The following is a 72,089-nucleotide window of genomic DNA, read 5'->3' as shown; positions in this document are numbered from 1 at the left end:
TGAAGATTTAGGGGGAAAAAAGCTAAGTAATGATCGGAAAAGGAGTTCTATTTTTCTGAAGTGTCAGCTTTGTTGAAAAGAATTGAGTGTCCCCAAGTGTATTAACATTAGTTTGGCCACGCGGAGCACAGCGGGGGGACAGAGCTCGTTTGTAGCAAGAGTTTTGCCTGAAAAGAAAAATCTAATTATTTTTTGGTGATTTTCCCAATTTCTAACCTGTACATAACACCCACCAAAACCTAATAGACTCCTGTTGTCACCTTCAGTTCCATCATGTGCAGACCTGTCTCCTATTTGCTTTAACACAAGATGTGTTATGTTGTTCCATATTACAGAGTTATAAGAGAATCCAGCAGGGATGCACCTGCTCTAGCAGATTTCAGCCAGACCTTGTGGTGAGTCATTGTTGTAACCTGATCTACTGGAATGAAGCAGAACAAAATGTAACCAAGGAGCAGCTACCTACAACTTTTTAACCATTCTGATGAATTGCCCCATGGTGAGCAGACCTCGGCTAGTAGGGGGGAAAATAGATCTTGATGTAGTTCAAGGGGCAATGGAGTACTCTCACAAGACTCTTCCATTGTGAGACTGCTTTCATAAGAAATTTGCAGTTAACAATGGAATCCTGTTGTCAGACTGATTGTGCTTTATTGCTCTGAAGCATGCAACTGATTGTCATTGCTAGTCTTCATCATATAAGTGCTCTCTGTGTTAACATCCCCAACTCTGTGAGCTGCAGCTGCAAGTCTTCTCTGCTGCTGGCATAGAAATTTCCCATCTACAATGCACAGATCCTTTATAACTGAGTGCATGTGAAGTATATATTGTATGCATGCATACTGATATTTAAAACTCCATTACAGTTTGTGTTGTTGTTTGTGTTCATTTTAAGCTCTTGCTTCCGGAAATTGCTTTTGCATTCCCACAGGGGTTCTCAAACTTCATTGCACCATGAACCCATTCTGACAACAAAAATTACTAGATGACCCTACGAGGGGAGACCAAAACCTGACCCTGCCTGAGGCCCGCCGCCCTGGGTGGGGTGTGGTGAGCCAAAACCTGAGCTACGCTGCACCACGCCGGGGGTGGGGGGAGGGGCAAAGCCCAAGCCCAAGCCCAAGGGCTTCAGCCCTAGGTGGGGGGCCTGTAATATGAACCCTGCCACCCAGGACTGAAGTCCTCGGGCTCGGGTTTGGCTTCGGCCTTGGGTGGTGGGGCTCGGGCTTCAGCCCTGGGCCCCAGCAAGTCTAACACCGGCTCTGTTAAACCCATTAAAATGGAGTTGTGACCCGCTGTGGGGTCCTGACCCACAGTTTGAGAACTGTTGCACTGAAAGGAACTTCCAAAGAGGACCTAGCAGGCCCAAGCCAATATGAGCTAATATACAATGATCTTCTGAGGGCAAGAGCAGGACAATCAGCTTTATACTTAGGCCTGGTCTACACTAGGAGTTTATATCGAATTTAGCGCCGTTACATCGAATTAACCCTGCACCCGTCCACACCACGAAGCTATTTAGTTCGAAATAGAGCTCTTTTAAATTCGACTTCTGTAATCCTCGAAAACGAGAGGAGTAGCGCTAAATTCGAAATGGGAATATCGAATTAGGCTAGGTGTGGATGGAAATCGACGGTAATAGCTCCGGGAGCTATCCCACAGTGCACCACTCTGTTGACGCTCTGGACAGCACTTCGAGCTCGGATGCTCTGACCAGCCACACAGGAAAAGCCCCGGGAAAATTTGAATTCCTTTTCCTGTCTGGCCAGTTTGAATCTCATTTTCTGTTTGGACAGCATGGAGAGCTCAGCAGCACTGGCAACGATGCAGAGCTCTCCAGCAGAGTTGGCCGTGCAATCTAATAGAAAGAGGGCCCCAGCATAGACTGATCGGGAAGTCTTGGATCTCATCGCTGTGTGGGGCGATGAGTCTGTGCTTTCAGAGCTGTGCTCCAAAAGAAGGAATGCAAAGATCTACGAGAAGATCTCTAAAGCCATGGCAGAGAGAGGATACAGCCGGGATGCAACGCAGTGCCGCGTGAAAATCAAGGAGCTGAGACAAGGCTACCAAAAAACCAAAGAGGCAAACCGACGCTCCGGATCCCAGCCCCACACATCACGTTTCTACGAGGCACTGCATTCCATCCTAGGTGCGGCCGCCACCACTACCCCACCAGTGACCGTGGACTCCGAGGATGGGATATTGTCCACGGCCGGTTCCTCGTCGGAAATGTTAGGTGACGGGGAAGATGAGGAAGGAGATGAGGAGGACGAGGCAGTCGACAGCGCTTGCACCACTGATTTCCCCGACAGCCAGGAGCTCTTCATCACCCTTACCGAGATCCCCTACCAACCGTCCACAGCCGTTACCCCGGACACCGAATCAGGGGAAGGATCAAGCAGTGAGTGCTTTAAACATCTCAACATTTCATTTTAACATAACTGGAAAATTTATATTGTTAAGAATGGGCTTTTCAGTCACTCATTTAAACATAGAAACTTTTATTTATAACAAAACAGGAATATTAACTATATTTGTAATTTGTTGTCCATGATTTAGTTGGCTTAGTGAACTATTTACTCCTAACTATGTATAGAAAATCAAGTAATGTCCGGATATTCATGATTAGGCCACCACAGGACGCTCCACTCTGTAGTCCCTTATGCTGAACTTAAATGAAAAGACGGTCAATGTGCCCGGGAATGGACAGAGAGTCCTCCTGGGATAGCTCGGCATAGCTCTCCTGGAGGTACCGCTCCAGCATGCGCATGAGGTTCCGCGGCAGGGCGATCTTGTTCGGTCCCCCGTGGTAACACACGTTCCTACGCCATGAGTCCATCAGGTAGTCCGGGATCAGTGCACGGCACAGCATGGCGGCATACGGCCCTGGCCTCTGCATGGTCTCACGCAGCATCCTTCCCCTCTCGGTCTCCGAGATCCTCATGAGTGTAATGTCACACATGACGCCCTGCTTTAAATTAGGGAGGGGAATGTTAGTATTGGGACTGCTTTACAGCCACGCGGTGGAGGCGGCAGAGGGGCAGCATACAGGGATCTTTCCCGGGAACAGCCACGAGGTGGTGGGACAGGGGCAGAGCTCATGCTTCCCTGATTGCTGCCAGCAGAGAGTGGCCTTGCATTCAGTGCGAAAGGAGCCCAGTGCTACTATTACATTTTTAAGCTGCCACAAGTCTACGGCTTACCATGTTTTCCTGCAGCAGAAGTAGAGGTGTCCTGCAACGCGTCTCTGATCGCAACTGCAGGACCCCAGACACAGAAGGCGAGGGCCGAAAATTCGACCTTGTCCTGAGTGCGCATGTGAAAGGTCCAGTGCATGGTGTTGTTCACAGAGAAAGACTATGTTCTTTGTTAGCAACTTCATTTATCTGTCTCAGGAATTTACTCCCTTTTTCCCATTCCCACAGACACATCTGCGACTGTCTCCCAACCCAGCCTGGCATCACACTCCCAGAGGCTAGCGCAGATTAGAAGAAGGAAGAGAAAGACGCGGGAAGACATGTTTTATGAACTTATGGACTGCTCACGAGAGCAGGCAGCCCAGACGACACAGTGGAGGGAGAACTTGTCACAAATGCACAGAGCAGTCATGGAACGGGAGGAGAGGTGGCGCCAGGAGGACCAGCAGGCTACTCAAACCCTGCTTGGACTAATGAGGGAGCAAACGGAGACGCTCCGGCGCCTAGTGGATGTTCTGCAAGACCGGAGGCAGGAGGACAGAGCCCTGCTGCTGTCTATCTCTAACCGCCCTCCCCCGCCACCAAGTCCCACACCCCCCTCACCAAAAGTACAAAGAAGGAGGGGCGGCAAGGGCCGTTAAAACTTTCAGTCGGCCCCTGCACACTGCTGCAGCAATGGAAGGCTCTCGTTCCAAAGTTTGAAAAGTCCTTTCCTACCCATCTCACACTAGCCCACGTCCAAGTTTCCCCCCCCCCCCCTTATCATGTGCGGTTCATAATAAAACATCTGTTTCTGTTAAGTACTGTTTCCGAGAGTGTCTTTTGGAGGGGATTCTGTCTGAAGGGGGGGAAGGGGTTTGTTACTTGGACAGGACAGTCACCTGTAGCAGGCTACAGAGGCGGGGGCAGGTCCAGCATCAGGACACATACACAGTACAGTCACCAGTTACCCTGGTCAGTCTGGGAGGCGGTTTTCATGTTCTGGGGTGCGAGGGGGTTGATCTGTGACTTTGTGGCGGGGGAGGGCAGTTAGAGATCCTATGCTGCGGTCCTTATCCTGGATCACAGAGCCACGCAGCAGGGGATCTGTTACCCTCCGCCCCCTGCCAGAAAGTCACTTTGCCGACACATACATGCAGTCCCGCCCAGGACTGCTGGCAGGCTGCGTTGAAACAACCAATCCAGCACTGCGGAGCCTGTCATTCCCGGACTTTAGAAGCATCATTTGCATCAAAACACTAAGCCCGCCCCCCGCCACAGTCTGCGTCCCCGGTTTAAAACATTCCCGCGAAAACAGTAAAAAAGAGAACCTTGTTCATTAACAAAACGGAACAGATTTTATTTGTTGGGAAGGTGGGGAAGGGGGTATGTAACTTGGAAGGATAGTCAACAGTAACTGGGTAAAGAAACGGGGGCAGGTTCAGCATCTGTGTCCACAAAGTAAAAAGTCACTGGAGACCCTGCTCAGTCAGGAACCTGGCTTTCAAAGCCTCCCTGATGCACAGCGCGTCCCGCTGTGATCTTCTAATCGCCCTGCTGTCTGGCTGGACGTAATCAGAAGCCAGGCTATTTGCCTCAACCTCCCACCCCGACATATAGGTCTCCCCCTTGCTCTCACACAAATTGTGGAGCACACAGCAAGCAGCTATCACAATGGGGATATTGGTCTCGCTGAGATCACAGCGAGTGAGTAGGCTTCTCCATCTCCCCTTGAGACGGCCAAAAGCACACTCCACCACCATTCTGCACTTGCTGAGCCGGTAGTTGAATAGTTCTTTCCCTGAGTCCAGTGCGCCAGTGTAGGGCTTCATGAGCCAGGGCATTAGCGGGTATGCAGGGTCCCCTCGGATGACTGTAGGCATCTCCACATCCCCAACAGTTACTTTGTGGTCCGGGAAGTAAAGACCTTCCTGCAGCCGTCTACACAAACCAGAGTTCCTGAACACCCTAGCGTCATGAACCTTGCCAGGCCATCCAACGTAGATATTGGTAAAACGTCCCCGATGGTCCACCAGTGCTTGCAGCACCATGGAAAAGTAGCCCTTCCGGTTGATGTACTGGCTGGCCTGGTGGTCCGGTCCCAGGATAGGGATGTGAGTCCCATCTATAGCCCCACCGCAGTTTGGGAATCCCATCTCGGCAAAGCCATCTCTGATGAGCTCCACGTTTCCCAGGGTCACTACCTTAGATAGCAGTAGCTTGACGATTGCCCTGGCTACTTGCATAACAGCAACCCCCACGGTAGACTTGCCCACGCCAAACTGGTTAGCGACGGACCGGTAGCTGTCTGGCGTTGCGAGCTTCCAGAGGGCTATGGCCACTCGCTTCTGGACAGTCAGGGCTGCCCGCATCCAGGTGTCCTTTCGCTTCAGGGCAGGGGACAGCAACTCACACAGTTCGAGGAAAGTCCCCTTCCGCATGCGAAAGTTGCGCAGCCACTGGGATTCATCCCAGACCTGCAGCACTATGCGGTCCCACCATTCCGTGCTTGTTTCACGGGCCCAGAATCGCCGTTCAACAGTATCAACAAGACCCAGTGACAGCGAGATGTCCTGGGCGCTGGGTCTCATGTTCTCAGAGAGGTCGGAGCTAGTGTCCGACTTCATGCCGTCACGGTGGTGCCGTAGCCTCCTCTCATGATTGATCTGCAGCTACCTCTGGTACAGGTGGAGGAGAAGCTGCGAGGCGTTGAGAACTGCCACAACTGCAGCGATGGTCGCAGCGGGATCCATGCTCGCACTGCTGTGGCGTCCGCGCTGTCAGTAATCAGAAAAGCGCGCGAACTGATTTCCCGCCGGCGCTTTCAGGGAGGGAGGGAGGGAGGGCGTGAGTGACGGACGGATGACGACAGGCGCCCAAAAGCACCCTCAACACATTTTTTTACCCAGAAGGCATTTGGGGCTCGACCCAGAATTCCAATGGGCAGGGGGGACTGCGGGAACTGTGGGATAGCTGCCCACAGTGCACCGCTTCCTTTGTCGACGCTTGCCCCGTTAGTGTGGACTCACAAAGTCTCACAAAGTCGAATTACTGTCCTTAGTGTGGACACACACGTTCGACTTAGTAATATCGATTCCACATAGTCGAATTAACTAAAATCGAAGTACTCTCGTAGTGTAGACAAGGCCTTAGTGGTACTTTTCCCTGTGTTTTCTAGTATGAAAGGTGGTTGAAAGTAATTTGTATGTAGAATTCACAGTATTTGACTATGTTCCTTGGGAAAAGACATTGTTGCCCACTCTGTTTTTTAACCATTGGCACTTTGCCTTTTCATGTGGCTACAGAGTTTGAGCTCCTGGATGGTTTTACTCTATTTCTGAATGAGCATAAAAATTTCCCCTAGCACCATCATTCAGAATCAAAAGAGGGATTAAAGAGGATTTGGGCATTCGTAGTAAAAGATGGTGTTATCTAAAGCTGCCATTGTTAAGCAATTATATCCTAGTCACAGTGGCTGAATGGTTAATGTGGTGGAACAATGACAGCCGAGCACACGTGAATGACTGGAGTGTAAGTGGCCGGTCACATATCTCTGTATACTGAAGCTTGGTCTATATTACCAGCATATGTATGTTGGCATAAGTGTGTCACTGAGGGATGTGGAAAATCCACCTCCCTGAGAGACAGTGATACCGACCTAACTCCCGGTATTGACAGTGATATGTCTCTGAGAGGGTTCCTTGTACTGACATAGCTACCGTCTCTCAGGGAGGTGGAGTACCTATGCAGGTGGGAAAAGCTCTCTCGTTGGCGTAGGTAGTGCCATCACTAAGTGCTACAATGGCTCAGCTGCACTGCTGCAGCACTGTAAGTGTAGACAAGTCTTAACTCTGGTCGGTAAGGGTGAAGAAATACCCAACAGGGCCCTCAAGACATGTCCTCGACTGATGTAAATTGGCCTAGCTCCACGGAAGTGTCACAGCTGGCAGAGGGCATTGATGAGAGGCTCCACCGTAGAAGTATGTGTTGAGGAGAGAGTTGAGAAAGGAGAGGAAAACTTCCAAGCAAAATGGGATGAGGGACATAAAAGGCACAAGGGTGAAACAAGATGTACAGGAAAAGGCTGACCAGGTAGAGCCTTGGGAAAAGTGAAGAAAGCAAGTAGTAAAGCTATTTGAACCTAATCTTGCTGCATTAAAGTCAATAGTGACACTCCCACTGATGCAGGATCAGGCTGCCTTGATGAACATTTCACATCCGATTCTTCATTGTGTTGTACCTTGAAACTGCTACCACTCTGAACTGGCACAATTAGACTTGTTTTGCATGCACTTTGCATATGTGAAAAATACTACCCAAAGCAATGGAGAATGTGACTATTTAGATACAGTGAGGAAAGAAACCGGGACCTTTGCAATGCTTCACTATCTTACTAACCCAGTCACCTAATTTTAAAGACAGGTTTGCAATAAAATTCAGATGGGGCTGATGTGCTGGCTGTGATGTCCATGTGGTCAGGAACGTGATGTGATGACCGTGGTGTTCATGTGAAATTTCAGCACATTTTAAATATTGAGCCGCTGTTATATTGGTCAACAAATAAGTGACTGGCATTTAGGCTTCACTTTGGGGTGTTATTTTAAAGCAGCAGACTGGAGGAGGTAATTGCAGGCCCATGACTTGAAACGTTTTCCCTGGACCTGGGGAAAGGAAAGCTTGTATGGGTTGTAGATGTTTTTAATGTGTCAGAAAAAGAAATGGCAGGTAGAATCAATGGCACTGCCAACAATCCAGCAATAGGGCTGGCACAACTCAGGAAAAGTACCTTGATAACAGTGGCTTGTATTTCCACCTGCAAAAAGCAAAACAAATGTTCATTCTAAACTATTGTATTTTAGATTAAGGAAGGCAGGGATAAAAAGTATGATAGCATAAATTGGAAGGAACAATCCAAGAGACACTCAATGATCGGGCCTCCAGGATAATTTTAAAAAAATGCCCATAGTTCTAGGATGAGGATTATGGTCACCAGCTCCATTCCTCAGGTACAATGGAGCTGTCCACCACAAAGGTGGCACTTGTGCAGGAGACAAAAAAACTTTTTGGGGGTGCTGGTCGAAAACCATGAAATGAAGTCTCACAGAATCTAAGAACTGCCTCAAAGTTCACTGCTTTCAATTCCAAATGCAAGGTGTGTTTCTTTGATCCTGCCTTGAATAATAAATACCTATAGCAGAGCAGACATAAAATAAATATTGCCAGAATATCTGATATAATTTTCCCCATTGGGGAGAAAGAACCCAATGGGACAAACAGGGACGGCTCTATGTTTTTTGCCGCCCCAAGCACGGCAGGCAGGTGGCTTTCGGCCTGCGGGAGGTCCGCTGGTAACACGGATTCGGCGGCATGCATGCGGGAGGTTCACCGGTACTGCGGCTAGCCACCGCCGAATTGCCGCCGAAGCCACGGGACTGGCGGACCTCCCGCAGGCATTCCACCGAACTGCTGCCCTCACGGCGACCGGCAGGCCGCCCGCCGCGGCTTGCCACCCCAGGCACGTGCTTGGTGCCCTGGTGCCTGGAGCCACCCCTGGGGACAAATCTCTCCTTTACATAAATTGCAGCAATTGTGAGGACAAAATGGCTGCTGAAACATGCCCAAATGCATTTTGCACAGATGGAGCTGACCTTGGTTGCTTTTGAGAATGGGTAAACTCCACTGGGACAAAGGATGACTTTTCTGAGCATTTCTCTGGTGCAGATACACAATTCGCTGAAATTGGGGTTCATTCCAAGTGTAAACAAGGATTTCAATGTTAAAAGGTGCAGTGTACACAAAGCAAAGTGGGATAATGTGTAGCTACAGATAGTCCCTTTTCCTAATATCGAATCCTGTCTTTTGAGAACTATGGAAGGACTCTGCCAATATGGTTTGTTGTAAATTAAAAAACAAAACCAAAAACAATATTTGTTTCTATGAAATTGTGTTCTAATATTTGTAAAGAAAACAGGTTTTATTGAAAATCTGGGGCATGTCACTGAAAGCGGCCTCCACATGGAACTCACACTGAAGTCAACAAGGGAACCTATTCAACACACTTATGAGATCGGGTCCGTATAATTGTCCCTTGGAGCGTTGGAAACCCAAACAGAACAGCATGATCCTAATGGATACTTTAGCAACAGGAGCTCTTTAAGTATCTAGATTAGACAGACTAGACAGATCATGAGCACTAGGAAGTGAAACTGATTAATCGAGTTATGTGGCCCAAGACCAGTGAAGCGCAAAAAGCTGAAATGGTGAAAATGAAATGAGATTTGACCAATTCTGTTTCAATGCTCTAGGGTGTTAATAATAACACAGGGAGTTTTAAAAATACATAGGATTTTTTATCCTAGACGTGTCCCCTTTAAAACAGATTTGTATCTGAAAAAATGTTGTAAAGTTTATTTGCTTCCCTCCTGACATTATTGTTGACAACCTCAGGACTGTATAATTTGTAGTGGTAACCAACACACCTCTTTAGGTTTTTATCTTATCTGTTGAGCGGGACTGACTGTTTTATAAAAAAGATTCTCTGGGCTAAATCCTCGGCTGGTTTGAGTCACCATAGCATCGCTGAAATCTACTGATATTTGCACCAGTTGAACATTTGGCCTACATTTAGCCATCCACCTAGGTTTTGATACTAGCATTCATTGCACAGAACAGTATGCAAATACGATGTGTGTCTCTTATATTCTAGTTACTGATCAGGACTGCAGTACTTTGAGACTGTGGTAGTAAGTTTTGTCAGCAGAGCAATAGAAGGTATGGTAATATCTGCATGCACTGAATTCAGAAGTCAGATTGTAAATATTCACTGCCATGCTATCAGGAATGAAAATGCTTCCTCTGAATAACTTTTTTCCTCAATGAACCTGATTGCAAGCATAAATATACTGAATTTCAATGCAAATAGCAAGCTCAGTCTTTGTCTCCGTTTATTCAGGTTACAGATCTGGAGAAGTTTGAAATTCCAGAGATCTTTTACATGTGCAAAACTTCAGGACAGAAAAAAATAAAGTTTTATCAAATTAAAGAGGCACTTATCATTTATCTTGCCTGCCAGCCACAAGCTCTCCAAAATATTGCTCTTATTTTTCTTTTTGAAACAACCCTCCATTAGCATCACATTTGCCTTAAGTTTCCCTGGGCCTCATTTCCCCACATCCCTGACAATTGATTCTCAGTTTGGAATCCCTTCCATTTTATTCAGCTTGATTTCTTTTATCAGCTTCATTTTAAATACGTGGGGCCCAATTCTCCCTTCTGTTACACCAATTTTACAATGTAATTCCACTGAAGAGTCAATGGGTTTGGAGAACAAAGTCCCATATCTTGTTACCACTTCACAGTACATTCATTACCTGTTCAGATTTGCATCTTCTCGGACTCATTTTCACTCCCCTCTGTACAAACAACAATTCTGATTTTCCGACTGTCCCTGCATTACGTACCTCCAGTAGTCTTCTCATCACATTCCAGTAGTGCTACCTCCAACACCATTTCCATCTCAAGAGAGGATCTATTCTACTTAGGTTACAAAGTTTGTTTCTGTGTGATTCCCAAGTATGAATAATGTAGATGTGGTTTCCTGTGAGTGCTTCGGTGTTCAGAAAGACCCAGGGGGAATTGCTTGGTTTGGGGATAACATGAATAAGTCTTCTAGTGCTCTCTAGAAAGACACAAGGTCTGATTCTCTGCTTCCTTGCACCTTGTGTAGTCATTTACACCTGTGGAAAGTGCATGTAAAAATGCCACCAGATCTGAGTGGCTTAATATTACACCCTATAGCTGTACACGACTGTAGGAAGTGAAAGGCAGTGGAGGTTCAGGCTGCTTGAGTGTCCAGCCAAATAGAAGCCACAGGTAGTAGAAATCTCACAGGAAGTGTCCCAGGGAGGGAGAGAAGGGATTGATCATCTGCTCACTTACACTAGTCTAACCCACTGCTATCCAGTGACCTACTTCTGATTTACATCAATGCAAGAGAGTGGAGAATGGGGCTCCAGATTTCTTGCAATGTTCAGATAAATTCACACAAGGCTTTGGTTGCTTATCCAAACAGAACCACCAAATCTTCTGAAATTCGCACCTCACTAATTATAACTTGCTTTATTGAGACAGATAGTACTGTTCAAGGTACTGGGGATATTCCATAATCTTTACTGCAGGCTGCCATGGTATCTTTAACTTTTAGCTAGACAGCAATCAGAGTCAAGAGGATGGACCATGAATTTAACACATTACCTGAAGTGAAAAGAACATTGCTATGTGTTCTTTCCATTTTTTTTAAACTCTTGTAATGCTAGTGAAAGCTTGCACCTGAAATAAATGTTTCCTTCCCTAGCAATTATCACTATCTTTTTCTCCCTGTGTTTCTAATGGAACTTTAAGCAAACGTCAGGTGAGAGGAAAGGTGAGCTTGTGGTTAATGCACTCAGGATCCATGGTCACCTCTCTGGCAGGCTGCCTCAGGATCAGGGTCCCCATGGCTTTCAGTGTCCACTGCTCTGGGGCAACGTGACAGGTGGACTGCCCCTGAGTCAGGGCTGCATTTGCTTTCATAGAGAATTTTTACATTTGGGGGATTGGTTCCTAAGTGGAAGAAACCAAATTTTGAAATATCAAAATCTTCCACAATGGAGTTACTTTTCCCCACCCAACTTTAGAACATACATTTACTAATTCAGCTCCCAAAAGGATGTTAGGGCAGAACAAACACAAAGACCTGGCATCCAAGAGTTTTGCTATCTGATTTTAGGTGTATTAAAATCAATTTACAGTCGGCAGTGACAACAAAAATCTTGGCTATTAACACCAAATTCCAAAATACTAGAAAGGTCCATTAAAAGTCTAACCAAATACGTCTTACTCTGTGTCCTATGCAAACACCTAGGAAAGCAAGCAAATCACTTGCAAGACTGTAATTCCCAATATTTTCAAATGCTATTGGATCAAAGATGCCCCAAATACAGCCGCAGAGCTACATGCAGTCCACAGAGTCCTACAACAATAATAGTAGTAACTTACCACTTAGGACCAAATTCACAACTGCCACTTTAGGCACTGAAATCCCAGAATCACGCCCCGCTAGGATTCATGAAGCCCCTGCTCTGAGCAAACCCTGCGGGTGCCTAAACCTTCCGAACACCTCAATTTTTGCAGTAAAAGCTCCCTAGGCACCTATATTTCTCCCTCGGAGCATGTGCACTGCACCCCCACACCAGGTCTCCGGACACCTCAGTCCCAGAGTGATAAACAAAGTAGGGGAAAATAGGCATTTCTCTGCCTAACTCACCCTCAGGGCATGATCCGGTAAACATGCTCAGAGCTTGTCTACCCCACCGGGCCCTTATAGAGAAGCTTGCATAAATGTGGGAGGAGGGGAGGTGGAAGAGAACAAGGCTCTCCATTAGCCTATTGGTTAGGGTACTCAGCCAGCCTGTGAAGACCCCCCCCCCCCGTTCAAGTCCCTCATCTACCTAAGAGGGAGAAGAGATTTTAACGGGGGATCTGCCAGCTCTCAGGTGAGACCCCTAGCCAGTGAGCTAGTCTAATGGGGGACCCCTTCACTCTTTCCTGTTGACACTGTTCTGCTGTAGATACATAACTTCAAAAAGCCATTGGAGCAGGGGAACTAGACATTGGGTCTCCTATCTCCCAGATGAGTACTCTAACCACCAGGCTATAGAGTCATTCTCTCATGCTCTCTCTCCTCCTTTATTATTTATCCATAGTAGAAGAGCTTCAACAGGGAGGGCGAAGGAGCTCTATATCAGAATGTCCCCTCGCTCAGTGGTTAGAGCACTCACGCAAGAGATAGTGGACCCCAGTTCAAATCTCTTCTTCACATCACGGGGAGGGCATCTCCCCATCCCAGTTGAGTAGCTTAACCACTGAGTTATGAGAGAGACCCTCCTTCCCACCTGGCCCTGCTTTCCGCTAAAATGGCAGAGGCATCAAACACCAAGAGAGCGTTTTTGAGAATATCAAGCTGAGGGAGGCAACAACCTGGAGCCCAGACTCAGGCACCTATCTCTGAGAGAGGTACAGGGCTTAGCCTCCCTCCTTCAATTTGGCATCTCCGAGTGGCTCTCTTTGAGGAGCCGCCTACCATGCTAGCTTTTGTGAATCCCATTCTGAAGCACCTATTTCCCTCCATTCACTGTATAAGGACTCAGAGCCCAAATCAGGCTGTGTGTGAATCCCAGTGATTTTCTAGATGTCCATGTTTCTTGGTGAATCAAGCCCTTCACGGTTCATAGCACCTTCAAGGATTTCCAGGCACTTTGCAGACATGGATGAATTAAACCTGAAGCCATCCATGTGAACTATGGAAGTATTCTTATCCCCATTTTACACAAAGGGAAATAGAGGAAGAGAGGAGAGGTTTGTCTGACCTTGGGCAGGCTCACACAATGTGGGTTAAAAGCCAGGCATTCTGGAACCTTATGCTGTGCTCTAACCACTAGAATGTGCTTCTTTCCGTGCCCTAACAAACCTGAAGCATCTTCAGGATTTTATTGCAGATGAACTAAAAAATTAAAAAAAAAATTCGACTCATCTTTCAGGCAAGATACAAGAATAAATAGTATAGTTGTGTAGTCCATTTATTTTTGGAATTAAACACATTATGTAAATATAATATGCAACTTCAGTGTGGCCCTTGGGCTACAGGCAAGATCCTCATGCATCCAGTGGCATCACAAGTTTCAGGCCTCCCTGCTGTTGATTAAGAAATTTCCTTGATAGATCTATAAATATGGAATATTAATCTGATTAATGTGACAGTCTGCCATGGCAGAAATGTGTTTAAATGCGAATCAATAGCTCCATACATTCGCATGACATTGGACAAGCAAGAAAAATAAATGCTGCCCTTGACAAGCTGCTGAGAATTCAGCACTTGAATGTTGAGCTTTAAAAATCTATAGACACAGATGAAGATGAAGATGAAGCTGTGGCATTGTGAGCCAGCTTCAGACAGGGAGCCTAGTCCAGATAGTGATTCAAATGTAATGCACACTACTCACTGCTTCTTTGCAGGCACACTGCAGCTGCACAACTATATATATATATATATATATATTACTCAGACTTTTTTTTTTTAACTGCAGAAAGAAGGCTGAGGAAAGGACATTTTTATGCTCTATTGAGAGGAGCTTTTCTTCTTAATTCATAGAAACCATATGTAGTGGGATCACCACCCAACTGCAGGGCTGGAGCCCAAAGCTTTTTGCCAGACATTCAGGGGAATCAACACAGCTGAGGTGTGGTGTCAGTTCAAAACAACCGCAGATGCAATGGAAGCCATTAAACATACCTGTTATTTGAGTGGGAGCTGAGCACACATACATTACAACCACAACACAGATGAAGAATAAAGGCATGTTTCGATAGGATTTCAAGTGTGGTACAGAATGCCCTTTCCGTGGTGTGTAGCAGGACATGTGGCAGGCTGCAGCACAGAGAGTATCGTATAGCACTTTGAGACGTATAGCACTTAAAGCACTATATAAACTGAGACCACCTGGTGTATCATACTGGCCAATACTGGCTCATTGTTCCCTTGTGCTCCCCCGACTGTCTGTTGTATCCAACTATGCTGTCTCTCTTCCTAGATGTAGATTGTAAGCTAGGAAGTAAGGGACCATCTTGTTATATAGTATCATAGAAATGTAGGGCTGGAAGGGACCTCATCAAGTCATATAGACCATCTCCTCACACTGAGGCAGGATTAAGTATACTGTTACCTGGGGTTCTTTCAACCCAAAGCTCTTGGTAACTTTTACTCTGTGCGAGGTGGGGTCAGAAAATAAATCAGGAGAGACACGGCCGTCCGACCGATAGATGGCTGGCACAAACAGGACAACACAAGAGTGCTTTCACTTAAAGCTAAACTTTACTTAGTCTCAAGCACTTACACACGTCTGCAACAGATTAGTAAAACACCCCCAACCCTTGATAGCTGAGTGTGGCTCTCGAGTGACACAGCGGCAGGCTTCCAGTGGCCAAATCTTCCATCTGCCAGTGGGGACCGCAAGATGTATCCAGAGGGAGAGTCCAAAAAGAGTCCAACTATCTCAAACTTTTCCCCCTTATTTATACATTAGTAATGGAATGACACATCCCTTAAAGAAAACTTGTTAAGTAAGCAGCTGCAATGGTCAAGCAAGAGATTCCTTCTGATTATTGATAAACCAGGTGTGGGTTTTTCCACAGTTTGTAGCCTTGAGACCCCAATAGACATTCCTGGGCACATCCTGCTCTTTTAAAATGCATGTATCAGCAACTTCAACACAATTCTTATCAGGAAGGACACGGGGTCAAGCTGCCCTTTCTGTGGCACCCCAAACTCCCCACCACCACCACCACTTTGGTGACGCTGAGACTGCTGAATAGGTTGCTTTTAACAATAAGCCATAGTGGTTTCAGGCACTTTACTGGTTTGCCAAAATCTCCCTGTACAATACTTAGACCATCCCTGACAGATGTTTCTCTGACCTGTTCTTAAAAACATCCATGGACAGGAATTCCACAACCTCCCTAGTTAAGCAATGGAACAGGTCACCTATCTTTATAGTGAGAAAGCTTTTCCATATATCTAAACTAAATCTCCTTTGTTATGGTCTGTACAGTTCCGAGCGCAAGATTTTTAAGCCAGATTCATGATTTCTGAATGTCTGAAGCTGGCAAAACTAAAAACTTGCTCTAAGAGCATCTGAATATCTGTGATCACGAGCCAGTCTCAGTTACATGCGTGCTCAATAGTAATTTATCAGTAGCTCATTTGTGGTGGATACCACATATACCATGAACAGCTTACTCCAAGATTTTAGAGCAATGAGCACATTTCTGTGCTTCATCTTGGGTGTAGTTTACAAAGTTTTGTCCCTTTTAATTGATTTACCCAGATCTTAGGAAGGAAAGATTGACAGTAGCAGGATGAGATGAAGGCCGTACAATCAACCTGTGGAACTCTTTGCCAGAGGATGTTGTGAATGCCAAGACTATAACAGGGTTCAAAAAAGAACTAGTTACATTCATGGAGGATAGGTCCATCAATGGCTATTAGCCAGGATGGACAGGGATGGTGTCCTTAGCCTCTGTTTGCCAGAAGCTTGGAATGGGCAACAGGGGATGCATCACTTGATGATTACCTGTTCTGTTCATTCCCTATGGGGCACCTGGCATTGGCCACTGTTGGAAGACCGGATACTGGGCTAGATGGACCTTTGGTCTGACCCAGTATGGCCATTCTTATGTTCTTGTTTCAGAGGCACAGAACTTGAATGCTTTCTCCTCTATTCCACAATCCCTCCCATTGCTTGGGAGTATCCATCTCTCTTATTTAGATCCCCTCTTCTCCTCTCTCCCCTTCCCACAGTCTTCTCTGTTCTGCCACCCTATAAAGAACTCCTCTCTCTCCTTCCCATTTATCTCAGGTATGCATATGGCACCTTTCACCATAGTATCTGAACACCTCTTTAGAGCATTTATCCCTCACAACACCCCTGTAAATTAGAGAAGTGGTATTATCCCCATTTTACAGATGGCGAACTGAGGCCCAGATCTGAAGAGGTATTTAGGCTCCTAACTTGCACTGATTTCAGTGGAAGTTAGGAGATTAAATATCTTTGAGGATCTGGGCTAGCAAGATTAAGTGATTTGGCCAAAATCACACGGGAAGTCTATGTCAGAGCGAGGAACTCAACTGAGTCCTAAACTAGCACATTAGCATGCTGACCACTGGACTATCATTTCCTCTCCTCCTGAAAAAAAAAACAAAAAAACCTTCTTTCCTCTCCCTTCCAACCAAAATCCAAAGAAAGACAAGGATGCCAGTAGGACAGAGAGAGAAAGGAAAGAGACTGAGTGGAGCAAACGTAGAAGAGAGTCTTCTGACTTCTATCTTCTCTGGTATTACAGGCCCCCTATACTGGGCACAATTTCAAGACCACTTGCCTTGGGGCAGAGAACTCTGGATCCCTGAGTCAAACTGTCTAGAGTAGCTCATGAGCATGAGTGCCAACCTTGGGGCAGACTGTCAAGAAGCAGGGCACAAACCCCAAATTGGCTGAGAGTTCTAGACTTACATTTCACCAACCAGGTAACAAGTGTGAACTCCTCAAGCATTATAGCAGCCTAATCATGGAGTCACAGGCAATCCCCTTAGGTACTCTGGTCTTATTTTGCCACCCAGGCAAGTTTGCCTTTGTGATAGATGGCTCCTTACACCAAAAGTCACAACAATATGCAGGTTACTCCCAGTACCAAAGTACCAGTCACTTACTCCAGGTCAATTGGATCTCTAATCTCAAACCAAAAACAACGCTTTTAGTCAGTCCCATAGTAAAGTACATGAAGATTTATTAACTAAGGAAAAAATGAGAGTTATTTACTAGGTTAAAGCAGATAAACATACACACAAATGACTTACAGCCTTAGCTTCCAAGAGGTAATAGAAGCTGCTCTGATATGCAAGTTTTCTATGTCCTGTAGGGCTAATCCAAGCTAAACAGCTTGGGGATCCCTTGCTTATGCTTAGAAATGTTTTCCTCTCTACCTTCCAAGCATCGTAGTGATACAGTTCCTTCTGGTCAGGGATTATTATTCCTTTCCCAAAGTTCAAACTGATGGAACAAGTGTCACTGCCTATCTCCTCTTCACAAGTGTGTTTGGGGGGAAAGTGCGGCAAATCACCAAAGTCTTCATCCTTTAATGTTACATGATGGCTCTGCTTATGTCCAGGATCAGCACTTCCTATTAATTAATGTTTCCTTCCTGTTTGGTGAAATACACAGGCTATGCCTACACAGCAAAGAAAAACCCATGGTTGGCCCGTGCCAGCCAACCGGGGCTCAGGCTGCAAGGCCGTTTCTTTGCTGTGTAGACATCTGGGCTCAGGGTGGAGCCTGGGCTGTAGAACCCTGTGAGGTGGGAGGATCCCAGAGCTCAGGCTCCAGCCAAAGCCCAAAAGGTCTACATAGCAATGAACTGCCCCACTGCCTGGGCCACAGTAGGCTGGTCAACCACAGGTGTTTAGTTGCTATGTAGACATACCCCAATTATGGAGTTTTAAATTGCAAACACTCAATATAGCTTTATACCATAGGCTAGAGATATAACAAGTAAAATCAATAAATGCAACATCCTACAAGTATTTCCTCAACTCTAAATATATTCTCATCAATTTAACATCCATTTTAACAATTCTAACAGACAGGTTAGCCAGACAGGTTTCCAGCTATGCATTTGTCAGTGTTCAGTGAGGTCTAGGGAGCTTGGCATGAGCTGGCACCTGGTCTGCCAGCATCACAACCCCCATTCCTGATTTCAGCAGGTGTCCTGATTCCAAACCTAGTGATCTAGGCATTAGATAATACATCTACCAGCACTTACTTGAGTTCAACCAGTGCTTGGAGCCAATTTAAAGAATGAGACCCCGGGGAGCTGCTGGGTATGCTTTTCCAAAATCTGGTCATTTAATTTAGGTGAGCTAAATTAAGGAGCTATTTTGAAAAAAAATGGCCTCAGATGTGGGTGCTCAGCACCTGAAAACTTGGCCTTTCATAGATTGATAAAGCTTCCAAGGCTGGAAGGGACCTTTGTGATGATCTAATCTGGCCTCCTGAATAACACAGCCCACAGAACTTCCCCCACATAGTCGCTTGCACATTTTTTTAAAAAAGAAACCCAATCTTGATTTAAAGGTTGTCAGTGTCAGAGAATCTACCAATACCCTTGATACATTGTTAATGGCTGGAATTAACTTTAGTTAAGCACTTTGAAGAGTAAAGTGCTGTTATGATTTCCAAGTGCTAAATTTTATTAGTACTGGATTATTGCTGAACAACTCTCTTTGTGAGTACTGATGGGGAAATCGGAAAAAAAAGTTATGATCTGTTTGGAACCACACCAGAAATATAACAGCTGTATAAAAACACTGCACCACACCAGTTTAGCCTTTCAATATTTGTTCTGAGCATTTCTATTTATTTTTCTCTTCAAGTCTCCATACGAGCTTTCTGCCTCTTTTCCGCTCCAATCTGTGCATCAGGTAGAAGTGTAAACAATACTTGGCATTTGAGCAATATGATTATTTTTATTGTTAATTAATTGTATTTCCATAGCACGTAGGAGGCTAGGTCATGGACCAGGACTAGAGCTGCGTGAATAAAGTTTTCTTTCAGTTTGTTGGCACTTTCAAAAAGCCTAAAAGAAATCATTTTGTGTTGGACGAAAATAAATAAATAAATAAAGCTGAAGTTTTCAGCAAATCAAAAACATTCATTTTGGGTCAAACAACATGTTGTGATTTTGTCCATTTTTGAACATTTTCAACAATAAAAGGAACCCAAACCATTTCAAAACATTTTTTTAAATGAACAATTTAGAAAAAGCGACATACATTTCCAAAACATTTCGGTCTGGCCAAATCTGTATTTTTTGCTGAAAAATGTTTCAGCCAAAGTGTTTTGCTCAGATCGAACCAGGACCATGTTATGCTAGACACTACACAAACCCAGACAAAAGAGACAATCCCGGCCCAAAGAGTTTTCAATCCAAGTACAAGACAAGAAGCAACAGATGGCTATAGGTAGACCAATGGAGGGAGCACAAAGAAACAAAGAGGAAAGTATTGGCCAGCATGACAGGCTGTGTACTCATCACACCAAGAGCTTAACCATTGTCAAGATTTTTGTAGGCATCATAGAATAGGAGTGTTTCGAGGAAGGTTGTGTAAGAGGATAATGAGTTAGTAGCCTACTATATTATATTAATTACTTGCATTTACATGGCAGGCTTCATGCAATTGTGATGGTTGCCATATTGACCAATACCAGGAACTGAACCAGGGACTTCCAAAGCTAAAAGGATAAGCTCATCACAACTTGCATATGGGGCCTCAGCTATCTAGCTACGAGCTTTGTGGGTTGGGCACAGAGAAAGACATAGCACGTACTGACCAGGGGCTACACAATGATGCCAAAGTGCGTTACAATGAATTAATTAAGCTTCAAAACAACCTTGTGGGAGTTTAGTGTAACCTTTGGGTGGGCCAGAGTTTACTTCACTGCTCCTTTCCTAGTGCTCCAAGTCAAGTCAAGACAATCAAGTCCCAGGAGAACCAGAGGAATGAATTTAATTCTTAAGTACCAATTTTATAAAAATGTATAGTGATAAAAACAGAATAGCTTAATTTCTACTAAACAACAAAGCTACTTCATAATCCACACACATTATCTTCACAGTTATAAATATAAAAGTAAAACAAATTAAATCTAAACCAGTCAGCGTCAAGACCCTCCCACCCCCCATTGAGAAGTAACTCAGAGTTCCTAAAGTTTAGGTTGAGTTCACCTGAGTTTCAAATAGTGTCTTTGTTCATCAATGCTATACCGTCTGCTGAGTTGAAAGCACTGCAGTAATATCTTCTCTCTTCTTGCCTGCAGAGATCTTCATTTGGAAAACACACAGACTCTTTCTCCTCCTCTGCTGGACTGTGGAATCAAGTAGCTAGTCAGCTAACTAATTAATCAACCAATCAGTATTAAGTGTGCAAATGAATAACCCTGTTACAAGACAAATGCAAAACTAAGAATAGAAAACATCAATGACTCTTTCCTCATCATCATATTTAAACAAGAAAGGAGTGAGTGAACCTGACTGGGTAAGACAATTTGACTAAAACAATTTGGCTAAAATCAAACAACATTCAAGGTATACAATTAAAATGAAATAAATTAATTTTCCCTCCCAATTTTCTCTTTCTACAACTAATACTGCCAGGGCTTTTCTGTCGGAAAGTTAACAATATTATCAAGAATCGGGGGGAAACTGCCTATTTTCTGCTCCTGTGACACTGAGGCTACATCTACACTACAGGGGGGGGGTCGATTTAAGATACGCAAATTCAGCTACGCGAATAGCGTAGCTGAATTCGACGTATCAGATCCGACTTACCCTGTTGTGAGGACGGCGGCAAAATCGACTGCCGCGGCTCCCAGTCGACGGCGCTTACTCCCACCTCTGCTGGTGGAGTAAGCGCGTCAATTCGGGGATCGATTGTCGCGTCCTGACGAGACGCGATAAGTCGATCCCCAAGAGATCGATTTCTACCCGCTGATTCAGGCGGGTAGTGTAGACCTAGCCTGAGATTCTCTCTGCTCACACATCCTTTTGTAAAGCAGCTGCCCTGACTACTTGGCCTCGGTGGAGTCTATTAATGCAGCTACAGGGAGCCTACTGAGCATGCCCTAAAGTACCACCCCCAAGTCCAGAAACTTTTGGGAGTGGAATGCTAATTGGGCATCTGCAGAGCATCAATGACCCAGACACAACTCATTCCTCTTCCCACCACCCACACACTTCTTGTCTCTAGATCTCTGAAAGAGATAACTTCCAGTTAGGCGCATGGGTTACAATAAGGTTCAAGTTACAGACTGATAAGATGAGACACAGAGATGGTAAGAGATTTGTATTTTATGTGAGAACCCGACACTCCCCTGTTAGAAGCTTGATTCTCAGTTCCCCGCTTGACTTACTTAACCATCGTGCAGTCAAGTGGAATCTAGTCTATGACCAGCAGTTGTCACTGCTCTGCTGTGATGTGCATTTTTTTTAAACCTTCTTTTTGATTATAGGTGAAACTGAGCAAACCTGCAAAGGCAAACAACAGATTATGTTTGCTTCCGTTTTTCACAAAAAAAAACAGAACAAACAAACAAAAAACACCTGTGAAAAGTCCTGTTGGCCTATTTCTTTTTATATGCACAAATTCTTCCACTGCTTCTTTAAATAGCAGCAGGAGTTATGCAGGGTTTGTTATGCAGAAGACAAGAGGCCCAATTCGCCACCCGCTTACGGCAGTGTAGAACAGCAGTCAACGCCTTGACATCAACACAGATACAGCGATGTAAAACAGGTGTAAGTGGGAAGAGAAGCCAACCAAGGAGCACACTTAGTTAACATTAATACATTTCTCCTGTTTTAAGCATCAGCTACATAAGCCTCCTATGAAAATGTATATGCTAGGTCTGTGACTGAAGTGACCAGACTCCAAATATAGACTCTTTACCAATAATGTAAAGCCTTGCATTAAGAAATTAATAGTTATTCTGCTTAAGTACTTTGTTTCCTTTTGCTTTGTATAGGGGACTGAACAGTTTCCCCTCCACCCCACACCCATCCAACTCCAATAATATCATCATGATTCCCCCCGCCAATCCTATACAATATAATATAATGCTGGAATTGTTTTGTTTTGTTTTAACTACATGGATTGTGCCTTCCAAAGAATTTCCCCCCGAAGTCTTTCTGGTGCCTGGATATCAACTAAATTGGAAATGCTAATGTTTCTCATTGCCTGATTCCCACCAAGGGAGTGTCAAAATATCCATAAAATGAATTGTGTGCACTGATGGAGACATATAGATTTATGTATTGTAATGCACATCGTTTAATATTACAGTCTTGTAGGAATTCACTTTATTTTTAATTTTCATCACATTTTGCATTTAGGAGCAGCATGTGAGATGTTTTGTATGAAAGGCCAGACTTCCAAAGTAATTTTGCCAGCAGTCAGATAAATGCATAGAATTCATTGAATGTCTCAGCTATATGGAAGCATTAGACCCCTAATAGCTCCAAATCAACATTTCCCCTTAGGTTAATAAATCTATATTTTAGTGGAAATGTTGGAATACAGTAAGCTAAGGCTGCCTGTTTAAAAATTGGGCTGTTCTCTCTGTTACTGGGAGTAATCTGTTCAAAAAGGTTAGGGTCGACTTTTCCTCTTACAGCTTCCGTGGTTATTATATCGTGCAGAAATGAGTATCTGAAACATGTCATTATGGATTAGTGTGGACAGCTGGCCTGATATCCCCTGTATAAATTCAGTGAGTCCAGTTTTTAAATACATGTGACTTACAAAAGTGTAATGATCATTACCAGATGGCCCCCCAGTTGGCAGTCTTAGCAAAGAGAGTAATATTTGAACAGGCATGTGTTATGCTCTCATCCTTAGAGGTGGTCCCTATTGTACGGGGTGATTTTGGCAAACCAGTAAAGTGCCTGAAACCACTATGGCTTATTGCTAAAAGCAGCCTCGTCAGCAGGCTTAGCTTGACGAAGGCAGGAGGGGAGGGGGTTTTGGGTGCCACAGAAAGGGCAGCTTGACCCCGTGTCCTTCCTGATAAGAATTGTGTTGAAGTTGCTGACACATGCATTTTAGAAGAGCAGGATGTGCCCCAGGAATGTCTATTGGGGCCTCAAGGCTGCAAACTGTGGAAAAACCCACACCTGGTTAATCAATAATCAAAAGGAACCTCTTACTCGACCATTGAAACTGCTTACTTAACAAGTTTTCTTTAAAGGACATGTCGTTCTATTACTAATGTATAAATAAGGGGGGAAAGTTTGAGGTAGTTGGACTCGTTTGGACTCTCCCTCTGGATACATCTTGCGGTCCCCATCGGCAGACAGAAGATTTGGCCACCGGAAGCCTGCCGCTGTGTCACTCGAAAGCCACACTCAACTTTGGTAATTATCAAGGGTTGGGGGTGTTTTACTAACCTGTTGCGGACATGTGTAAGTGTTTGAGACTAAATAAAGTTTAGCTTTAAGTGAAAGAACTCTTGCGTTGTCCTGTTTGTGCCAGCCATCTATCGGTCGGACGGCCGTATCTCCCCTGATTTATTTCCTGACACCACCTTGCACAGAGTAAAAGTTATCAAGAGCTTTGGGTTGGAAAAACCCCGGGTAACACTTTAGAATAGGATTGAGACATATTGATATGGGATTGCTGGGAATCCCTTTGTTGCTCTGTCCATACAATGTGGAGAACAGAAGACCGCTGCCCTGATTTTCACTATGCTATGGCCCTTCTATACTGTTCGGACAGTGAAAAGGTGCTTATTTTAAACAATGTGTACACAACCAGAATCAGCTTCCATTACCCCCCCCCCCCCCCAGTCTCTGTTGTTATTCCATCATTTCCCCACCAAACATATACAAATCAGCTGCAAAACATTTTTCACACCAGAATGAACCAGGGAGACACACTGCAAGGGAATCCATGTCTTAATCAAATTAATCTTAATCAAACTGTAAAAAAACCCCAGTAAATCAGGTAGATCTAAAAGGACAAAAGCACCATTTCCTGAGTTTCTAAACAGTCCTGGAAGAGCTGTCACTCACAATGCAAAAAAAAAAAAAAAAAAAAAAAAAAAAAAAGAAAGAGAAAACCATGGAGCTAAATTTCTGCTTTCAAAAGATGACATCGAAAGTGTAGCATTGCCTCTGAAAAATTGTTTTTATTTAGCAAAGAAAACATTACAAGTTGTTGTCATTTGCATTGTGGAAAACCTAGGGCCTCAAGTAAGATCAAGGCCCCATTCTATGTGTTGTACATACACATAATAAGAAATTGTCGCTGGCCTGAAGAGCTTAAAATCTAAATAGACAAGAGAGGAGACAAAGTGTGGGAGATACGAAATATTATTTCCATTGTACAGATAAGTAACTGAGACACAGAGGGATTAAGTAACTAAGGCCAGAAGGGACCACTGTGATAATCTAGTCTGACCTCCTGCACATTGCAGGCCATAGACCCTCGCCCCCCACTCCTGTAATAGACCCATAACCTCTGGCTGAGATACTGAAGTTCTCAAATCATGATTTACAGACTTCAAATTACAGAGAATCTGTCATTTACACTACTTTAAACCTGCAAGTGACTTGTGCCCCATGCTTCAGAGAAGGGCGAAACCCCCCCAGGATCTCTGTCAATCTGACCAGGCAGAAAATTCCTTCCTGACCCCAAATATGAACCCTAAGCATGTGGGCAAGACCTACCAACTAGACACCTGGGAAAGAATTCTCCCTTAGTAACTCAGAGCCCTCCTCATCTAGTGTCCCATCACCGGCCATTGGAGATATTTGTTGCTAGCAGTCGCAGATCATGTAATTGTAGGGATTCCTATCATACCATCCCCTCCCTAAATGTATCAAGCGCAGTCTTGAAGCCAGTTAGGTGTTTTGCCCCTACTGCTCCCCTTGGAAGGCTGTTCCAGAATTTCACTCCTTTGATGGTTAGAAACCTTTGTCGAATTTCAAGCCTAAACTTCTTGATGGCCAGTTTATATCCATTTGTTCTTGTGTTTACATTGATGCTTAACTTAAATAACTCCTCTCCCTCCCTGATATTTATCCCTCTGATGTATTTATAGAGAGCAATCATATCTCCCCTCAGCCTTCTTTTGGTTAGGTTAAACAAGCCAAGCTCTTTGAGTCTCCTCTCATAAGGTAGGTTTTCCATTCTTCTAATCACCCTAGTAGGCCTTCTCTACACCTGTTGTAGTTAGAATTCATCTTTCTCAAACATGGGAGACCGGAATTGCACACAGTATTCCAGATGAGGTCTCACCAGTGCCTTGTATAATGGTACTAACACTTCCCTGTCTCTACTAGAAATACCTCACCGGATGCATCCTAGGACTGCATTAGCATTTTTCACGGCCGCATCACACTGGCAGCTCATAGTCAGCCTGTGATTAACCAATACATCCAGGTCTTTCTCCTCCTTTGTCGCTTCCAACTGATAAATTCCCAGCTTATAGCAAAATTCTTGTTGTTAGTCCCTAAATGCATGAGCTTGCACTTTGCACTATTACATTTCATCCCATTTCTATTACTCCAGTTTTCAAGGTTGTCCAGATTATCTTGTATGATATTCCTGTTCTCCTCCATATTGGCAATACCTCCAACTTTTGTGTCATCTGCAAATTTTATTAGCACACTCCCACTTTGTGTGTCAAGGCCATTCATAAAAATATTAAATAAGATTGACCCCAAGATCGATTCCTGAGGAACTCCACTAGTAACCTCCCTCCAGCCTGACAGTTCACCTTTCAGCATGACCCATTGTAGTCTCCCCTTTAACCCATTCCTTATCTACCTTTTGATTCTCATATTAATCTCCATCTTCTCCAATGTAACTAATAATTTCCCATGTGGAAATGTAGCAAATGACTTACTGAAATCCAGGTAGATTAGATCTCCTGTATTTCCTTTGTCTAAAAAAACAGTTATCTTCTCAAAGTAGATCAGGTTGGCCTGGCACAATCTACCTTCTGTAAGACCATGTTGTATTTTATCCCAATTACCATTCACCTCTATGTCCTTAACTACTTTCTCTTTCAATATTTGTTCTAAGACCTTGTATACAATTGAGGTCAAACTAACAGGCCTGTAGTTTCCTGGATCACTTGTATTCCCTTTCTTAAAAATAGGACTTATATTAGCAAGTCTCCAGTCCTTAGGGTAAAACCCCTGAGTTTATTGATTCATTACAAATCTTTTCTATTTGGCTTGCCATTTCATGTGCCAGTTCCTTTCATATTCCGGGATGGAGATTATCTGGGCTCTCAATTTAGTCCCATTAAACTGTCTGAGTTTGATTTCCACCTCGGATATGGTCATTTCTATTTCCAAATCCTCATTACCATTAGCTACCGTGACACTACTCCTAAGCGCTTCATTACCCTTCATTACTTAACTAAGGTTAGAAGCCTGTGGCAGAACTAGAAATTAAACTCAAATCTTCTGAATCCCAGTCCAGTGCCTTGACTACAAGAAAGTCCTTCTTCTCCAAAATGTAGGACAGCAAATTTCCCCCAACAGTCATTGAATTTAACAACCTAGAAAATTCTCTTCAGTATCTTAAAACAACAACAAAAATTTTAGTGGATCAACTATAGTGAAGAAGCAACCCTAAAAAGTACCTCACCAAAACACAGGCACAGCGATGGACAAATTTTCTGTACTAACCAATTAATGTTCATCCCCCTGCTCTCCTCCACCCTGCATCAAAAGGTAAGCAAATATTCCCCCTAATGTGTGCATTTGGTAGAGCAGACAAATTGCCATTACAAGAAGGCCTAAAGCTAGAGTGTCAGAAAATGTCTAAAGTTTAGTGTTTTATAAGCAGTCCCCATGCAGCAAGACATCCGCACTGATCTTAGCAAGCCTGTAACCATGAATCTCTCAATGTAGGGTGCCTCCAGTGATGGACCTCGCCTGAATGTCCATGAATGCAGACTTCTCTTACTTTATGACATTTTATCATGATATATGCAAAGGCAATACGTACCTCTGTTCCAACGGTGTCTCACCATTATGCTCATCTCCAATTCATTCCTAAGGGAAACTATCTCTAATTTTTACTGCATTTTTTCTTTCTGTGAAAAGTTTTTACTATTAGGAATTATTCTGCAGACTCCTATTTTGCATTCACATGGCTCTGTGTATTTTCATATCACTGAACAAACATTCAGTAACTAATCCTCTGAACACCCACACATGGTAGGTAAATGTTACTATCCCTGTTTCACAGAGGCACAAGCTGAGACAGAGAGGTCAAGCCAGTTTTCTTAGACCACACAGAGGGTCATTGACATAGTAAGGTTCCAAACAGTGTGTCACATGTAGCTCAGAGCTGGTGCTGGACATTTCACTGGTGTTTTTCCTGAAAGCTGTCCAGGGAGCTGCATGGGGGACAGGGGAAGGAGATAGTCACCTGAGGACATTCTGTTCCTCCCAGCTGTGGAATCTGAGGGAAGGTTGTAGGGTTGACAATTTTGGTTGGACGTATTCCTGAAGGTTTCATCACATGGCATTAATCTTTAATTAAAGATTAATCTTTAATTCCTGGAGATTCCAGGACAATCCTGGAGGGTTGGCAAACCTAGAAGGTGGCCTGGTGAAGCCATGCTAGTCATGGTGCAGCTTCTCCCAGTCAGGGCTTCTGGAGTCAGGGTGGGGCAGCCTTAAAGAAGCAAACAGACATGAAAGTCAGAAGCACCTCAAAAAAATCAGCAGCCTAGATGGCTACTTACATGACCTATGCCTTAACAGAGGTATATATACTTCCCCATGCCTTTCCTGGTGTGGGGGTGGGGGACAATTGTGTATAGCTATTTTATATATCTATTTATGAGGTTCTATGTGCTTTTATTTGTGAAAATCACATTGAAAAAGCCCAGCTTGCACTAGGAATAGGAAGTGGTGAGGTGATTATTCCTCAGTTTGTGGTCACAGTGGTCAGTGACCTCCATCAAACACTATATGCTGTGATGTAGTCCCTTGTGTATCTGCTCCTCTATCTTTCACATTAGATGTTGGCAGCTTCATTTTTAATATTTACAAAATAGTTAAATATCAAGGAGATACCTTGATGTCATATGGAGATGAGGACATTTTGTCATGACCCCACAACTCTTGAACCTGTCCCCTCAAGGCTCCCAGTTGACTGTCACCGCCCTGCTCCCACCCAGCAGCTTGCTACTAACTAACTGAGCAGGAGAGACAATGAAACCTGAAGTTACATCAGGGAGGCCTGAGCCTGACTGGAGGAACAACTTGAACTCTGGTTGGTTAGGGTACCCTATTTGAACCCAAAGAAAGGCACACAAAGTTGTCTGCACAGCAGCGCTCTACCTGGCTATTACACTGGAACATGCCTTCCTGACTAACGCCTGGATCCCTGTCTTGTTCCTGATCCTCCCCCTGTTCTCTGGCTATGGCTATGTCCCTTGGCTTGATTGTCTGCCTCCAGCTCTGACCCTTGGCTAGACTTCTGACCCTTGGCTTGACTCTTTCTCCAACTATTAGACCCAGTTGCCTACATCTCAGCCCTAACACATTCCGTGTCCTAAACACTGTGATTTCCAGTGCTTGTCCTGATCACATTGGTAACACCTGTTTTACAGAGACAGGTTTCCAAAACACCATCCAGGTTGAACTGTTTTGTTCCCCCCACCCCCATCTGAAGACTGTAGCTCTAATTCTTTGTCTTCCAATTATGCTGTTCATATGAGCATCATGGGCCATGATGTATTTCTGAAAGAACTATGCATGTATTCTGAGTTTAAAGATAGTTAAGTACTTGAGCGAAGGTCATAAAGCCATCTCTGAATCACAGTTAGCTAATTTGGTGACTTTAATCAGTAATTCTCTAAGAATAGCTAAACCTGAATAAAAATAATACATATAAAAGCATGCATTTCTGGTCTGAAGCACCGTAAAAGAGGTTTCAGCCTAGAGAGTTTCTCACTATCAAATTACAACCCCTTAGATATGAAGTATGTGGCAGAAATTAAATCTACCTTAAATTTGACCATACAAGTTGGAGCTGCTGTGGTGAAATATTTAGAACTAAGATAGCATTAAGTCAGATCAATTTGTAAATGTAAAAGCAGCCAGAAGAAAGCACCCATTGGGTCTAAAAACATGATATCATATAAACAATATAAAAAGCAATGGCATGTGTCTGTGCACACTTTGGAAATTGAACCACTGGTGGTTCAGTGGAAGGGAAAACCATGAGGGGAGGCCACAGCTAACCAAAGAAATAATTCTGAATTCTTACAGGAAGTTAGACTGGATGATCACAGGGGTCCCTTCTGGCCTGGGAATCTATGAATCCTTTTCTCCCTTCCACACCTAGCTCAGGGGAGGGAGAATTTCACATGCCAAAAGGGATTTGTTCACAGGTACGACTTTCCTCAGGGCACTGTTTTACTCCAGGGTGAGGCCCTGGGCGCATACAGCCTTGAGCAAGGCACAGTTATTTAACACATTTCACTTACTGAAATTGGATCTCATGGCACACCTGAGCTTTGCCGATGGCCCATCACTGTGCCCAGCTGGTTGAGAATCATTGCCCTATAGTATGTTCTCCTGAACATTGTCAACTAGTGAACAAGCTGGCATCCCAAAATATCTATTTTTGCCATATGTAATGTGACACCAGAAATTAAATGGAAGATGCAGTGCTGAATCATTAGCTTCTTTGATTCCTACCCAGAAAGTTACATTGAAAATACAACAGTACAGTACTTTATTGTCGCTGGCATTCTCTGTATAAAGGACAAGAAGAATGCCCTCTTTGCTTCCCATCTATTCATGTCTACAGGTATTTCAAATACAGCTGTCACCATGGTATCTAGTACAGGAACCTAAACCAGCAAGTCTTCTGAAAAGAAAAGTGGATGCAACCTTGATTGTGCCAGGGTGGGGAAAGGAGAATGGATGGGTTTAGCATGGCCCCCAAAAGGAGATGCTGCTGGCTGGGTAGAAGACGTAGCCAGGGTAGCTGTGAGATGCATTAGTGCATCCCTTCAGCAAGCCTCTACCAGGGGGGTGTTATGAAGCCCCTGCCATATACTACAGCTGCCACCCAACCCTGGCAGAACACCCCTGCGTGTTCAGGAGTCTTAAACCCACCCCCATCCTGTTAGAAGGAATTGTCTTCCCCTTCTCCTCCCTCCCCCCCAGGAGCTTGGTGTTATTCAATAGAATTCACCCTGCACGGCAGTTGGAATATTAAGGTACTAGGAGTGTACGTTGAGATGTATTGCTTTGGGGGCACAGCCAACCATCCTGTCCTAGTGAATCTAGCCCAATGAATGTAACTGAAAGCAGCAAAAAAAAAATCAAGGGAATACTATGCTCCTTTAAGGTGACATGTTTATTCTTCTTGCAGCGATATAGTGGTTGCTTGTTATTCTCTCTCTAGAAACAGCACAAAGAATAAAAGAAACAAAAATGTGGACTGTTCACCAGTAATGCATCATCTACCTATAGCCTCAGAAATGTTGACAGGAATGTTCTCATGAATGCCCAACAACAGCCCTCAGAACATACGAACAAGAGGTGAGGAAGGCTCAAACAATGCAAATCTTGCCAGAAACACAGTGCAAGTTGACACCCAGAGAATATGTCAGGAACCATTTCTGCTCAGTCATGCACAGAAGATAGAATCAAATCCAGTAACACTAATGAAATACAGACACATGGTGGAGGTGAACAATGCTACCTAGTAAGTGATGCTAGCCACAGAAGTGGAAAAAAAAGAGATGTTCTGGGTCTGAAGGTGTTCAGGTGACCTTTGGAACAACATACATCATTCACCAGAACAGAGAAAATGATTTCAATGGTCTTCTCAAGATGAGTTTTTCTTTTCAAATTAGACACACACATTGCAAACCAAAGAGACACCAAGAAAGGAGCCCAAAAAATTAGAAAAAGAAAATTGTACTCACAATGCAAAAGAGAAGGAACACTCCATTAATCCGGTAGGTAAGAAATTTCAACAACGGTACAAGGAAATGCATTTTTACAAGATGTATGATTTATCCCTGCCACAGGATGCTTTAGAGACAAAGGCTAGGTCCTTCAAGTCTTGGTCCCAAGTGTAGTCCTGGTTCATGGATGGTTTTGTCTAGTCTAGGAAAAATGTTGAGGTTAGGTTAGAGAGGGATAGCTCAGTGGTTTGAGCATTGGCCTGCTAAACCCAGGGTTGTGAACTCAATCCTTGAGGGGGCCACTTAGGGATCTAGGGCAAAATCAGTAACTTGGTCCTGCTAGTGAAGGCAGGGGGCTGGACTCGATGACCCTTCAGGGTCCCTTCCAGTTCTATGAGATAGGTATATCTCCATATATTATATTATTAGGCTACATGTACACTAAAGCCGGGATAGACGCTCTGAGATTGATCCACAAGTGGTCGATTTAGTGGGTCTAGTGAAGACCTGCCAAATCGACAGCAGATCACTCTCCAGTCGACCCCTGTACTCTACCCCCGATCAGAAGAGTAAGGTAAGGCGACGGGAGAGTTTCTCCCGTTGACCCCCCTATGGTGTAGACCCCACGGTAACTCAACCTAAGGTATGCGTCTCCAGCTACATTATTCACATAGCTGGAATTGCGTAGCATAGGTCAACTTACCGCAGTAGTGTAGACATAGCCTTAGCTACCTTGATGATCCTCATTGCAGGAGAGATTCCAAAAACACTTTAAGAATGTTGCTGTACAAGTCCCACTGTATAGGATGTATGCTCCTAAATACCTTTGGTGCTTTGACTATTGTCCCCCTGGAAACTTTTTAAGAACCCAATCCAGCAAACTTTTACTCATAGGAATACTGAGGAACTACACTATACTGACAGTATAACACACACTCTACATATAAAGCTGGAAGAAGTGTGCTATATTCTCAAAGAAGAATCTAAAATATTTCACTACATTTTAAAGTAATCACATCATTACAAAGATTGGAATGGGAACAGGCATGGTAAACATTCATCCAGTTTTTTGACTAAAGATTGTAACGAGAAGGGAAGCCATAGAATCATTACTATCTGAAGATTATTTATAATAGTCTTTCTATGGTATAGTCTCCCAATATGCAGGTGTAATGATTATACACATGAGTAAGGGAGCGATAGATTGGAAATGACTCCTGTGAGTAGAATATAATACCATACTACATAGAGTGTATGAGTATAGTATGTTGTACTGTAGTGTGGTATAATAGTGATTCATAATACAGTGATAGAGGCAGTGCGACCCCTTTTTTAAAGTCCCATATAAGTGCTAGGTATTATTATTACACCAAATGGGCTATTGGCGTAAATGAAGTCAATGGAGCTATTCCAGTTTACCCCAGCTGATGATCTGGATACATAAGTACACTATAAGTAGCACAGCAGAGACCATAACAAAAGCTCAGAAAAAGCAGGGGCAATAAGGTAGAAAACAAGCTGCTAGGTGTTTTTTAAAGAGTTATGACAAGGCACATTAAGCGTTGATTTAATTTTGCAGTTCACTGTGATATCACAAGCTACATTGACTGCGAAGTCACACCTCCACTTAACTACAGGTAAATAAAAACATCATAAAGGTTGAGGCTGCATGAAAGATGTCTGGTCATAATTCTAAACATATTTCATTTGATTATTGCACAGCACAGCAATCTACAGCACTCCCACAACTGAATTAACAACCACGTTAACTCAATAACAAGCTGCCTCAATACACATTTCCATTTCTCATGCACTTTCTGCAGTCAGGTGAACTCTCATGGAAAATGCCATAAGAGAACAGAATAGTAATCCACTGAGTCCAACATTCTGTTTCTGAAGGTAGTCTAGTGGGGACTCTGCACAGGTGACAGAAATGACAGTAGGTGTCCAGAGACACTGTGCTGAAAAGTATAGTGTGTAGAGATTGTACAGAAGGACCATGCACCACATATGTTCTACTTATGCCCCATTCTGTGGGCTTAATTGGGAACCAAGTGATGGAAGACCTTATGTAGCCATCCTACACATAGTTGAATTTCACCCAAATTCTGATCTCACACTGGAGTAAGCCCACTGGAGTCAGGCAGGTTATTGTGGATTTTTGCCAGTGCACTTCAAATCAGTAGCTGGCCCTAAATGTCTTTACAACATAGTTAGTGCAGGTAGCCGTAACAGGCAAAGTAAATAAACACTCCAATGAAGTGGAAAGAAAAATGTCATGACATAACTCTTTCTCCAGTGTATGACTTTGTTGTTAGTTAACACATAGAAGACTATAATCATATAGTGGTTAAAAAGTGATAGAAAAGACACATTATCCATCCCCTTCCAATGAAGGATTTGCATCCAATTAGAGTAGAACTTTATTATTTCTCCCTTAGGGGCAGATTATGGTACCCTAACTCATAATGAGTAGTATCTTACTCCACAAGGAGTTCCACTAGGTCAGATCATCATCAGATGTAAATAAGCTCAGCTGTACAGAAGTCAATGAAGCTACAGATGGTTACACATGCTGAGGATCTGGCCCATTGATTTCCAAGGTCTCAGAACCTGGCTTCAAGCAAGAATTAGCGAAGTTCTTCATCTAGGGGTGATATCCTGGCCCCATTGTAAAACTCCCATTGACTTCAATGGTGCTAGGATTTCACCCTAATTGGTTGTAGTCCTGAGCTAATTCCCAATGCCAATAATTGTCATTCCACTCCTCAGCAATGATTTAATAGCAGAGAGATGTGGAGAGGTAACCTAATAAGAAGACTTACTTTACATTTACAGAATACTCTGCAGTACATTTATTAATATAATGTGATGTAGTATCACAAATAATTACTAAAACAGACAATGCTTGTCAAAACAAATAACCAGATGATAATGCAGAATAAATCAATATCTTTTTAAAATCACATATTTGTCACCTTGCAGATTTGCAAATTTCAGGAAGCTCCAATCTCTCTCTTGGGCTTCAGCTAGGCTCTGCTGTAACTCCCAGTTATGGTTTTGTGGGGTCAGATGATGAATAAGATGCATATGGCAACATCAGTCGGGTGAAATTATGCCATCAGTTACACTACAATCTATATCTCCTTATTGAGCCTTTTTTTAAAAAGTCTCATACATGCATTTAACAAGAGCAGAGCAGCAGAATGGAAACCTCACAAAGCCACAGAGTGCCCACAGGGATTATATAAATAACTCAATCCTGACAATGGATTAGGGTATCATGAGACACGAGCACAAAGACGACCCAACCCCTGTGATGCCCATTGCACTGTTTTTCCAACTGTGCCTTGTGCACTTGGGATTAACCTGCTTGAGGAACGTCTGTACAGTGCTATGCACACTGTCAGGGCTCAGCAGAAAGGAGTAGTAATAAAATATTAAGAAAACTATAGTTTCTGCTTGTGATCAATCAAGGTGTTTTTTTTTTCCATACGGGCCCTAGCAGCTCAAGAATTTCCTCTCTCCTTTGCAACCTGAGTTTGTTAGGAGGCTGGTGAGGCTGGGAAGTGGGACTTTTGGAGGTTTATGTTTGGAGGTTTTAAGTTGCTGTTATGGTCCAAGTGTTCCCCAATTGCCTACAATCCAGATCAGGGCCCCATTGTGCCAGATGCTGTACAAACGCATGGTGAGAGATCATCCCTTCCCTGAAGGTTTACAGTCTAAACAGACAAGACAAAGGGTGGGAGAAAAGAAGCACAATTAGCCCCATTTTACACATGGACATCAGAGGTACAGAGAGACTGAATGCTTGCCCCAGGTCACCAGTGGGTCATTACCAGAGCCAGGAATAGAACCCCAAGTATCTTGCTTTCCAGGCTAGTACCCTAGCCACAGACTGAGCAGTTGATTCATTTCTTTTATGTTTGTTACATTTGTAAAGGAGTATCCAGGCTGCCCAGCCCCAGGGATGAGTGGGGTTGTGTTTTACGTGTAGTATAAACCAAAATAAATAAAATCTATCTTCGGCTTTCCAAACATCAGCACCACCCCAGCACTCTGTACTCCTGCTGGTCTTTAGGTTTTGCTAAGCAGTAATAAGGTCTAAGTGCTCTAATGCTGTCCCTAGCGATGCAGTAAATGCAGCTGGTGCCCACTGCCAGACAGAACCTTCATGTGCCAATAAGAAAAAGTCAAACATGAGGTATCTTTTTGCCACTAAGGATCAACTCATCTCACTGCTTGTTGCTAATTGTCTTCATTTGTTGAGTCTGATTTGGCAGGCTCTATCAGCGAGAAGGAACGTGTGTAATTGCACTAATTTTTCTAAGCCCTAAGTGAGAAAACAACAGTGGATGTCACTGGTGGTGTGGCTATAAATTAATTAGAATTATGCAGTGTCTCCCACACTACTTTTTGGACTATTTGATTTTAAAAATTCACTTTAACCCTATGTGATGGGGTGACCACCCCACACAGGACTGAAAGGGGTTAAGGTGGGGACACAGGCCAATTAACTTCACAGGCTGCAGGGAGGCAAGCAGCAGTCACACCAGATGTGGTAGGAATCAATCCAGGGAAGGAGCAGTGAGGAAGGTCCAGGACTGCTAAGCTGAGGGTTCCCGGATTGGAACCTATTGTAGAAGGCAGGCCTGGGTTCCCCTACCAGCCACTGAGGGAGTAGCACCATGGGGCAGTGAGAGGGAAGACTGCCTAGGACCGCTAGAAAGAAGGGATTTTGCTAACCCAGAAGAGAACACTGAGTGACCCGGTTGGAGGGCTGTCATGAAGAGGAGCTGCGGACTTGAGAGGGACAGAAAAACAGTGTGCAAGCCACGGTAGGCAGCACTGACCTCTGTAGCTAATCTCCAGAGTGACCAGGAGGAGGCACCAGATCAGTGGTGAGTGGTGCACCCCGACACCCTACACAAATCCTGCTGCCAAATGTCTTTATTCTATGTATGGTAGTTCCCCGTGGAGATAGAATTCTCATGCTATGTTGTGCCCTAATGGATACAGTAATATTGTAAAGGGCTTCCCCTCCACCTCTGGCTGAGGTGCAGGTGGTTGTGGGTTGAGAGAGAGAGGCTGGGGCCAAAGAAATTGAAACAAAGTTTTTGTGTGGTGGAGGGTACTGCTAGTTGCCAGTTCGAGGGGAGGCAGGCACTGCTGTTTGTGCAAGGGTTCTGGCTGCATTCAAGCTGGTTTGGAGTTTTAGACAATGGGGTCTCACCTTGTTCCTTCAAACACCCCTGATGTGATACAGGTGGGTTAGATATGGAGAGCTGATGCAGGAGGTTGGGGGGATAAAAGGGACTCTCTGGAAGATCCAGGCCACTGATGCACCAGTACTATACAGGGACAGCAATGGAGCGAGTAGCCATTGACCTGCAGGGACCCCTGCTAGTAACTGAGTGGGGAATTAGCCCCCTGAATTACAATATTATTTTTATAGATATCCCAGCAGCTCCCATGGTACACTAAGCACTGTCCACATGCCCAGGGAGAGAGTCCCTCTTTCAACGAACTCACCGTCTGAAGCTATGTCTACACTACGAGTGAGGGGTGTGATTCCCCTGCTTAGGTACACATACTCTCATTGAGCTAATGTGAGTATAAATACTGATGTAGCCATGGCAGCATGGGTAGAGGCAGCAGGGGCATGGCTTAGTCATGCTAAATACCTACCCACTGGTTTCAGGCAGGTTTGTACTCATCCCGGCTAAGCCATGCTCTGCTGCCTGGGCTACCGTGGCTACACTACTATTTATATTCGCACTAGCTCAACAAGCGCTAGTGCAAGCATATATACATGAGCGGGGGAATCACACCCCTGGCTCATAGTGTAGACAGAGCTTGAGAAGACGAGCTACGCACAAAGGGGGCTGGGAGAGAGCTAAAATAAAATAAAAGTAAGTTTAACATTGACAGTCTTCAGGGGCTCCTTGACCTGACCAGCATTAGCTGGCTAATGTCTTGTAGGCATCATGGAAGATGTGGCTCTTGGGGAGGGATTTTGAGAAAGAGAGGTTAATGGCTTTCTGAGGTAGTTTAGAGATAGTATAACAAAGACCAAGGGATGGCGTGGAAAAAGGCACAAAGGTGGTTCTGCAAGAAGAGGGTTAAGGCTGGCATTCCTGGCAGAGCAGAGGCATTAGGAGGCGAGTGGATGTGTAAAGAGCAGAAGAGTCAGGAAGGGCCTTCAAGGGGAGAACACAAACCTTCAGCTGTATGTCGTGGGAAAAGGGGCAGCCGGTGGAGGGAGTCAAACAGAGGGGAAAGGGTAAAAGCAACAGAGATAGAAGATGAGCTTAGCGGCTGCATTTTGAATATGTTGCAGTGGGGAGGATATAGATCGATGGGAGTCCAAGACAGGGAATTATGAAGGCCTGGAAGAGAGTTTTAGCTGCCTGGATAGAAAGGAAAGGTCAGATATTCATAAGGACCCCTCTGCTTAAAACATTAAGACATGATCGAAGGTTCACTCTTAGAAGCATGGGCTGTAACTTTTCAAATAAAACAGACCAGTGCTTGACTCTCTTGACTTAACCTACTACAGAGATAAGGGCCAGCCACAAAGTTCAGATTCAGGTTTGAACATCACCAAAGATAAGGAAAGTTCTAGTCTGGGATTGTAGCTTGGGCCCCTCTGAAAAATCTGAACGCCATACAATTTGCATTATTTCATTTTCAATAATGTCTGCTGCACCTCCCCAAATGGCTGCTACAGCCCAGGGTGGGGGTGGGGATGGGCTCCCCACGCCTATAAAATGCCTATAAAAGTCTGCCATCTATGCTCGCTTCTAAGAACCAAACTCCCCATCACTTGCCTCCATGGGGCAGAGGCATTGTTACTAAAAGTAGGGGTGAGAAAGGCAGTTATCTGGCACCTTTAAAATAGCTGAGGGCAGGTGGGTCCTTTAGGCCAGGAGGGCAGCCTTCTTCGGAGTAGGAAAATTCTGATTGGTGTTGGGCAGGTACTGTTGATGGTCCATCAAGTCTACAGCAACAATGTGGGATGACGGTGGGCAAGTACTTAGCCCTACTGAGGAAAGGCCATCTCACAATGGTGTATCTTAGGGACACCAACTGATATGCTAGTGCTCTTATTGGAGCAAGGTGATTACATTGATGCAAACAGTTTTCCTCTTTTTGTGGCAAGTTACCTGTGACTCCAAGAGCTCCTCAGTGTCAACTGGCAAAGGATTCACAGGCATGTAACCGCAACGCCTGTTAGGCCTGATAAACTCACTACACCTAATACACGTAAGGTATCATATAAATGCTTATAATGTGCTGGTCATCATAAGCATCGTGAGATGTATGTATGGGTGTGATGCAAGAAGTTGCATATATGTACTAAAAATATGTTTAAACTTCATAACCAGCCAGAGTGAATAAACAAGTTTTTCTCAGGTAAAGGAATGTTGACATAGCTGTCTGCCTATAGCTCTGATGTAAAGGCAGCAAGAGAAGTCAAATTTAATAGGAGTTCATTTGCATCTGAATTCAACTAGAAAAGCAATTTAACAAGAGGTTGAGAAAAGCAACATGGCAGTAGCACTCCAGAGAGCAAACACCAGGAATTCATTTCAAAGGTTTACTGGACTATAAGAAGGAGGGAGAAAGATATTTTGTTATCCAGCACAGAGGGAGAAAAAAGGACGGTGCTTTTTTAAAAATCCATAAAAGCTGAATCCCGGCCCTGGGGGCTGGTGATGATGAGAAGTTGTTATAGGTGAGATGCTTTTCTGAGACAAAAAGAACAGGAGTACTTGTGGCACCTTAGAGACTAACACATTTATTTGAGCTTAAGCTTTCGTGGGCTACAGCCCACTTCTTCGGATGCATAGAATGGAACATAGATTGAGGAGATATATATATACACACATACAGCGGGCATAAAAAGGTGGGAGTTGTCTTACCAACTCTGAGAGGCCAATTAAGTAAGAGAAAAAAACTTTTAAAGTGATAATCAAGATAGCCCAGTACAGACAGTTTGATAAGGGGTGTGAGAATACTTACATGGGGAGATAGATTCAATGTTTGTAATGGCTCAGCCATTCCCAGTCTCTATTCAAACCTAAGTTGATTGTATCTAGTTTGCATATCAATTCCAGCTCAGCAGTTTCTCGTTGTAGTCTGTTTTTGAAGCTTCTCTGTTGCAAAATTGCCACCCGCAGGTCTGTCATTGAATGACCAGACAGGTTAAAGTGTTCTCCTACTGGTTTTTGAATGTTATGATTCCTGATGTCAGATTTGTGTCAAGTAGTGATGCGAAACAAGAATATGGTGCATTAAAAAAAAAATGAATCCATCAAGTGTAAACAAAAATGAATACAAAGCAGCAAAGCAAATGTTAAGCGTGCAGCGAAGAAGGGAAAAAAGTGCCCTAGATCATTTGTATGCTAAGCTTTTAAATGACCTAGAGATGGCTGGCAAAAAGATCTATAGCATTGCAAAAATGAGATGCACAAGGAAGGAAGATGGTATTGTAACAACCTTTATAAATGATGGTCAGGAGAATCTAGTAACACCTGAACAAGTGAAGAAGAGGTGGACACAATACTTTTGAGAGTCTCTTAAATTAGGCAAACCCCTTTAAGGCAGAGTTGCCAACATGGGACCTTAATGTGGTGCCTGAGACTGACATAACAGAGGAGGAGGCGAGACATTCAGTTCAGGAAATGAAGAACAGTAAGGCAGCAGGACCTGAGGAAGTGATGGTGGACCTGGTGAAAGTCTTGGGCGAGAGAGGCCTAAAAAAGATGGGCAGAATGGTTAAAGCCATAAGGCAAGACATTCCCAAAGACTGATGCAAATTGTTCTTGGTCCCAATACATAAGAAGGGAAGCATCCATGAATGTGGAAACTAGAGATAAAGATATTGTTGCCTGGGATGAAGATACTGGAGTATATCCCGGATGTTAGGATTAGGAGAATGGTGGAATTCTTCAAACAAAAACAGTTCAGCCTTATGAAAGAATGGGGGACCACAGATGTCAGATTTGTAATTCAGCAAGGGGTAGAGAAGTGGCTGGAGTACCAACAGGACAGCTTCTGATCTTTCATAGATAGGGCCTTACCAATTTCATGGCCATAGGATTTAAAAAAAAAAAAATCATAAAGCTATTTAAATCTTAAATGTCACGGTGTTGTAATTGTAGGGGTCCTGACCAAAAAAGGAGTTGTATGTGTGTGCGGGGGAGAGGGGTTTGCAAGGTTATTGTAGGGAGGGTTGTGGTACTGCTACCTTTACTTCTGCGCTGCTGCTGGTGGCGGCGCTGCCTTCAGAGCTGGGCAGCTGGAGAGCGGTGACTGCTGGCTGGAAGCCCAGCTCTGAAGACAGAGGCACTGCCAGCAGCAGCACAGAATTAAGTATGACATGCTATGGTATTGCCACCCTTACTTCTGCACTGCTGCTGGCAGGGCACTGCCTTCAGAGCTGGGCACCTGGCCAACAGTCACCGCTCTCCAGCCGCTCAGCTCTGAAGGCAGCACAGAAGTAAGGGTGGCAATACCGCCACCCTCCTAAAATAACCTTGTGACCCCCCCTGCAACTCCCTTTTGGGTCAGGATCCCCAATTTGAAAAAACGCTGGTCTCCCTCATGAAATCTATGTAGTATAGGGTAAAAGCACACAAAAGACCAGATTTCACAGTCCATGACGCGTTTTTCATGACCGTGAATTTGGTAGGGTCCTATTCACAGACCTAGAAAAGGGATATGATGAAGTGGAAGAAAGAGGCTCATGCTAGTTCTAAGGAAATATGGAGTGTCTATGGATTTACTAACCATGGTGAATGCTCTACACAGGTCACCTGAAACATGTTTTGGCATGACAAATCCCTGTTAAGTGAAAGCTGGACTGCACCAGAGGTCTGCCCTAAATCCGCTGGCTGTTTATCATATTGATGGTTTGTATCAGCTGGAAAATCCCAATTGGAAAAGGTCCCTGCTATATGCAGATGACATAGCAATAAGGGTATCCTCAAAAGAGGACCTGGAGGAAATAGTAAACCAGTGGTATTACCAACTTAGCTGGCATGGGTTGAAAATAAGCATGACTAAGGGTAATAATTTATATTGAAATGATTTTTAATGCATTTTGCTTATTACAGGAGGCTGTTAATGCATTAATGTGTAGGTACTACCCGTCTCTCTGTTATTTCCATTATTTATAGCAGAACTGACATCTTTGAGAGACCATTTTTCATTCAGAGGTTGGGAGTGGGGTGGGGAAGACACTTATAAGTGCCATTGAGGAACACAAATTCCTTCCTGGTAATCAACATGGCAATTAAACCCTTAAGAAGAAGTGTGACCAAATAAGAGGGGGAAAACAAAGTAACGCGTTAAAATCCTCTTCCTGAAAAAAGGAAAATATATTTAAAAGAAGCAAATTCAATCTGTTTTTACCACATAGCACGTATAATTTTGAATGCCTTGTATTAAATTGTCTCTATATTTTCACTTTCCTTTCCTGTTATTGTGCTTGATTATACTTACTCTTATTAAAGTAGCAAATTTCCTGTAAAAATACCATCATTATAATCCCTGGCAGACACAAGTAATGAATTCATTATTACTATTATTCTTGTTCTTATCATGGTAGCACTTAACAGGACTCAACCAAGATAAGGGGCTCATATATTACAAACATATTTAAGTGACTGTTCCTGCCCTGAAGACCTTATAATCTAAAACAAGAAAGAGAATCTGGGAGAAAGTATTATTATTATTATCCACATTTCACAAATGGGGAACTGAAGCACGGAGAGATTAAGTGACTTGTCAAAGGACACACAGGAAGTCGGTGGCAGAGCCAGAACTGAAACTATATCTTCTGAGTCCCAATCCAGTACCTTAACCACAAACCATCCACCCTCTGTACTGAACTTTCTCTTTTCCCTCTCTTGCAGATGTTTAGCTGTGTGAAGGGGAGCTGTTCCAATGCTTATGCAAATCACAGAATTTCTCAGTCATATTCCAAACTGCTGAATTACATTATGGGTAATAATAAAGTTACCGGAGTCACTTTATAAAACTGACAGGCTGTCAGTATTTACTGTATAAATAAAACTAAATCCTGTAAACAAATGAGTGGCTTAATCCTGTTGGCACTGTTCTATATCGAACCAGATGTTAAAGGCTTTATACTCCTCTACACTTGGACCATGTTGTTCCCATTAATGGCTGTGGTGGGTATTCATGCATATGGAAAGAAAAAGAGAGTTACCACAAAACGTTGACATACTGCTGTTTGAACAGCAGGGTCCACAGAGCAACTTAATGCATGGCAGGCTTGAGGATTGTAGATTTACATCCCATATTGTGATCCACTAAGTGTCCAAATAGACAAGCCATTTATATTTGAGGAAGGTTACAAGACAGAATACCTACATCAGACAACATGTCCAATGCAACTTATGCATAGCCAATGGGTGGAAGAAAAGCATGTAGACTTTGAAGATCAAACTCTTCTGATTCTTATTACAGATGGTCCAATGCAGCTAACTTCAGATGCTTTGGGAGTATTTACAAATGGAATTTAGAACCCTTCGTAGATTTTAAGGCCTGAAAGGATCAACTTCGATCAACGAGACCAAATAGATCAACTGGACACCTTATAACTCAGGCCAGAGACTTTTATAAATTTATTATAATATTGAGACCAATACCTTGTGTTTGACTAAAGCATATCTTCCAGAAAGGCATCCAGGTTTAATCTGAAAATGTCAAGAGATAGAAAATCCACCTTTCTATTACAGAGTATGGGGCTAATTGCAACGGTTGTAGGTTATTTATTTGAAAATGAGGTTCTGGCTCAGAATTTATTGTGTTGCCTTAATTTCTTGTGTGACTATAGAGAACTCCAAGTAACTTGGCAATGCCAAGGTGAACTTTAGGAAGAACAGTAATAACAATTCATGAACTATCATCATTATAATATGGAAGGAACATACGTAAAACCAGGGTGGCACGAGTGGTGCAACCATAACAGCAATAGTTTGTAAAGTTTGTTTTCTACTGTTTAAGGGAGGATACAAGACACTAAAGGAAAAAAATAAGAAAAGAAAAAAAATGATACAAGGCCTGGAAGAGCATAAGGTGTAAGAAGAGAGTGAAGACGCTAAATTTATAATGTCTAGAGAGGCAAATACTCAGGGGAGACATGATCACAGTCTATAAATATCATCAAGATACAAATATATTTTGAAAAATGTTGAGGAGTAAAAGCAGTTGGGGCAGTGGAATAGACTGGCAAAGTGGTGGTCAATGAACCTTCACTGAAAAATGTTAGTGGGAACGACCTGGGGAGTAATGCTGCACCACACAGGGTGTAAACTCCAGGGCAGATATTTCAGTCTCAGCTCTTCCCTGATTCTTGGATCAGCTTCCCCATTAAGTCCCAGCTCTTTCTTCATAGAATATTATGGTTGGAAAGGACCTCAGGAGACCATCTAGTCCAACCCCCTACTTAAATCAGGACCAATCCCCTGACAGATTTTTACTCCAGTTCCCTAAATGGCTCTCTCAAGGATTGAACTCACAACCCTGGGTTTAGCAGGCCAATGCTCAAACCACTGAGCTATCCCTCCCTTCAAATCTCTCCTTAAAACCTTCCCTGCCTTGTTCAAATTGTTCTCGACTCCTCCCTATCTTTCCAATATTCCCATACCTTCCTGGACCTTGCCATTGTTCTAGGCCTTGTCTTTATTTATCTTGACTCTCTTAATGCTCAACACTGTAAACACAGAACATAAGAATGGCCCTACTGGGTCCATCTAGCCCAGTATCCTGTCTTCCGACAGTGGCCAGTGCCATGTGCCCCAGAGGGAATGAACAGAACATGCAATCATCAAGTGATCCATCCCCTGTCGCTCATTCCCAGCTTCTGGCAAAAAGAGAGAGCACCAATCACAACACATGTTGTTCTAGCCATTCCTTCAGCCACCCGCTGGCCAGATTGTCACTGGCACTGGACACCCGATTGGCATAGCGCACCACAGCCCAGAACTGCTGAGCCCAAGTGATCTGCAAGCCTCAGCCTCCCAAGTATCTGGGATTACAGGCGCATGTCACTGCACCCAGATAATGTGAATAAACGTAAGTGATAGTAAATATTAAGGGCTAGGCAGTGACCTTGTTCTACTCAGTGAATCAGCGCAGTAAGGGCCTGCCCAACTCTTGTTCAACCTGCCTGGATCTTGGATCTAAGTCAGGTGCAGAATTCTGCCCACTGACAGGTGGGTGGAGCCAAGAGTAGCCTATCAGACACAAGGAGGAAGTAAGCTTTAGCCTTTGGAATTCCATTCCTTTCTCAGGACTCCTCGGGGGTGGAACAATTATGTACAGCCCGTTACTTAGGGGTCAACCTGAAGGCTCAATCTAACCCTGTAATTAGATTTGTAATTGTAGAGGCATACATCAAGGAACAAAGAAGTTAGGCTATACTTAGAGAATGGGGGACTCTATCCTGGGAAGCAGTGACTCTGAAAGAGATTTGGGGATCCTGGTGGACAATCAGCTAAATATGAGCTCCCACTGTGATGCTGTGGTCAAAAGGGCAAATGTGATTGTTGGGGAATCTCAAGTAGGAGAAGAGAGATTATATTACTTCTGTATTTGGCACTGGTGTGACCACTACAGGAATGGCATATTCGATTCTGGTGTCCACACTTCAAGGAGGATGTTGAGAAATTTGAATGGGTTCAGAGAAGAGCCAAGATCATGATTTAATGCTTAGAAAACATGACTTACACTCAGAAACTCCAGGAGATCAAGCTATTTATCAAACAGAAGGTGAAGGGGTGACTTGATCACCTACGTGGGGAATTGACATATGATAATAGAAGGCTTTTCAATCTAGCATAAAAAGATACAAGACGACCCAATGGTTGGAAGATGAAGCTAGACAAATTCAGACTAGAAATAAGATGCAAAATTTTAAGTCAGGATAATTAACCACTGGAACAACTTGCCAACAATTGTGGTGGATTTTCCATAATTGGCAATTTTAAAATCAAAATTGGATGCTTTTTCTGAAAGATATGCTCTAGGCCAGACACAGCTATTGGACTTGAAGCAGAAATTAATTCAGGGAAATCCTATAGCCTGTGTTATGTAGGAGGTCAGACTAGATGATCCCAGTAACCCCTTCCATCTTTGTAATCTAAGAATCTATGAAATCTTTGGAAAATGCTTTTCTGATGCTAGTGTGGCTAAGTGCTTTTTGGTTCTGAGTTTCTGACACCATGCAAGATACTTTTAAAGAGGTGAGAGATTATCAAATAACATCCTCTGTGATCTGTCTTTACTTCTACACTGCTTGCGAATAAAGGTGCATCAATGCTCCTTTTTTCATGATCACAGGCAGCAGAATACAAATTCCACTAATGTCTTCACTGCAAACCTCCTTGCAATAGTTAAGTTAATGAGCGTGTGATTAATGGATGTACCTATTAAATGCATTCTGTACTTCAATGGAAACTTCCTAATTGAGACAGATTTAAGTGCTAGACATTAGTAAGCAATTGGAAACAGGAACAACAGAGCACTCAGAACCGTTGCTCTCCTTTCATGTAGCATTTTGACTTTTTAAAGAATGGTTTGATTCCACAGGTGCGGGCTAAGAGTCAGAGCAAAATTGGAAGCCATCCCTTAAAGTAAGACCTCACCTCTGTGGTGAATAGCTCTTTAACCTTTGTTCTAGGATGGAGGTGCCCATTATGCAGCCCGAGGGCCAACGTCATCTTGCAAAATGTAGCCTCAGGACATCCTCTCTCTGAGAGTACAGGGTGAAGGCAAAGTTTAACCACTACAGGGATTTAATTGATAGGGAACTCAAACAACAAGCAAGTTCTATTAATCAAAGCCCTGCTCCCATTGAAGTCAATGGCAACCCCCCACTAACTTCAACGATGCAGAATCTGGCTCCTATCAAGGAAGATACAGGATTCAGTGAGTTTATATTTTATTATAAAATGTATGGATGTGTCTATAGAAATTAGACACAGCCTTTAGGATCCTGGGAATTAGCCAGTGAAGCCATCCATCTCACAAAGTTTGGACTTGTTTCTCTAAGACCTGCCACACAACTTCAACCAACCTGTCAGCCCCAGACAACAGAGAAATGGCTCACTCTTCGTATAGCCTCCTCCTTGCATTCTCGAGAGCATGTTCAGTTCTGAACAAAAAGGGAGCATGAGAGATGGGAAGACTGGTGTGGAAAAGGGAGGAAAAAAGGCACGGCATGTGACCTCTCCGTACCTCAGTTTACCCCATCTGTAAACACAATATTTGCTCACAGGGGTATACTGAGATATAATATTTAAGTATCTTGCTAAATTGCTACATTAGGATGAAATTCACCCCTGTGCAGAGGGCCAGCACAAAGGCTATGCACCATTTTGGTCTCATTTACATCCTCTTTTGAGGGCTTAAGTTGGATTTAACTGGCCCATAGGCAATGGACTGCTCTTCTGCACAGTGTGAATTTCACCTTAAGTCGTCTTATTATTAATGTATACCAGGAATTCACTCCCTATTGAACTGTGAACAATAAATTCTCTTTTGATCTGTGCATCACTTTTTAGAGCTGGTTACAAACAAGAGGGGAAGGGAAAAGGTTTTAATATCGATTAACAGACGTTTCAGTTCCATGCTCCATTCGGAACAGCAGTTAACGGAGAGGCTCACAAACAAAGAAGAGAACAGGGCAAAAGCTCACTGTTGATCCAGATATTGACTATTCACATCACAACTGCCAGCAACCCAAAGCAAAATGAATATTTGAACTGCTTGCAAAGACAAGTCATGCCAAACAGGGTAAGTGCATTTGTGTTTATTATGCAGGAGCCTGGGCAGGGAAAAATATATGTATTGTTAATAGAATATACACCTCAAGCTATACCAACATAGCTTTTGTTTTGACAAAATATTTCCTTCGGGAGGCAGGCACCAGTTCCTGAGCTTTTGCAGACAACAATATAAGTTTTCCAGTTAACTCCTGTTGGGCTCAATTCTCCAGATATTTTGCATCTTGCATCGCCCTTTGCATTTGTGCAAAAGAAGCATAGAGCTTTACTAAATCAGAATGCTAGTGTTTTACATAAGAATATAAGAAATGCCATACTGGGTCAGACCAAAGGTCCATCTAGCCCAGTATCCTGTCTTCCGACAGTGGCCAATGTCACGTGCTTCAGAGGGAATGACCAGAACAGGTAACCATCAAGTGATCCATCCCGTCACCCATTCCCAGCACACTCATTGTGTACTAGTGCCAATGGCGTCATAAGGTGCAAGGCAGCAGAGAATCAGACCAGTGTCTCCTTTAGCTGGTAATAGTGCAGGGACTAAAAAAACCACATCCAAGAAAAATAAACCTAAATTAATAAATATGTTACTACAAACGAGGAGTCATACTTGATGGCTTCCAAAAATGAGAGCTTGACCAACAGAATCAGGGATTTTACTCTTCATTTGACACCCAAAACAAATTGTATTTTCTTTGTTCTAAAATAAGAAAAAAAATCCTTCTGCATGGACCCCAACAGAAGCAGAAGGACTCAATTTAGCATGAATAACTTTTCTCACCACCACCCTTTCTATATAAAATGATGCAGTTAAGTCCTAATATCAGCAGTGTATAATGTACAGTAGCTAGATGTGCTTAGAGGAAGAGGGAAAGGGCAAAACGTTGTTTTCAAGCTTAGTCAAGAAGAAAAATACACTGTATGTAGAACATTTCAATAGTTCGTGTAGCACCATGATGACTTGTAAAGGATACATCAAGGACATTTGAATTAAAGTCAGCAATGATCCTGCCGACATACTTTTGTAGCCATTTTAATTTGTCTTGCAGAGGGAGGGGATGAGGAACCATATCATTTTGTGGCATGGTGAATGGATGAATAATCCAAATGACCACCTGGAAGTGCTTTTTAAATAGTCTTTATTACAACAGTAGCTGCAGAAGTACCAGTAAATAAATACACTCTAATGTATTTAGTATTAAAAAGATTCATTATTCAATAGTTTTAACCTGCTCCATATCACTTTATTGCCATTCTAGTAGGGAAAATTAAAAACAAAAGCTGAATCGTGTTCTGGTGACCAGCTCCAGATTGTTATGGGCTATGCAAATGAAAAGGCCAGGACTGAGACAGTGACCTTGCAGAAAGTCGGAGAATAAAATATTAGTCCCCACCTCCTGTTATCTAATCAGGGCTGGCTCTAGGATTTTTGCCGCCCCCCCCCCTGTTTTTTAATTACCCCCACCCCCGGCCCCGCCTCAACACCGCCCCTTCCCCAAATCCCCAGCCCTGCCTCCTCCCCCCAGGCTCTCAAGCCTGGGAGGGAGGGGGAGACTCCGAGCGGCCACTGCGCGGGCGCCGCTTCTCCCCCTCCCTCCCAGGCTCTCAAGTCTGGGAGGGAGGGGGAGCAGCGGCGCGCGAGCGGCAGCGGAGGTGAGCTAGGGCGGCCGGGGCACATTTTTAGGGGCAGCATTCTGGCGCCGGCCATGCCGCCCCTAAAAATGTGCCGCCCCAAGCACCAGCTTGTTTTGCTGGTGCCTAGAGCCGGCCCTGTATCTAATCTACTGAATCAGCTGTAAAATTTAACAATGCCACTTTCAAGAATACAAAGAAGGCTCCTGAATGAGCTCTCATAAAACCAGACAGCAAACCTTTGGGTTTATAGATGGAAATCTGATGAGAAACAAAACGATATTTAGAAAGAGACACTGCAAAGAAAATCAAGAAAATGCCAACCAGCGAAAGATGGAGCATGGTAGTCTTCCAGCTTTCCTGGAGATAGGAGGAGGTTTTTTCATACCATGGCTGAGATCCCAGCATCAACAGAGAATGCACTTTATGGTCCAAGTCTGATCCTGTTACCTGGGGTTCTTTCAACCCAAAGCTCTTGGTAACTTTTACTCTGTGTGAGGTGTTGTTAGGAAATAAATCAAGGGAGTCACGGCCGTCTGACCGATAGATGGCTGGTACAAACAGGACAATACAAGAGTGCTTTCACTTAAAACTAAACTTTACTTAGTCGCAAATACTTACACACGTCTGCAACACGTTAGTAAAACACCCCCAACCCTCGATAATTACCGAAGCTGAGCGTAGCTTTCGAGTGGCACCGTAACAGACTGCTGCTGGCCAGGTTTCCGTCTGCCGGTGGCGACCCGAAGATGCATCCAGAAGGAGCGACCCTGAAAGCCCCTTCTGAGAAATCTGATTACCTCAAACTTTCCCCCCTTATTTATACATTAGTAATACATCGACATATCCCTTAAAGAAAACTTGCTAAGCAAGCAGTTTTTAAAGGTCAAGCAAGAGGTTTCCTTATGATCGTCAATTAACCAGATATGTTTTTTTTTTCCAGAGTGTCCATGCCATGGGACCCTGACAGACACATTCCTCAGGGTACATTATAGATAAGCTTCCTGTTTTTCTAAAATACATGTATCAGCAATTTCAACATTCTTAGCAGGAAGGATGCGGGGTCAAGCTGCCCTGTCTGTGGCACCCAAACCCCCCTCCCCTCCTGCCTTGGTTATGCTAAGGCCACTGCATGACCAGTTTACGGCCTGCTGACTTGACTACTTTTAGCAATAAGCAATAGTGGTTTCAGGCACTTTATTGGTTTGCCAAAATCTCCCCATACAATCCCACTGAAATCAATATTCTTCAATTGAAACTGTCTAGGACATCTTAGGACTAGATTGTGCAATCTTTGCTGATGTCATCTTTCAATGGGACTCCTCACATGAGTAGGTGTTCATCAGCATGACTAAGGGCTTGTCTTCGCTACCAGGGTAAGTCAACCTAAGATACGCTACTCCAGCTACGTGAATAATGTAGCTGAAGTCAATGTAGCTTAGGTTGACTTACCCCAGTGTCTTCACAACACTGCATCGATGGGAGATGCTCTCTAGTCGACTTACCTTACTCTTCGTGGAGAGGTGGAGTGCCAGGGTCGACCAGAGAGCTCTCTATTGTTGATTTAGTGAGCCTTCACTAGACCCGCTAAATCGACCGCTGCAGCATCGATCTCCCCATAGTGAAGACTAGCCCTAAGGGTTGCACAAATTAGCTTTCACAGAGATATGAACAAATGCAATGTCAGAAACGTGGTCGTTACGAAGTCTCACAATCCCCTACAGTCACCCACTTCTTTACTTAGGCCTTATATACAATCGTTATAAGGCAGCACCCTCAGAGCATTTTCCAGAACCAGGCCACAGTAGAACAGGAACACCCACCTCAGTTTCCATCTTTCAGTGTCCCCATTAACTCCATGACAGTTTTCTTGCCTAATAATATCCCTCCTTGGGGCCTGTTTATTACAAAAATATAGTGCAAATAGTTCATAACCAAAGTCCCAAAACATAGTTTATTTATCCCCAGTGCATATAGTCCCAACATACCACACTTTGGTGTCTTTCACAATGTTTGGGCTCTTCTTCAGTCCTCTCCTGTCCCTTTACAAGGACAGCCATCCTAGCCCTTCCAGCTGGAGGGTAACCCTGCTTTCCCCAACCAGAATTCCACCTCCCCAGCCTCTTTGCTGGGAGTTCGTCCTCATCAGGGTATCAGCCATCACTCCCCCCCCTCCCCCCCCGATTCATTAACCTTTTCCAGCTTTCCAGCATGGAGATATCAGTGGGTGAGCCCTGTGCTGCTTTTTGTCCTTCAGCCCTCTCCAGTCCTGGCTTGCTGGGGTTGGGGAGGTCAGCCAACAACCCCCCCTGCTGCTCTGCTGACTTCAGCCTTCCTCAAGAACTAACTACTGCTTCCTTCAAGGACCTTCTACTGTCTCTGGGTCTCTGGCAGCTCCCACCCACCATTCTCCTGTTTGACGACTCCCAGATCTCCAATTCACCCAATCTCCTCCTTCTAGAGCCAGGTGCTCTCTTTTAGGCCCAACTGAGGTCAGCTGATGAGTCATAGGTTCACTGGCCTCTTCCCTCTTAAAGGGCCAGTTTTACCTGGTAACAACAAACACACTCCTTTCAAGGGAAATCATCACATTACACACTTACTCTTGCACATGGCCCTCTCCACATTGGATGGTTCATTAACGGACTTGGGGATCACTACCAAGGATGGGGGGAAAGGAAAAAGAGAAGCCCACTTCTCTCCTGGACAGTAAGGCGCATGGCTGGTGTAGGAGCTATCATACAGCCTCTACGGTATCAGGTGATTTGCCTACACAAGGGGTGAACCTGCCTCATCTGGTTGCACCAGTGTTTGGGCAACAATTTGCAAACCAGCCATACTATGTCTCAGGGTTGGGACCATTGTTATTACCTCAGTGTAAAAGAAATGGCATTTTCAAATCAAAAGAGCATTGATATTATTAAGCCCAAATAAAAGGTTTTGAGACACAAATAAACCATCTCAACGGGGGTACTTGTCAGAGAGGGGTAAAAGTGCTGCCTTAAAGGTACAGAAGCAGCAGTGAATACACACACAGCACAACCATTTTTAAAGGTTCTTTTTTAGAATGCAATGTAGTTAATAGTGCTGTGATCCCTCCGGAAAACGTTAATATTGCTAATAAGCAACACGGAGAGAACACTTTAAGCAGTTCTGCGTCTCAGCAAGGTTTCTCGGGAACAGGGAAGAGCACCAAGTACATTTCCTTGTACACCCTGTATCACGGGAGGAGGAGGAAGCAGATGACATACTGGATGAGTCAGAGCTAAATTCAGAGCAGAAGAATGTGTACAGAACAGGGTAGAAACTGCGTCTAGTATATTTCTATGTGAAACTTGAGGAACTTTCCACTTTACTAAAAGAAAAGTGGCAGGGGCATATTTAGGAGCAATTGGGTTTAATAAAAAATGTCAAAGAGAAACACAGCCTGAACTTTTTATTTTGTAATATGACATATTGTGAATATACATACAAAATAGACTTGATTCAGGAATTACTGGGTGAGGATCAATGCCCTGTGTTATACAAGATGTCAAACTGGATGATCTCAGTGGTCCTTCCTGGACTTAAAAATCTATGAAAATGCTGTGTGTATAAGTTGCAATAATATTGTGTATGGTTTTGTTTAGTATTATGTACAATATTCATAATGCCAATATATAGTCCAAATTTGGGCTTTTACTAAGGTAAGACATTTTTAGCATGTAATCAACTTTGTATTCGTTTTCTGTCTGGTAGATGGTGTATGAAGATACTAAAACTGTAATTATAAGATTATAGTTGTCATTACATTTTTAAATATGAGGATATAAGGCCAAATTCTTAGCACAATGGCATCAGATTCGGCCCCCTGCAACAGATTAAGAACTGTATCTCTGTGGGCTAGTTGGGGGGCCTATTTGGATCAAACCTTTGTCACAACTAGGGAGACACTGGTCTGGAACTCAAAATCAGCCTAGTCGAGAAAATTGAATGCTGGAAGGAAAGAGTTGAAGTTGTGCCTGGCAGTGTGATTTTCAGGTCTTACGTATTGCACTGAAAAGGGGATATTGTTGAATCGAAAAGGAGTGCATAAGAGGTGCATTAGTTTGCAGACTGTTGTTTCTTAAATCAGGATCCATGAGCTTCCTTCTCAGAGATCATAACAAGTTTTAGACCTGCCATTGACAAGCCAACCTAGTCAAGAATCTTTGAATTGTCAGTGAAACCTTGGTAATCAATAGCTAAGAATGTGGCCAGCAAGGCAAAAAGACAAAACAACAAAGTAATATATATATATATATATAGAGAGAGAGAGAGAGAGAGAGAGAGAGAGAGAGAGAGAGGGTAGAAAAGAGCCAGCTGAAAGCTGGAGGAAGGAAATGAAAATGGAGATTTGGAGAAGAAAGTAAAGAAGAACAGTTTCGGTGTCCTGTAGGGTTTTGGGAAAACTGAAAAGCCTTGAAACATTAAAAGGCTCAGATAGAAAAGGCTCAAGATCCACCATGAACACATGGTGTTTCACCATTCCAGTTCATACTGGGGCAGAAGATTAATGACTTGATTCTCTCCTGAACCTGAACTCTGCTTGGGGCCTGAGAGAGGGCATCAGTGACCGAGTTCGGGAGCCCTGATTCTCAGGGCCAGTCTCAGCTATAATGAGAGCTAGAGCTGCTTTCCAGGCAGCTCTCACTTACCCTACTGATGCAGGGTCCATAACAGATCCTGTTCCAGTGGAGAATAGGTGTAGTGGAATGAAATTCCACCACGCCCATTTCCCACCTCCTGGCTATGCCGGATACGATCCCTCCTCCCAGGGTTGTGATGGCTGGCACAGGGCCCAGATTCAGCACTCCTACAGCACCAGGGATTTCCTCTCCAACAAGGGAATTCTCTGCTGGTCAGTTTCTAACTCCATAGTACCTCCTGCATGGCACTCAAAAGGGCCAGCACTGAGTAGAGAATCTAGCCCTCCACATCCTTTACTGGACTCATTACACCAGCTACATCCTGAAAAGTCAGATCTCAAAGCCTCCGAGGCAAAAACCGTGTGCTAGGCTTCCGAAGCCCAGCTTTCAACTGATGATAAAGTACAGCACTTATTGGAGTTCAGAGCAGAATAAATGATCTGAGGCAAAACAAAGAACAGGTGCAGCAGGGACATCAAGATCCTACTAAATAAATTGCCCCACCAGGTTGTTTTGCAGAAACATGTCCAATTCATCCTGATATACCACTAAGAAAGACTCCACAACTCCTTGGGAGGTCATGGGGAAAAGTGACTCCTTGATTCAATCAATGCCAGCATGTAGTAAGTGATGACATAATTTTCTCAGTGAGTTAATAGACAGCCTGCTGAACAACACACTCAGTAGGCTAAGGGTTCAATAAGTCTATCCTGGCTTGCACTCATAGTTAGGCCTCTTTGGATCCTGCAAAGTGAGAGGGTCCCAGAGCCCGGGCTCCAGCCCTAGCTCGGAAGTCTACATTGCAATGAAAAAGCCCCACAGCCTGAGCCATGTAAGCCCAAGTCAGGTGTTGTGGGTCAGCCAAAGGTTTTTAATTGCAGTGTAGACATACCCTATGTGCTTCTACTTCATGTCTGCACAACAACAGAATAGTTACTTAAGAAGAAATATTGGCCACATTTTACCTTAAGGGTACATGTATAACTAGTTAGTGAAGAGTTAATGAATTATGAATGGATGTTCTGTAAATGGTAAAACAATTGTTATTGATTCCAACAGGCCAATACATTGCTTATAACCATGGCTTGCAATCATCCAGGGCACCTCTTTCTACCGGGGTGCATATAACCATCTATATCTCATACGGCTTATGTCTAACATGTTTACAACATCTAGTAACCATTCATAAACGTAGCCTTAAAATAAGTAAATAATCATAGATGTTCTAATAAAGAGTTAAATAATTATTAGATAGCCCAAACAATAGATTGTTTATAGCCATGGTTTATAATAATCTATAACACCTTCAACTTGTGTGCTCCTGTCTGTAACATGACTATAGTATCTAGTAATCATTTATTAACTTATTTGTTTGCAGTGTAGTTGTAGCTGTGTAGGGCCCCAGATATTAGAAAGACAAGGTGGGTGAGGTAATATCTTGTCTTGGACGAAGGTTGTCTCTCTCACTAACACAAGTTGGTCCAATACAAGATATTACTTCCCCCATTTTGTCTCTCCAAGCTCTAATTTGGTCAGTACCAAAGTGCAAAGCCCTTTTTCTTCACTCACACCTCCCAAAACCTGCCAGCGTATCCCTTAAAAATCCAATTTATTTTTTGTGATGTGTGATTGGTCTTCTCAAGAATAACAAGAATACTGATTAGTGAACCACAAATAATGAAGAATGAATACTTTTCTTCAGGTTTCTTCAAGGGCAGATATCTGTGTTTCCAAGCACATGTAGGCTATTGACACCAAAGACTCTTTCACCAAACGGTTGTGTGAACAAAATTTCAACAATTATGCATAGTGAACAAAAAAGGGCCCGGAAATGGTCAAAGCAGAATTCCAGGAAATATTTGCTAACATTGCATTTGTAGCTGTCAGCTAGAATCATGTTGTCTTGATTTTTTAATTCTCAAAGAACTGACTACATTCTGCTGGTGTAATTTTTTTATGAGTCTCGGACATAAGTGTAAAATCTATTAAGAAGATCTGAGTGATAACTTGTGTTACCTCAGTGTTTCCTCTAAAATACTGTTTGACTTCTTTCAGCAGAAAATGCAAGATGACAAAATATAACTGGTCAGATACAAAAGACTTTTTGGGGGTATTTTAAGATATTTTTGTGCAGAGAGATTACACTGAATTAACCATACTGCAAATTGGTGCTGCATTTTTGCTCAGTAATAACAAAATAATTCAGTAGCTATTGTCTTGCAAAAAAAAAAAAAAGTATATTGTTGTTTTTGCTGTTTATCTTTTCCCACATTCCCTTCCAATGTGACTTCAATATAAACTCAAAGAAATATTTTGATAAATTATACACCTTTACCTGAAATAAAGAGGGGATTTAAGGCAAAGATGTGAAATCCTCCCAAGATTCTTTCATTTTTGTAGAGAAGTGATTTGACCTGCTTTGATAAATTCCTAATGTAGTGTGGAAATGGATTTACTAGACATATAGTGTATCATCTGGTTACCTGCCAAGGAACGCAAGATACATGGGGAATCCTATTCAATGTCGATTTTGAAATCCCACTGAAACTAAATGCCTGTTAGACGAAAAGGTCAAATAAATGAGGAGTGCCAACAGGATTTCAGCTATTTCATCACTATCAGCACTCATCATTTAGAGAGCATGTGTGTATGTATTGCTGATTGTATTGCAAATAATCTTGTTCATGGAGTGAATTGTTTTGTGGGGTACTAAGTCTTTAGCCTCTAGGTTGCCAGTTCAAACACAGCCTGGATCAACAGTAGCCAAAAGTCATTTACCACCTGATGGTTCTTCGGTGGTATACATGAAATAACAATGGGCAACTTGTCTTCCCAATGCACAGGTGGAGCATATCAGCCAAGTGCTAAGGAGATCTCTTTTGAATCAATAAATGGAATCCTCTCTCCAGACTGCAGAGTAGCAGAGTGGTTCCATGTTTACCACTACAGCCTATGGGGTGCAGTATCCCATTTCTGTAGTGCCTCCTCTTCCTTGGCACAGTCCCACCAGTCCCATACAACGTGCTCTGGATGTTGCCACAGATCTGTATTGCACAGCTTGTAGGAGAGGCAGACTTCTGCATGACCTGCCCACATTCTGCTCCCACCTCTTGTGCAATAGAATCATACGGTTCCATTGGCTCCAGGGACTTCTCTGGCAGAGAGAAGAGGGGAAGGATGGTCCAGTAGGATTCATAGATTCATAGACTCTAGGACTGGAAGGGACCTCGAGAGGTCATCGAGTCCAGTCCCCTGCCCTCACGGATAGGATAGGAGATCCATGTTCCATTTCCTGCTCAGCTAGAGACTTCCTGTGTGACTTTGGGCAAGTCACTTTCTTCCCCCTGTGCCTCAGTTCCCCATTGGTAAAATGGAGCTAATAGCACTTCCCTATCTCACAGTGGCATTGTGAGGATAAATACATTAAAGATTGTTACCCGCTCAGGTACTATGGTAATGAGGGCCATATATACACTATAAATAAATAGGCAGAGTTTGCCTCATCTGCATAAACTCTGAATTTGTACAGTATAGCTGTAATCTAAAGATGACCAAGAACTTTACAGACATTAATTTAAATTCATAATACCCGTTGTGAGTCTGGGATCTTATGAGTTCATGTACATATTTGTCACTGTTACATTCTGTATGAAGTATGCTACATGGCTTCTACATTAAGGTTTGTGTTAGAATTGTTCATGTCACCTTAGCATGTGATTTCCATATTTTTTTTAATGACCGGACTTCTTTAACGGTTGTGTTTATTCCTACATCTTCTCTTGAACTACAATTAGAAACATTAACTCCATTTAACACACTTAATATTTAACAGTGGGATTTTCAAAAGAGCTTAGCATTAGCATAACTCTGCTCCCACTGAAGTAAAAGGTAAAACTTCCATTGACTTCAAAGGGAACAGTGTTAGACCAGGCTGAGCAAATTTGAAAATCTTACTCTAAATGGATGCAGTTCCATATGGTATTTTTGTCATACCAAATGGGTCCAATTTAGTGTACGATGGATGTTATATAGCTGCACCAATATACAATGCGAAAGCTAAAGCAAATGGTACAGCTAATGAAACTTCAACGCAAAAGCACAAACGATCAAATTCAGAAGGTGTGTAAATAGGTGCAACTCTACTGAAGTTTTACATACATTTCACCAGCTCTAAATTTGACCAGGAGATATTATTAAACTCCAGTTTAAAAACATATCACGGTCAAAGATAACAAGAGTTATTTTGGACCAAATGGGGAACAGCAAAGTATCCACAAGAGTATATATCCTCTAGCAAAACGTTGGGAAATTTATGTATTTATTTCAAGGACTGACTTGAGTCCTTAAGGGTCTCTTAATATTAATGTCCCCTGGGAACTGTCCTCACCTTACCCACACAAGAAAAATGAAACATGGCAAAATTAGGGTGTATTTGGTTCTCAGTCCCCAACTCAAAACTCCCACGTGGCGTGTTAATGAATTTAAACAGGCTGCTTAATGTGACCATTTACATTGTTAACCTTTCCCCAGCATGGCTGATTTCCTAGTCAACATCTCAATACATGGCACATATATGTGGACTATTATTGGCCTTTTTGTGCTATACCCAGGGTGGGCTATAGGAAGTGACCAGTTGGAATGCTACATTTTTGGGAGCCCTCTGCACACTTGCTATTCAGCCAGGTTACGGTACAGGACGGGGAGGTAACCTATTACTCTTTGCCCACCTCTGACAATAGGATTGATGTAAAGACAATGTTTCACTTGATCCCCTGTCGTACAAGGTTACTGACAGATGAGACAACTGCCAACCAGTCTCTCCTTCCAGCGGTGCAAGTCTCTACCTCCAGTAGTGGGGCAAGGCAGGAAGGCAGCACTCTGTCACAGCACTGAAAATAAATTTGTTAGTCTCTAAGGTGCCACAAGTACTCCTGTTCTTTTTAAAGACAGGGTAGGCAGCTTTCTGTCCTCTTTCTCTATCTGGCAGCTTGGGGCCCCCACAAAGCATAATGCTGGTCTAAATCCAGTCCCAGTAGATGAGATCCCATCAATAAAAACACCAGCAAAACTGGTGCTAATGGACAAACTTGTTAGCAGTCTAAGCAGAGAGAGAGGTCAAGGACTGAATAAGCCACAAAGACTGAAATATCATTCCTCTCCCTTAAGATGTGTTGTCAGAGCCACGTGGGAACCCGATAGTGCTGCTGCCTGCATTGTATCTGCTCTGTGAATTTTAGTATCTGGAACGGACACTCCAATATGTTGCACAAGCAGTAAATGAGGGGCAGATTCCAATACTATTATTAACTTTAAGTAGCACCTTACTCCAGGAGTAATTCCATTGAGTTCAATGGGACCAGTCAGGGAGAAAAGTTCTATTCATTGTGACTATGAGTATAAAAATCTATCCCTTCCCATCTATATTGTCACTGTGTCCCTACACATGAAAGATATTTTTTCCCCATCAGATACAGCATAGGAAATACGGTTTAAAAACCCACAGTTCAACTTATGATTCAGAACTTTATATGTAATAGTGAGAGCCCCAGCACATATCAATGCTTAAAAAAAAATCAGTAGCAGGGGGAAATAACACAGATTAAAGCCCATATGCTTTTCAGGCTTGATTTATGAACCTTTGTGCTTCGGAGCAGTGCCACTGGCACTTACTTAACCATGCCTAATGTAAGAAATCAAATAATTTGTACACATGAATGAGATGGGAATTTACAATGATGTTTGGCTACATGCAAATATACACTTCACTAGCCTCTCTCTTGCATTTATTTCCTGGGGGAGGGGGGAGGGAGAGAAGGGAGACACATTAATGCACAGCTATTCTATTCTGCAGCTTTCACTTTTACCTTTAAAGAGCTTGAGTTGATGGCATAATTATCAAGTTAAATGAGGGAAAAAATAAACAGTACTGGTCATTATGATTCCAAAACAATCAATGGGCGGCTAAAACCCTGTCTTGCACCTTCTTTGCTGGATGCAGAGCTGATTGGGAATTTTTTGCTGAAATGATTTTTCATCAAGAAGGGTTTTCAGATGGAAGATGGAATTTTGGGTCAAAACCACAGAAAAGCGCACCCCAGAACAGCTCTGTGCCTAGCACAGTCATCTGGGATGTGAGAGACAGATTCAAGGTTTCAGGGTGACCAATGGGTTATTGAAAATCATAGGGTCTCCCTCCCTCTTTTTTGTTCCCCATGAAAATTTTCAAAAGGTCTCTTTTTTGTCCCAGTGCAGGACAAAGACAATTCAAGCAGTCTCAGCAGAGAGGTCAAGGACTGAATAAGCCACAAAGACTGAAATATCATTCCTCTCTCTTAAAATCTTGGTGGGTAGCGGTGCCTCTTCCATGAAGTTCCTCATTTGAGGAGTGCTCAACAAGCCCTCATCTGTGGGCTCATTTTCATCCCTCTTCCTATTCAGCATATCCCGCTAAGGTGATTTGGAGGCAATATGGGCTGCAATGTCACCAATACAACAACATCAACCAGTACCACACCTCTATCTCCTTCAACTGGGAGGAGCTGCAGCCTCACCCTCAAAGAACACTTCTCCTTAAATTATGAAAGTAGAGAATTTCAGAGACTGACTGGACCCCTTATATAGCAGTGGTTCCCAGAAACATCTTCTTTCTTTTTCACCTAGCCAAAAACCTATTACAATGAGACCCTAGGACAGTGAACCACAGTCTCAATTACTATACAAATAACACACACTTCAGGGAGCTGAAACTTGAGCTCCAGACCAACTGCTCTAAGAGCAGAGCACTCTACCGCTTGAGCTAAGAGGAGAACTTCTTCAGCTAGGACTAGTAGCAGATCACATGTCTTCTCTGTAGGCCAACACTATTTGTCCACATAGATACGAGCAATATGTTACCCTGTACATTTACTTAGAAGAATTGGCAAAGATGACTTCTCCTTCCATGGTGGGAATGTGCCCACCTATTACCAAAATGGTCTGCAATGTTGGTTCTTGCAACACTTCCTTGTTGCTCCTAGATGCCCTGACTACAGCTGTATCCCTGGAAGACTCTCTCTCTCTCTCTCTCTCTCTCACTCACTTTTGATTAGCAGAGCAATTGCAGCGATTCCACTGAACCATGGTAACCCAGGCCTCTGTCACTTCTTGGTTGCACTATTGGAACATATGTTATATGGGATTAAAGATCAAGGCCACCAGGAAATTCCATCTGGTGTTGCAAATGGCTGCCAGTCCTTCAGAAAGGGTAGACAAATGAGTGACATATCACGCTTGTAGTACATACTTTGCACTGGCCAATGAATTTTTGAGAAAAATCCAGAACAAAATGTTGGTCACTATCTAAAAAAAAAAATCTCTAAACCAACTTATTATTATGGCTATAGGATATGCCCCTATGTATGTTTCTTAGTGAAACTTGGCAGTCTGTGCTTCATGCAGTAAATGGCAATCTCTCTCCAAAAAAACAGCTGCTTATCTGTTTTGTGCATTCATCGAATCATAAAAATCAGAAATGGAAAAGATCTGTTGACTTTGTCAGGCCATTCAGTCCATTCTCTTAATATTGCAGGATTTTTCCTGCAGACCATTCTCCGCTTTTTTATAAAGTCAAATTTCAAAGTATCAAAAAGATGCAGCCTCCACTATTCCCCTTAAATAGAGTTTCTAGCAATTCAGGAGGGTTAGTCAAACTCTGTTGTAATGTCCTAAGACATTACAAAAAAAGTAAACCCGTCAAAGTCACTGAAATATATAAAGGATCAAAAAATGTATTTTGGGAGAAAGGCAGGATGACTTTGGTGTTGAAGTACTGGCCTGGGATCCAGGTAACCTGAGTTACATTCCTAGCTGCCTGTGTTACCTGCAACTGATGGAAGCTCCTTCACTTGGGACAATAAAGGAACAATTCTGGGGATGGGCTAGCTGATTCGATAGTCTCTACTGTCTATGATTCTTTTTTACCTGGATTACATACCGACTGAGTCACTGAATTATTCATCTACCTTTCCCTGTGTTTAGGGAATTCTCTGCTTACATTATATTACATTGTATACAGCACTCAATGGCACTTCTCCCATCTTCTGGTGGTGGGAAATGACATCTTTTGCGGATCTCCTGCTCTGCTGAGGTTTGTGAGTGAGCAGCTAGGAGATATTCACTCTGGAGAAGGAGGGTTGTATGCACTCCTACAGAGCTCTCATCCCCTCCACACCAAATATAAAAGATATTGCTAATAGAAAGAGGTTTATGATAAAACAGCCTCATTTAAAATATTACCGAGCATGAGTAACCAACCAGAACACCTTCAGGCAGCATCAGGAGATACAAGTTTAAATACCTCGAAGCCAATGAGCTGAAAATCCTTTCTCCAGTGGCCGCAAAACATATCAACTCAGGCACATATATTGTCTAAAGTATACATTAAACAAGTGCGCTAAGTAGCCAGATCCAGAATGAGAAGTGCGACTTGGCTGAATTCAGGCAGAATGGGAGAGATTATGGATGAAGTACTTTGTGAAGTGTAAGAATCAATGAGTTCAGCAGTTAATGTTCTGTAGGCATCATGGGGGAAAAAAAAAAAAGGTTTGATTTGCAAGCAGGAGGGGGAGATTTAAAAAACCAAGAACCCTGATAACTTGATCTAGAAGGAAACTCATTAGGAATTATATACTCTGATATATTGAACCTGGGGAATCCAACATTCTGTACTGAAAATGTGACTAGCAGATAAAGTACTAGTGAGGCCCTGTCCTAAATGTGGAAGAATTAAAACAAGGCTTGTTAAAGAGGAATGGATGGAGGAAGGGAATGAACAGCAGGAGAATAAAAGCAGAGAGAGAGAATGGTGAGAAGATATGAAACATATTGGATGGGGGAGGGACGGATCGTGGAACACGGCGAGGTGATAAAATGGTTACCCTACATTCTGTGAAGGCAAAAAGTGATCTGAGAGAAGGAAGCTAATGAGTAGTGTAGATCACACAGTAGACGATAAATGGAGGTGTGATAATACAGGCAGCCAGGGAACCATTCACATAAAGAGGGGATAGTAGTAGGCAACTGGGAAAGGAATCTATAAAAATATGAAGAGAAAGCTGATACTAAACAAGCACCAATATACCCAACTGGAAGGAAAAAAGTTGTGTGAGCATAGATTTGAAATAACTTCTTAGAGATGTTACATGGAAACCAAATTGCTGTGTAAATAATGCAATGGACCAAATTCAATGCTGATTAAATAGGTATAACCTTCTATTGAACTTGATGGAAGTTGTGCTTGCTTATGGTGGGACTGAAACTAAGCCAGATATTTCTTTGCAAAAGGCCAAAGTCTGCTCCCAGCTACACCAATGTCAATCCAGAGTCAATATGGTTTACTCTAGATTTAGACCTTTGTGGTCGAGAGCAGAATTTGGCCCCAGATGAATTACATTCTAATTGTGCAGTTGGTTACCATTGTTGTTAGCCCTGGCTGGATTTTGGTTTGAATGATAATTCACGGCAGCAGCTCTGTTACACAGGAATCTTCTTGAACCTGCCATCCAAAATGGCTACCGTCCCCAGATTCGGGAGTGCAAATGCTGAGTGCCATTCAGACCGGAGGGGGGTGAGCTAGAACCAACCCAAACCATCACCAAAAAGCTTGAATCAAATTTATATTTTAAGTTTGGGTAACTATTTTGTTCCGTTATTTTTTAATTTCCCCTGCAAAATGGACCATAACTGGAGCAGCTTATTTAGAGTGCCCTCACCCAGAAACTCAGAGATAAAATGGGACCAAATCTAAGTATCCTCAGCTTCCACCGAATGTCTCAATGTCACAGGAAATTCCCATTGACCTCACCTCCAAGGAAGGTCTCAGCACCTCACAGGATTGGGCCCATTAATACTTTAGTGAGGTACACTAGTATTAATGTCCTCTTTTGTAAGACGGGGGGCCAAGACAGACAGATGAAATGACTGTCCTTGAAGTGATTCTGCACGTTGAGTAAAGCAGAATTTAGAATTCAGGCCTTGCTAACCCTGAATTCACTGCACTAAGTCAAGATACCTCACCGAAGGCAATAGTGAAAGAGCAACGACATCAGTCAGAAATTCAGCGATGTAAAGGTTCAGATAGGTAAATATTTGGGAATGGGACTTTCAAAAGTACTCATCATTGGCCTAACTCTGTTCCCAATGAAGTCACTGATAAAAGTGTTCCCATTGACATCATGGTCAACCTCCTACTGACTTCAGTGGGAGCCGAATTAGGCCAGCACTGAAGCTTTTTGAAAACTCTAATCCAGCTGAACCATGTTTGAAACTCTAGTTCATCGAAAACTCAGCCAGAATTCTCCTGCTAATAGATACATCGTTTCTGGTACTGTTTCTGATTGCACCATACCAGAAGGATAGCCTTTCCCACTTAGTTTAGCCCTTCCCATACAGAATGAGAAAGTGAATGTCATGTTAAAAAAAATTATCCAGATATTTTCAACCATAAATTCACTTGAGGTTCAGTCCATCGTGTGGGCAAAAACTGAAGTCTGTTCTTTTTCTACCTGAGTCATCCTTACCTATCTGCTCTGATACAATGGACCAAGTTAATCCCTGGTGAAACACTACTTAAATCAAGGGAGTTATACTACAATGAATCTGCCCCCACAGCAGTTATATCCTTCAATAAGGCCCCATTCACTCCAGTTCCTTTGCCATCCAGATCACTATTTTCGCTCTTGTGAGGCTGACATTCATTTCCATGAGTATGGTTTCTGGCATATAAGAAAATATAATATGGGGTAGATTTTTCCCTGAAGGAAACAGTGATCTGGATGACAACTCAGAATGTTTGCAATGAAAATAAATATTGCTTTGAGATGGACTAACTGATGCTGAAGAAAAAGCTTCTGTTACTATTATTTGTAGTACAGGAGCCTCTAGAGGATTAAGGTCCCACTGCAGCAGGCCCTTCACAAACAGATAATAAGAGATGGTCCCTGTGCTAAAGAGCTTCAAAGCCAAATAGAGAAGGTAGATGAGTTGGAAAGGAAACAGATGCAGTGACTTGCCCAAGGGCACACAGAAGGTCAGTGGCAGGAATTGCATCCAAGTTTCCTGAGCCCTGGTCCAGTGCCCTATCTACTGAACCATGGTGCTTTCTCTACGGCCATTATCTTGACCCTTGTATATTACAGTGGGGAGGATAGAGAGCTGGGGATACAGAAGCTTTTGCAATAATGAGCGCACTCAGATTGCACATTCTAGATTCAATTGAAAACATGTTTGCAGATTATACTGATACATTCAGTTAGCACTTGCTACATGGAGATTTTGCACAAGCCAGTACAGTTTTTTTTAATTAATTATTATACTGAGTAGTGAATAATATATTCTTCAGCCTTACACAGACCCTTTCTGTTGGACATGGCTCAAGGCTATTGTGTGGCTATGTATGTGTGGCTATGTGTCACGGAGTCATTGATTTTTAGGCCAGAAGAGATCACCAGGGCACCTAATCTGACTTCCTGCATGCCACAGGCCATTAAACCCCACCCTATTACCCCTGTATTGAACCCAATAACTTACACTAGACTAAAGTATTACAACCCCCGTGTGCATGTGCGTGTTTGTATATTTCAGTGTTCCTTATTTTACTAAGCAATATATTTAATATCTGACAAACCCAGCAGTAGGTCCGTGCTGAATAATGCACAGAAATTTCCATTTAATTTTATAATCAGATTTTGCTTACCAAAACTGTGTAAATCCCACCAACAGCTTAATACAATATTCAGTCTTCTGGGTCACAAATTAGTCCTGGGCACTGGTGGACAATTAGACTAACATATGGCTCCCTCACTACATTTCAAATTATGTTTTTGGAGCTATTCTAGTAGAAGATGTGAATGTCAGATTGATCTTCAACTTCACAGCCATAAAAATTTGAAGGTAGACAAACTTCAATATATGAAAAAGGGGGAATGAAAGACTTTGAGTAGACTCAAAGCAACTTTATGGATCTTTGACAGGAGAACTAAAGGCTACAGGAGTTGTATTGACGGCTATCATCCTCCATTTTTGACTATAGATTGTTTTTCTTTGCTTTTTTTATTGGAAATTGGGAATATTTGTCTACTCTTACTATATATACCAGTATGTGTCAGAAAAGGCAGAAGAGCTAAAATGATAATGACCTTGAAGGCAGAATTTCAATTTACAGGTAGCTCCTTTCCAGTTTAATGACTTTTATAGAAAGCACAGACAATAGGATTTAATCATTCAGCACTGTTGCCCACATAAAAGTGAAAGCAACTTCTAAAGCAGCTCGCTCCATAATGAAGCAGCAGAAAAGAATTTGTATGCAAAAGGAGATGGGGAAGCTGATGTAGAGCTGCAAAGTCAGAAGTCTTTTACTCTCCAGAGGTAAATTCATAAAGATTGCCCTTCAGTAAACAGAGTGGTAAAGTGCTCTAACTCTGCCAACTTTTCGTATTTGTGCCGTGAATGACAGAAACTGATGAGATGTATTTGGTAATTAGGGATGCAATTTAAATTTTAGTAGGTTTATGAGCATTTGATGTTAAATGATCTAAACATTGGCAATGGCATGTCCTTCTGTGCGGTAATGTCTTGAGCTAGAAGGCATCCAAATCACCCACCATTCATGTGCCACCTGGCCATATTTTAAAGATGTTATATAGGCTCCCTCCACTACTGAAAGTCAAATGCTTTGCAGGAGCCTGGGGACTGCAAAAGATATAGTAGGCGGGGAAAAAATGATCCATATTTACTAAGCTGTTTCTGTTTATATCATAGCCAGGGCCAATTTGTTCATGCAATGTTCTCAGCAGAGTCCGGCTGTTTAAAACATGAGACAGGATTTGCAAACCCAAAATAAATCACGTCTGAATTTCTGTATGGAATTTCCCGTATTTGCTGCCTATAACTTCCCATCAACATTTCAATGGTGAGCAAGATGAAACAGATGCATGGGAAGAGGATTCCAAATAAACCAAACAGAGTCCAATGGATGAATTCAGATTTGTGTATGGTACCTGTGAGTGGTAAGAATAGCATGAGGCACTCTTCCCCTTCTAACCAGCACTGTTTTTTAACTCATGTCTGTGTGAACGCTGTATTCCCGCTCCCCCTCTCCAGTTTATATACATAATTAAATGCATTAATGCTAATTATTACAAAATCCTTGGGACGATGTTGGCTAACTAAAAAAAAAGAGAAAAGACCCGCCACACTAGGTCTCACACTAATAAAATATAACTGTTGCCTTTTTCTAAAAGCAAAGGAAAGACTAACATATGGCTCGGACGCTACAGGGAGAGCTAAAAGGAGGAACTAGGCTGAGGAACATCCATTCACGTGAGGAATTCATTGAGAGTATTCATATGGAGACATCCAAGGCTGAGGAAATTATCCTGCTAGAGAGAACTGCTGTCACGCCCCTGTGGGAGGACGATATGGCTCTGTCACAGGGAGGACACTGGCTGCTGGCTACTTCTAGCAGCAAGCAGTGTTTCACCATTACTCCCAACCCACCCACCATAGTGAGAAAGAACCATTATACTGCCCTGATAATGAGCAATGAGAAATCACCCCCAAAGATGGACAGGAGAAGCCACATACCCCCAAGGCTGGGAGGAACACAGCCACCACTCCCAGGAGGAAACATAGGGTAGCGGTGGTTGGTGACTCTCTTCTGAGGGGGACAGAGGCACCCATGTGTCAACCTGACATGGGATCCCAGGAAGTATGCTGCCTGCTAGAGGCCCGTATCCGAGACCTTATGGAGGGATTGTTGAGGATCATTCAGCCCTCTGACTACTACCCCATGCTACACATCCATTTGGGCACTAATGATACTGTGAGGTATGACCCTGAGCAGATCAGAAGTGACTACAGGGCTCTGGGAGTAAGGGTGAAGGAGCTGGGGGTGCAGGTGGTGTTATCTTCAGTCCTTCTGGTCAAAGGTAGGGGCCCATACAGAGAAAGATGCATCCTGCAGGTGAATGATGGGCTCTGAGGATGGTGTTGTTAGGACAGTTTCGGGATCCTTGACCATGGGATGTTGTTCTGGGAAAAAGGATTGCTAAGCAGAGATGGGATCCACCTATCAAGGAAGGGGAAGGGCAGGAGACAAAAGCCCACAGGTAAATCAAAAACATGGAGGCCTGGAAGAAGGGTCGGAATCGGGGGGAAGCATGGGCCATTGTAGCAGGCATAAGGGAGAGACAAGAGAGAACACGGGTGGTGGGAGGAAGGTGGATCAAATCAGTTCTTAGATGTCTCTATACCAATGTGAGATGTATGGGGAAAAAGCAGTAAAACCTAAACATGCTAATTAATAAACACAACTATGATATAGTTGGCATCACAGAGATATGGTGGGATAATACACACAACTGGAATATTGGTATAGAAAAGTACAGCTTGCTCAGGAAGGACAGGCAGGGAAAAAGGGAGGAGGTGTTGCCTTATATATCAAAAATGTATACACTTGTACTGAGGTGGAGATGGAAATAGGAGATAGACTTGTTGAAAGGGTCTGGGTAAGGATAATTTTTTTTTTTTTTTAAACAAAGGTGATGTCATGGTAGGAGTCTACTACAGATCACCTAGCCAGGAAGAACTAACAAAATCATCCAAAGCATAGGATTTGGTGGTGATGTGGGACTTCAACTATCCAGATATCTGTTGGGAAAATAACACAGCGGGGCACAGGTATCCAACACGTTCTTGAATATATTGGGGCCAATTTTTTTTTTTTTTATTTCAGAAGGTGGAAAAGTCACTAAGGGAGAGGCTGTTCTAGATTTGATTTTGACAAATAGGGAGGAACTAGTTTAGAATTTGAAAACAGAAGGCACGTTGGGTGAAAGTGATCATGAAATGATTGAGTTCATGATTCTAAGGAATTGTAGGAAAGTAAACAACACAATAAAGACAATGGATTTCAAGAAGGTAGACTTTAGGAAACGCAGATAATTGGTAGGTAAGATCCCATGGGAAGCAAGTCTAAGGGGGGAAAACAGTTCAAGAGTTGGCAGTTTTTCATAGAGACGTTATTAAGGGCACAAGAGCAAACTATCCCACTACGTAGGAAAGATAGGAAGCATGGCAAGAAACCACTCTGGCTTCACCAGGAGATCTTTAAAGACCTGAAACCCAAAAGAGAGTCCTACAGAAAGTGGAAACTAGGTCAAATTACAAGGGATGAATATAAACAATAACATAAGTATGTAGGGATGAAATTAGAAAGGCCAAGGCACAAAATGAGATTAAACTAGCTAGAGACAGGGTAAAAAGAAAACATTCTACAAATACATTAGAAGCAAGAGGAATACAAATGACATGGTAGGCCTATTACTCAATTTGGGAAGCGGGGAGAAGAATAACAAAAAATGTGGAAATGGCACAAGTGTTAAATGACTTTTCACCAAAAGGTTTAGTAGTAATTGGACATCTAAGTTTGAAAGCCAGTGAAAATGACATAGGATCAGAGGCTAAAATAGAGAAAGAACAAGTTAAAAATTAATTAGACAAGTTAGATGTCTTCAAGTCACCAGGGTCTGATGAAATACATCCTAGAATACTCAAGGAGACCGAGGAGACATCTCAGCCATTAGCAATTATCTTTGAAAAGTCATGAAAGACTGGTGAGATTCCAGTGGACTGGAAAAGGGAAAATATAGTGCCAATCTATAAAACGGGAAATAAGGACAACGCAGGGAATTACAAACCAGTCAGCTTAACTTCTCCTGGAAAGATAATGAAGCAAATAATTAAGCAATCAATTTGCAAACATCTACAAGATAATAAGGTGATAAATAACAGTGAACATGGATTTGTCAAGAAGAAATCATGTCAAACCAACCTAATAGCTTTCTTGGATGGGGTAACAAGCCTTGTGGATGGGGGGGAAGTGGTAGATGTGATATATCTTGACTTTAGTAAGGCTTTTGATACTGTCTTGCATGACCTTCTCAAACAAACTAGGGAGATACAACCTAGATAGATAGAGCTACAATAAGGTGGGTGCATAACTGGTTGGAAAACCATTCCCAGAGCAGAGTGATCAGTGGTTCACAATCAAGCTGGAAGGGCATATCAAGTGGGGTCCCGCAGGGATCATTTCGAGTCTAGTTCTGTTCAATATCTTCATCAATGATTTAGATAATGGCAAAGAGAGTACACTCAAAGTTTTCAGACAATTCCAAGCTTGGAGAGATTGCAAGTGCTTTGGAGGATAGGATCATAATTCAAAATGAACTGGACAAACTGGAGAAATGGTCTGAAGTAAATAGGATGAAATTCAATAAGGACAAATGCAAAGTACTCCACTTAGGAAGGAACAATCCATGGGAACTGACTGCCTAGGAAGGAGTACCACAGAAAGTGATCCCAAGCTAAGTATAAGTCAACAGTGTAACACTTGCAAAAAAAGGAAACATCATTCTGGGATGTATTAGCAAGAATGTTGTAAGCAAAATACGAGATTTCTTCTGCTCTACTTCACACTGATTAAGCCTGAACTAGAGTATTGTGTCCAGTTATGGGTGCCACTTTTCAGAAAAGATGCAGACAAATTGGAAAAAGGCCAGAGAAGAGCAACCAAAATTATTAAAGGTCTAGAAAACATGACCTTTGAGGGAAGATTGAAAAAATGCGTTTGTTTAGTGTGGAGAAGAGAAGACTGAGAGGAAATGCTGTTAGAGGGCTTTCCCTTCACCCTCTCCTCTGGTTCTTGTCATGCAGACAGAAAGCAGAAGACCAGAAGTCCGAAGTGCAGGCAATGCAATGCTTATTGGGGTTAGTTCCAAACAAGCAAATTCATAGCTCTACATGCCGGCAGAGTCCGTTTCCCAGTGTTCCGTTCCCAGCTCTGATGCCACAGAGCGTTTACCCCGTGTCCCCCTTTCCAGCTCTGATGCCGCAGAGCCTTTATTCCATGTCCCCCTTCCCAGCTCTGATGGTGCAGAGCCTTGCCTATGTTCCCCATTCTCATTTCCCAGTCCCTATTCCCCCCTTCTCCTTCTTAGCAGGCCCAAATATACCTGCAGTGCACGCCCACAGTTCCACCCCTTACAAGTTAGGGTCATGTTCCATTTTGGGTCTGGGGTCTTCATCCCACCCCTTCTGTACCCCATGGGAGGGGTAAGGAGTGAGGTTGTGCTGTGGTCAGGGACGGGCATTTCTTTGGTCTTTTAGTGTTTTATACCTCCCCTCCTCACCAAGCTCCTCTGCCCCTCCTGACTGCTTGCTTGACTTTGCCTTGAGGTAGGGCTTGAGGCAATCTTAAAGTGTGCTCTCGAGTAACACTTTAACTGCTCTTCTCTTTTCCCATTGTACTAGCAAATCCAGCTGATGAGGCAGAAGCAACATCACAGTGTCTTTGTCCCTTGTTTACACATTTTAGTACAAGAGTATCAAAAAGTCAAACCCAAAATTCTATCCCAGGCTAAGAAACAGACGTATATACTAACAAACACAATAAGAGTTTTCAAGTACATAAAAGGTTGTTACAAGGAGGAGGGAGAAAAAATTTTCTTCTTAACCTCTGAGGATAGGACAATAAGCAATGGGCTTAAATTGCAGCAAGGGCAATTTAGGTTGGAGAGTAGGAAAAACTTCCTAACTGTCAGGGTGGTTAAGCACTGGAATAAATTGCCTAGGAAAGTTCTGGAATCACCATCACTGGAGATCTTTAAGAGCAGGTTAGACAAACACCTGTCTGGGATGGTCTAGATAATACTTAGTCCTGCCATGATTGCAGGGGACTGTGCTATTTTGAGATTATCCAAGAGCCTAAAATCTCAGATGATGCTAATTTACCTGGGTTTGAGGCTGTCCTCCTGTAGTTGACATTACTTGCAAAGCACTGACAAACACGGCAGAGCTATGCTCAACCTGAAAAACAAGTGCTGGGAATTGTTTTTGGTTAGATGTGCTTTCATTAATTTCTCTACGGGCAACGTAGAAGCAGGCCATAAACCATTGGAACCCATATTAACCAAAGTGCATAGTACCACCTATATGTCAAAAAGTGATCATGATATTGTAAAACTGTTAACTGTCATGTACAAGCCCAGTAAGAAACCTATTGCATACACATTTTAAGGGAGTTGGGGGAAAAAAACAATTTGAAGTAAGTGTGACTCAAGTCCTACCCCATTTCCAAGACAACTTTGGAGAAGCTAAAACAAGAGACACAAAATGACCCAACTTTACAAGAGCCTCATAGGTTCTAGGCAGAAAGCTGACAGGACAAGCACAGACATGAAATGTACTAGACATGAAATGTACTGAAACTATTGGGATAAAATTGCTGCATATGATGGGATTCTGTGCAAAGGATAGCAAGTTGTAATTGCACAGCATAAGGCTGGAAATGCTAAGCATATGCCAAAGTGTTCATCTGAATGATATTGTAAGACCAGAGCCTGAGCTGTACAAATTAAGCAAGCCAAGGATGCTGCCATTGGACACACGTCATCCAAGTGTGAAATGGACAATAAATACAGGAAGCATAAGGCAAAACAACCACTGAAACCACAGAAAATTCCTGATCAACCTTGGCCCCTGGCAGGCACTGTTCCATAAATTTATGAATGGATTCATGTGATAAGGTTGCCTGCAACAGTAGGGACTAGACTCAAGTCCTATATTCTTATTTAAATTAAACAGGGAAGATTGCCTCATATTAGTTAT

Source organism: Emys orbicularis, chromosome 5, assembly GCF_028017835.1.
Source record: "Emys orbicularis isolate rEmyOrb1 chromosome 5, rEmyOrb1.hap1, whole genome shotgun sequence".
Classification (NCBI taxonomy): domain Eukaryota; kingdom Metazoa; phylum Chordata; order Testudines; family Emydidae; genus Emys; species Emys orbicularis.
Note: the sequence above shows the minus strand (reverse complement) of the source record.